At 43.0% G+C, this 60948-nt stretch overlaps 2 protein-coding genes and 1 long non-coding RNA gene across 8 annotated transcripts; 1 reads left to right on the forward strand and 2 right to left on the reverse strand.

Annotated features, from left to right (window-relative positions):
- Positions 1-1176: 1176 nt before the first annotated feature.
- On the forward strand, positions 1177-35600 carry LOC131308100 (uncharacterized). 6 transcript variants are annotated; one of them, XR_009194301.1, is made up of 9 exons: positions 1177-1420; positions 31191-31516; positions 31727-31928; positions 32053-32290; positions 32365-32586; positions 33345-33437; positions 33515-33622; positions 33708-34088; positions 35116-35598. XR_009194301.1 is itself a non-coding variant. In XM_058334916.1 (8 exons), the coding sequence occupies exons 5-7, from the start codon at positions 33381-33383 to the stop codon at positions 34071-34073; spliced, it is 531 nt and encodes a 176-aa protein (XP_058190899.1). In that variant the 5' UTR covers positions 1188-1420; positions 31727-31928; positions 32053-32290; positions 32365-32586; positions 33345-33380; the 3' UTR covers positions 34074-34088; positions 35116-35584. The 6 variants fall into 6 exon arrangements, 3 of the variants coding, with proteins under 3 accessions (XP_058190899.1, XP_058190900.1, XP_058190901.1); XR_009194303.1 differs by lacking the exon at positions 33515-33622 and having other exon boundaries at positions 35116-35600; XR_009194302.1 differs by lacking the exon at positions 33345-33437 and having other exon boundaries at positions 35116-35597.
- A 9273-nt stretch (positions 35601-44873) lies between these two features.
- On the reverse strand, positions 44874-53838 carry LOC131308522 (uncharacterized). The gene is made up of 5 exons (XM_058335461.1): positions 53644-53838; positions 52872-53395; positions 46298-46397; positions 46121-46173; positions 44874-45908 (listed from the first exon to the last, which is right to left on the reverse strand). The coding sequence occupies exons 1-5, from the start codon at positions 53836-53838 to the stop codon at positions 45839-45841; spliced, it is 942 nt and encodes a 313-aa protein (XP_058191444.1). The 3' UTR covers positions 44874-45838.
- LOC131308101 (uncharacterized) lies at positions 49147-50220 on the reverse strand. Its single transcript, XR_009194304.1, has 2 exons — positions 49772-50220; positions 49147-49408 (listed from the first exon to the last, which is right to left on the reverse strand). It is a non-coding gene; the product is annotated as an uncharacterized LOC131308101 (long non-coding RNA).
- Positions 53839-60948: the final 7110 nt, after the last annotated feature.

A 60948-nucleotide genomic window follows, 5' to 3' on the forward strand; every position in this document is an offset into this window, starting at 1 on the left:
TGACCTGAGCTGGCAATGAAAGCCCCACTCCCACTCACGTTTCAGGTTTGGCCCGATCAAGGCGGGCGCAATTGGGAAAATTCAAAAAAATTGGGTATTGGAATTTGCAATTTCAGGCCCAAAAATTTGTTTTTGGCTCTCTCTTTCTCTCTCATTTTCTTCCAGCAAAAACTTCTCTCTCTGTGATTGAATCTGCAACTGCGCAGTGTCTCTGCTACACCACTACTACCGACGCCCACCAACATTGATGCCCTCCCTTACCTCACCAACGCCGATCCGACGCAACCGTCGCCGGCGTCCCACCGTCGCTGTAACGGCCCGAAAATTTAGAGACATTAATAAAATATTTAAAAGATTATTTTTCACAAAAGAAATTTATAAATTTACTACATCACTATTTCAAAAGCATATGTCATTATATTACAACCATTTTGAATAAATCAACATATTATAATTTCCAAATAAACTTAGAAGCTTCCAAAATAAAGTCGACTAAAATTAATCAGAGCAACTATGAGCACGGAAACCAAGGTTTTCAGCTTCTTCCTCAATAGGATTGAACTCAATTGAATCGTACAACACTTTTGTTCCGTCTTCGATACCTGGCGTTCGAGTTACCAGGGCAACATAGTACCATGAGCGATGACGCTCAGTAGCCAAAACCCACCCGAACCCATAACTTACAAGCAATAAGATATACAATTGAAATGCATAAAAAGAGAATAATTAATCATTTCATTACTATCCTTCACCCTATGTGAAATCTCAGATCTTATCCACAGATCCATTCCTACCCATAACCTCTGGCACAAGACACTGGTGTGGTCCGACTCCCCTTTTCCAGATCCGGATGAAGGATACCTAAGTTATGTACTCGCACTACAACAAAAGTGGTCTAAGATGACGAAAATTGGTGACGAAAAACTATTTTGTCGTTAATAGTATGTGATTGCGAGGAAAAAAAAATTTCATCCCTAATTGAAGGGAGCATGTCTAATTAGGCGAGCAAATTTTTATTTGTCGTGGTTCGAACAAATTTAACGAAAAAATTCTATTTTTTCTCGCCATTTATCCGTTCCAATTTTAATGTTAGCGACAAAAAAGAATTTCCTCACCATTTCCCTCAAATAATTTGGCGGCATCCCAACAAATAAGCATTGGCGGGACTGGGACAAAAAAAGGCTCATGAAACGGCACCGTTTAGGCATAAATAAAGGGAATACTCCTACTTTTCCTTCCCTCTCTTCATTCCCTCATAACCCACCGCTTCTCTCTCTCTTCTTCTCTGATGAAGTACTTGCAGAGAAAACTTCGGTGAATCGGCCATAGCTCGCCACACTGAACTATTTTTTGATTGGAGCATCAAGAAGCACAACAAGATTCTACTTGTCTTTCTAATCGCTCGAGTCTAAGATTTCAGGTATGTGAGATATGGTTGTAAGTTTGTCTCTGTCTTTTCCATATCTTCCTCCAAAGATCCTAAACCCAGTTGATTTGTTTTGATTATTTGGGGCAAAGGTCTCATAAATATATGTTTGAACATGGATCGGTGTATATATATGGACTTATATGTTAGTATTTCTCCAGTCTATAGTCACCAACACCCTGACTCGATGATAGGGCTGTAAAAAGCGAAAAGTGGGCGCCCCGAGGTGTATCAACCGGTTTTGAGTCATGCATCCCGAAACGCTCCAGAACTTTTTCAAGTCCATTCCGTTGGATACTCATATATCTTTCTCCGCCTCCCCCGACAAGGAGAACAGATCCCTTTTTCAAGATGGGCCAAACCCAAGCTTTCATGACCGAGCAACTTATTTTGTTTTTCTTTTCGCGGTCGTCCTCTTTTTTTGACCTTCTCGTTAGAACATGAGGAGTCAGATTTACGAATAGAGATGTAAACTGAAGCGGAAGTAGAGATTAGAAAAATTAAGCGGGTACCCCTGAATTTTCTCTCCCAAATCTGAAGTTTGATGATTGTTAAAAATATTTACCTAACTGTGTAGTAGGATCTGACTTGTTCATAGTCTCTGCCACATAAAATTGGACTACGGTTTTAATGGTCCAAGCCCTATACCATGACAAAGTATTCAATGCATTATAGGAGTAGTACTGTGGAGTCCATACAAATTAGGGTGGAAATCAAACTAATCAGTCCTGAAAGAGCTTCTGAACATTAATCCGGGCATTAAACAGTCTTCCTTCAGTAATTTTTTTTGCACCCCTTTTTTCTACCATGAAATCTATTTTTGTCCTACTGCAACGTGAATTCACAAAGTTGGAGCAGGGTGTTCTTTCCAAGATTCAACGGATCACACGGTTGAGAGTTTATTATGTGGGTTGCTTATTGGAGTATTTGATTCGATGAATTTTTGTTAGTGGTTTTCTCGGTTCCAGTGGCTTACAAGTTGAAAGCTTGTAAAAGTTAAGGCAGTTAGACCCCCAGTGCTTTACACCTCCAACACAATCTATTCAACTCTGTGGGCCTTCGATTGATAGATCCCATTTTAGAAAGACTTTGCATGAGGCCCATTAGTATATGCTTTGCCTACCCCAATAGGTTTTTACGTTTGTGATCTAAATTCTCACTCCACAGCTGCGCAATTAATTCTCACTCTTTGCTCGCACACTTAATTCTCGCTCTCATATTTTTTAATAGTTTGAAAAGTTTTTCAAAGATGTTTTCACAATCGCAATCGCATTCCTGCAAGGTCCCGTGCATTATGTGACTTAGGTTGTGGGAGAGGGGGAGATGGCCATGTGACACTCAATAATATCCTGTAGGGGTGTGGGTTGATGTTTATATTTCTTATTTGACATGGGGATTTGGTTATGACTTGTGCTCATAGGATTCAGTCCCTATGTTATGTGTATTTTGTGTTTTCGATTCTTGAATAGAAGTTGACTTCAAAAGATCAAGAAGTGAGGTACGAGAGTAAAAATAAAAATGTTGAACTTGTTTAATTAAAGGAAATTACTTCTGGTGTTTGTTCTACTGGGCAAAATAATTGATACCTCTTTGTGTTGTTACTTGATAGATTATTCATTTACAAAGTATTGATTTCATGTGGAGTTTTGTTGTCTTATTCTACCTATATGTGTATATATAAGTCTCTTATTGTCATATTTGACTTTCTTTACATTCTACTCGAATGCTGGTTACTGGTTTCAAATACAAATTTTCTAACCTTATATTGCCATTGCACTTGTCCAGATTCAATGGCTTGTACCGAATTTAATTTTGTTCTATTTGGCTTTGTTTACTATAGTCACTTTTGGCTCATACTTGGGGCAAATTAAATTAGGAGAAAAGGTTGGATTTGTATCTTAATGCTCCAACATACAATGCACTCACTTGTTCTTTTGTTCATCTTCCTTTGTCTATTTCACCAATCATAGAAGGAGATTGGACATGCAAAAAGTATGCTCAATTGGCAATTATTGGCACCATAGAGTTGTTAGGCATCAGTTCAAATTTGTATCACTAGAGAAGCCTTAATTATTGATAAAAATAGAAATGATAGAAATGATAATATTTGATGCATGACACAGTTAGTATGACTTTGACATCTCAACTCTGACCATGCTTTTGCATTTAGTAATGGACAAGAGTTGGATGAAATTTGGCAGCACCGCTCATGCTAGAACAAGTCAGCCTTATTTCGATGGCGTCAATTCATTTCCTGAATATGCAGCAGCTGTTGGTGATCGACAAGGTAATATTTTGTGCCTGTGTCGGAAATGTGTGAATTGTCGCCGACAAAATCTTCAAGAAGTGCACCTTCATTTGTTTCAATATGGAATTGTGCAAAGTTACACTACTTGGCATGAACACGGGGAACCACGTGTATCAGATACGGTGCATGCTTGTGAAATGGGAACCTACGAGGTGGGGAATCTCGGTGGCATCGATGCCTTGGTGGAAGACCGAATAAGAGCGGACTCATTGGATACCCAAAGAGAGGAAGTGTGAAACTTTGATAAATTATTGAATGATGCCCAACGTGAGTTGTTCCCACCGGGTGGTACAGATTATACTTTGTTGAAGTTTGTCATTGAGTTGCTTAATGAGAAGGAAATGAACCGCTGGACCAATTCTTCTGTTAATAGGCTCTTAAAATTCCTTTCTAGACTTTTACCACAAGGTAACTTGGTTCCTAAGTCAACTTATGAAGCCAAGAAGATACTAAGTGAATTGGGTTTGTCATATGAGCTCATTGATGTATACGAGAGAGATTGTGTACTCTTTTGGAAGGAGAATGCAAAGCTAGATAAATATCCAAAGTGTAATACATCTAGGTACAAAATCAATTGTGGCAGGGGTAAGAAGATTCCCCATAAGGTGTTGCGTTATCTTCCTATAACTCCTAGGTTGAAAAGATTGTACATGAAGGAGAAGACAGCCAATGACATGAAATGGCACAAGGAGAAACGTGTGGATGGGGAGAAATGGAGGCATCCTGCGGATGCTAATGAGTGGAAGGAATTTGATTTGCAACATCCTGAGTTTGCCCAAGACCCTCGTAATGTGAGGCTAGGGTTGGCAACTGATGGGTTCAATCCTTTTGGGAATATGAGCAACTCCAATAGCATGTGGCCTGTCATTCTTATTCCTTATAATCTGCCACCTTGGTTAGCCATGAAGGAGCCATTTTTCATGTTGTCATTGCTTATTCCTAGGGATAAGCAACCAGGAATTGATATTGATGTTTATCTGCGGCCTTCGGTGGACGAGTTGAAGGAGTTGGAGAAAAATGGTGCATTAACTTACGACGCCTCGAGTGGGGAGACTTTTAAGTGACGTGCAACATTATTTTTCACAATTCACGATTGGCCAGCATTTGGTGACGTGTCAGGATGGAGAATGAAGGGTCATTTTTTGTGCTACTCTTGCAACGATGAACCATATTTTGAATCTTTGAGGAGTAAGACAGCATACATTAACCATCGAGGCTACTTACCTGAGAACCACCCCGAACGCCGAAAGAGGGGGGCTTACAATGGTAAACAGGAGAAGCAAAATAGATCCTTGGAGATACCAAAAATACAACAACAGTTGGATTCTTTACCAATGGTCGAGTTCGGAAATTAAAGATCCAAGAAAGAAGAAAAGGCCTCGCTTTGCACCAAATTGGACAAAACTAAGCATCTTGTATGAGCTATTAGGCTTTAAAAACAGAAAGCTCCGACACAACATTGATGTCATGCATGTGATTAAAAATGTTTGTGAGAATATCTTTGGAACAATGTTGGGCATTGAGGGAAATAACAAAGACATAGACAAGGCACGAAGGGACTTGCAAGATAGGGGCATACGAAAAGAGCTATAGCTTACAGAATGTCCCAATGGATCATATGCTAAGCCTCAGGCGAGCTTTTCTTTGACCTCGAAAAAGAAGGAGGCTATCTTTGAATTCTTAAAATCTATCAAGTATCCGGATGGTTACGCAACAAACATATCCAAATGTGTGAATACTTCAAATGGAAAGTTAACTGGGTTGAAAAGCCATGATTGCCATGTACTCATACAATGAATTCTTCCAATTGGAATGCATGGATTTGTGGATAAGGAAATTAGCATAGCACTATTTGAATTAGGTACCTTTTTCCAAGACTTGTGCTCTAAGACAGTGACACAAAGCAAACTTGAACAATTAGAGGAGCGTGCGATCCATATCTTGTGCAAGCTTGAAAAAATATTTCCTCTAGCCTTCTTTGATGTGATGGTCCACTTAATAATTCACTTGCTGCGTGAGCCTATTCTCGGAGGACCAGTGCAGTATTGGTGGATGTACCCAATTGAACGGTAATCTTGTTGAATCTATAATTATGTTGAAGATTCAAATGGCATATATAATCTTATTCTGAATTTATTTTCTCCAAAGGTTTCTTGGAACTTTAAAAAAGTTCGTTTCAAACCAAGCCCGACCAGAACGTTCCATTGTAGAGGCATATATTGTCAAGTAGTGTTTAACTTTTTGCACAATGTATCTTGATGGGATTGAAACTATGCATAATTGACATGAAAGGAATGAAGATTTGGGCAATAGGTGCCAAGGCTTGACAGTGTTCACGTAAATAGCTCGTCCTATTGGGCAAGTCACAAGGGATGGTGAGATGTCACAGGAGCTTTGTCTTAAGGCTCACTGGTTCTTATTGTACGATAGTCCTGAGGTGGAGAAGTATTTAGAGTATGTTTTTCAGGTGTTCTTACTTATGCTTGCTCTTCTCAATAGTATTGATGTTGCATATTAATAACATTTTACCTAGTAATCATGACATTCGTTTGAGTAGGGAGCACAAGAATCAATTACAAGTTTCAAGTGGGCATGACATAACACGTACACAACAGGAAGAATTTCCTAAGTGGTTCAAAGAGAGAGTAAGATGTTTTTCAATTTCATTGTGTGCTAAATACTATCAAGTTGTATTATAGCTGACCTTACTTATTATTTTAAACTTGCATGTGGTGGTAGTTAAATGCATTGAGGGTTGAAGAGTCACCAGAGGCAACCGATGAATTATGGTCGCTAGCTAATGGTCCAAATTTGCTAGTGAAAGAGTACTCAGGTTACATAATTAATGGTGTAAGGTTTCATACTAGAGAACTAGATGATCAGCGAACGAGTCAGAAAAGTAGTTTGCTTGCAGAAGGGAACTATGATGGCAAAATGCATAACTTTTATGGTCACTTGAGCAAAGTTTAGGAAATTGATTATATGTGTCAGAACAGTGTAATATTGTTTCAATGTGAATGGTATAGTACAAACAATACCGACAAAAATAGAACAATACGAACTGACACATATTGCACTAGCATTGATGTTACAAGTCGGTGGTATCAATTTGATCCATTTATTCTGCCAAGTCAAGCAAAGCAAGTGTTTTACCTAAAAGATACAAAATGGGGTGAACCTTGGCAAGTCGTGGAACGAGTCCAACAAAGGGGCATGTTTGATGTACAAGAGGTGGGTAGTGCTGAAACATTTCATGCCCCAGAATCTGGTGATGCGTTCCAACAAGAGAACATGGGATCAGCTGTGCCAATTGACATTCAAGGCGACATCCAATGTCATAGGGATGATGTTGATGCTGAGATAATTTCAGGGGTAGTGCCATCAGATGGAATATTAGAAGACAATGTAGAGGCAGAAGCTGATGAAGAGCAATAAATATTTGAGGATGATATGGATCTTGATATGGATTATGATATTTAACTTATCTCCTATGCTTTATATGTGGATGAACGTTCATGTCTTCTTGTTGGTAATTAGTAATCGTTTTGAACTCATGAAGTTATTGATGTCAATATGTGAATCAATGTCCTTGTCTTCCTGTTGGTAATTAGTAATCATGTGGAACTCATGAAGCTGTTTATGCAAATGTTTGTGTTATGAACTTTTTTGTTAATCTAAAGAAGATATTAATCTGTGTCTTATTGGCATCATTGTCTTTCTCTACATTTGTGGGCATGCGCCCCAAAAATGCTCAATTTATAAAATCAAGCGCGGCCCTTTTTCAGAAAAAGCGCGACGAAACACCTCGATTCAGAGTCGCCACTCGGGTTTTAGCGGTGAAAACACCCAAGGAACCGAACTCGAAAACGTTTGCCACGTTTGTTTGATTTTGAAAAGGCTTGTAGACCGGTCCGTCGTCACCTTCGATATCTGAGGTTCGGGAGCCAGGTTACGAGAGGGGAAGGGTTTTATGGCACCCCTCTCGCCCAATCAGGAGATCGGTCTCTACTCAGGTATTTTTGTATAACTTTTGCATTTTTCTCTCATTTGATCATTTTTTAGCCAGTTAGGGCGGGGGAGTAGTTAATGGGGATTAAGACTGTAACAAGTTGCATTTATGTGATAAAATGTTTATGGATGACTTGCTTGCACTGATATATATAGATTGAGAACAAGCACCGAGCAAACCGAATAATTTGGAGCACACTGCCCTAAAGGAACATGAGCAAGATCCACACCAGCATGCACTGACCAAGCCACTGCATGCTGGCGCAACCTGCGCACGCCACACTTAGACTGGCGTACTCCACTTGTCTAGCTTCTTAGTCTTTGTTTGCAATCCTCTGGGCTTTGGAAAGGACCAACGCACACCCAGGACAAACCACGCAATTAATAGAGCAGAGTATGTATATTTACAGACAGGTGGAATGGCTTCAAGCCATGAAAGACAACAGAATGCCCCAAAAATAGTGTGGGGACAGGAAATAGGCCAAAATTAAGCTAAGATGCAAGGGCTAGCCACTGGATCATGGTGAGCAGCACCGTACGCCAGCCATTAAAGGCCGTACGCCAGTTTGATCCTGGTCCAGTGCTTGGCTTTTGCATCATCTGGGCTTTGGAACATGACCAGAAGGATACCAGAGGCCTTCTAAACAGATGATAAATAAGCATTAACAATTACAACTACGCAGCTCTAATCATGCAGAAAGCAATAAACTGATTATTAGCATGCAAAGGTGATTGACAGAAAGATAAAATGACAGAAATGATGATCCATGATCCCCACGCCAGTAGTGCTCGCACTGCCATGACTGGTGTACAGCATAGGGGTACTGGCGTGCGCCAAGTATCATCTCATACGATTGTTGTATTTTACCAATTTAAGGCCAGGACTAGTATTGCTTACTAGCCTAGGCCTTACTGGTCTCCCTCAGAAGCTGAAAATAGAAAGGGACACAAAGGTGGTATACCTTTTTGTGTTGAGGCTTGAAGGTGGTATTTGAGCTTAAGGGTTGAAGATGGAGGTTTAGAAGGTGACTGGATATCAGTAGGGTATATGGAAGTGTGTTGCCCTCCCTTCTCTTTCAATGGAAAAAGAGAGATAGAGAGCAAGATGAGAGAAGAAGAAAGCTTTTTCTCCTTAATGTAGCTAACCCTTTGCAAACAATGAATGCAAGGGGGGTATTTATAGAGGAGAGAGGGACTGAGATCAGTTGGGACCAAGGCCTTGTTTGGCTGGTTGGAACAACAATGGAGTCTCCCATGCATTAAATGCATGGGACTTGCCTTGATGGGGGGTGTAGGAGAGAAGGGGGGCGTCCCTGCCGAATGTAATCATCAGGGAGACTGTAGCTGACGTCAGGGTGGCACAAAAGTCTCGTCCATGTGGCTGAATAAAGTTGATTTGACTGGGATTGACTAGTGTGCGCCACATATTGACTGGCGTGCACCAGTTGTAACTGAGTCAACGGTCGATGACCGACACGTGGCAGTTAACTGGTGTACGTCATCAAGGTACTAGCGTAAGCCAGTTGGGTTTTGCTGGGGCTGTTTGGCTCTGGTTTGAAGGGTTTGAAAGGGGGTTTGCAAGAGGTTCGGGACGCTCAAAGCTCAAACACACCCTCGTCCTCCAACTGTTCTCGACTATAATCATCATTGGGAAAATAAAAGATCGAAAAATAGCGTTATCTGGACAATCCAGAATGGGGTGTCTACAGTAGCCCCCCTTTGACGGCACTTGAGGTACCATTGACTTGAGACAAGTAACGTCAAAGGTTTTCTAGACACCCTCTTCAAGGCTATCCAGAATATGTAAACTTTAAAGAACCTGCTTGATTTGATTTTGGACGAGTGGATCGTCGTTGATTTGATTTTGGACGAGTGGATTGTCGTTGATTTGATTTTGGACGAGTGGATCGTCGTTGATTTGATTTTGGATGGATAGATTGTCGTTGATTTGATTTTGGACGAGTGGATCGTCGTTGATTTGATTTTGGACGGATAGATCGTCGTTGATTTGAGATTGGACGGATAGATCGTCGTTGATTTGATTTTGGACGGATAGATCGTCGTTGATTTGAAATTGGACGAGTGGATCGTCGTTGATTTGAAATTGGATGGATAGATCGTCGTTTAAGGACCTCTGCTTGGGGATAATTTCAACATGGGTACCAACACGACTCATGGCAATTTAGGACACTATTTGAGAATGGGTCTCGTCGCACGGGGTGATTTGGGCCTCAGGCCCAGTATGTACTGGCGTACGATACCTCAAAATTGGCATGCGCCACTTTGTGCAAAGACCCGAGCCCAGACCCGGCCCAGATTCAGCCCAATTGCTCCCCACGTCGTTTAAACTCCTGTATGAGCGCAGAAACTGCCTTCAGTCAGTTTTGGACACCGAAAATCCTCCAAAACTCCACAACTCTTCAATCTCTCACTCAATCTTCCATTTTTCCCCAAAACCCATGCTTCTCTACTCATCCATGGCGGAACCCAGTGGTGGAGGTGGCAATGGAATGCCGGTGAGGAGGAAAGTTGGCCACGGGGTAGTATTGAGACTCCGGGGTCTCGAATCGATGATCAGACGACGGGCGCACCTTCGTCGAGTACCGGTGTAGTGGCTGCAGGCAGCGGCGGCGACGATGGTGGCCATGCAGCAGTGGTGGCTGGTGGCAACGGGCGCCGTACGCCAGAGATGGTGGGGCGTACGCCAGGGGTTATCGAACCAAGGGGGTTACTGGTTCATCGGTTGGATCCAAGTAGTGGTGTGGAGGGTTTGGTGATCACAGGTTCGGGCTCGGCTGGGGCCGGCGGCAGCGGCCATGGTAATGGTGATGGAGGTGGCCAACCGGGGACACCACCGAGGGATCCGGCGAGGGGCAAGGGTCCCGTGTTTGAGGAGGGAGTATCCGGAGAAGTACCCATGGAGGAGGTGGAGTTTCAGCCTGCAGTAGGGTCCTCGGCACACGTACAGATCACTCGGGGCGATTTTGCAGAGTTTGTGTCTGAGGAGGAACTCGGCCGTTTGCTCTGGGAGAACCCGGGGGTGGTGGCTGCAGTGTTGGCAGCACGAGAGGATAGGCTCCGGCAGGTTGAGAGGGCTCAGGAGGAGGAGCGCTTGAGGGAGGAGGCCGAGAGGGCCAGGGCCGAGGAGGAGGCCTTTGTGAGCAAGACCGAGGTAGCCGAGGAGGCTCAGGGGGAGGTGTGGTCCTTTGAACGGGCAGTGACACTCGCAGAGTTTGTACGGCTGGCACCCCGTGCTAGGTTCGACGCGGCCACGTATGTTTTGCCCGAGCCGCATTTGTTTATCCCGTCTGGGGTTGAGAGCCTTGCACCTTTGCGGGAGAGCTATGACACGGAGCTTATACTGAGAGACCCGCAGAGACATTTATCCGTGGACTGGGCACATGTATTCCTTTGAACTTTCTTTGATATGCATGCCTTGTCATTTATAACCTTACGTAGTTTGAACTGTCGTAGCTTGGCTTGTAACATACGTAGGCCAGAACCCAGAACTGTAGCTTGACTGAGAGAGTAGAGTTTGAATAGTATGCCTTGACTTTGAAACTTGACTTGAATGATAGAACACTTGAAGTGGTTGAATCGACTTGCAGAAAACCCGTAATTTCGACAAAAACCGTTAGTGCCAACCTTGAATCAATCACAAACTGCCTCGACTAATAAGATAGTCCTTTGAACTTGAGTTCGACTAGGTAGATTGCCATGACATGTTGAACGCCCTAATGGCGTGTCCCATAGTTTGAATCGACCACACTGATAAACGGAACGCCTACGAGGCGTACCTCGAGAGAGATAAGGCCTTGTGGCTCGGAATTTGACTGAGAAATACCCTTGAATTGATTCGACTGACAGCAGAATTGGATAGAGTAATACAAATGCCCGGCAACTTTGTTCGACCTTTATGATACCTGTTTCGACCGTAGAATTACTTTTGAAATTCTGAATTCGATTGACTGTTTGAGTTGCAATTATTGATGAGACTCTTTTTGTTGTCCTTCTTTGTATGCAGAGAGGAGCAGCCAGCACTCGGGGCCATGGAGGTCCCGCGAGCTCGCTTGAATTGTACCGAGGGCTGCCTGAGCGAGTCAGGGCCTTAGTTGACGCTGCAGGGTTCCGGTCGTTTATCCTCACGCTGACGGCCGTGAAGAGCAATCACGTTCTGCTGACAGCGCTGGCCGTGAGGTGGTGGGATTCCTCGAACACCTTCCACTTGCCAATCGGGGAGATAACAGTGACCCCGTCGGACTTTGCGGCTCTCACCGGTTTGAGGGTAGGAGGGGAGCCCATCCCGTTCGACTCGGAGATTTACAGGGATCCCAGGGCTTTGGAGTGGTTCTTAGGGCAGGCGCCAGCAGGCGAGGCAGAGACCGTCCATTATGACCAATTCAAACGGTACTTGCACGGGAGGGAGCCGGACTCGGAGTTGGAGGCGGAGCAGATGGCGATGGCCTATTTGTTGTACTTGTTCGGGGCTACATTGTACCCGAACAAGCGATCCACGGTGCACCTGTCCTACTTGCCAGCCCTTCATGACTTGAGCACAGCCTCACGGTTTGACTGAGGAGGAGCAGCTCTGGGTACGTGCTACGGTTTCATGGGGGAGTTCTCGCGCGGGAAGAAGGTGACGGCCGGTTACTGGAGGGTGTGGGAGGTAAGAAGCAAAGCTTGCAATTCCTTTCCTGTTTTCCCTTTCTTGCACTTGTCTTTGATTTGCATATGAACTGTATTCTGATGCTTTGATTGTCTGAACATTTTGCAGCTGTGGGCTTACAAAGTGCTGAAGATGTACCCACTAGAGAACAAGTGCCCAAACCTGAGGATGCTCCCACGTGCCATGATCTGGGGCCCTATGTACAGCGGCAAGAAGAAGTCGAGAGGGAGCCTCCTAGCCTTCAGGTCGTACCTGGACGAGCTGTCGGGTACTCAGGTATGCAACACGTCAAATTGATCATTCTGCTCTTTAGAATTCCTTTAATGCTGTCCCTGATGACTTTGAACCTGTGCACTTGTCTTGCAGGTAGAGTGGGACCCATGGAGAAATGCCGAGCCAGAGCCTGAGTACTTGGCGAGGAGCAGGGTGGTGACGGCGAGTCAGGTGCTGCTGGAGTCAGCCTTCGGGTGGCGGTGGTACTTGGGTGACCGAGTGACACGGCAGTCACTGGGCTCTCTTGAGTTCCAGGTTCTTGGGCCACTTCCTCCTCACGCCTCTCATACAGATAAGTACACCTTGGTCGAGTTGCGGCGCTTCACTGTTCCGGCCGGCCTTGCTGCTTTTCTGAGGCCCGAGCGTGACTATGCTGTCTACCGGAGGCAACGCTTGGCGAGGCCGCTTGGAGTTCTGGAGCACATTGCCATGCAGGGCGAGGCACTGGAGGCTGGCGAGGAGAGACGGAGCCGGGAGAGCAGGGCAGCTCGGCCGAGAGAGATGAGCGACTATGCCACAGCGACCGGGCTGCCACGGCTTTCTTGGACACTAGCGGTACCGGACGCGCAAGGAGAGGAGGCCATAGTTCGGTTTGAGCCTGCCAGGACAGATCCGGCAGAGATCACAGGACCGATATGACATTCTTCATCCCTTGTAGGTTTCCGTATTTTACTTGCAGCACATATATCTGATTTGCATTTTGACCTTTACCCAAAGTTTGTACCACAGGCCCCGATGGAATGGGTACGTGAGGCGGCTCGCTTGATGAAGGCTATGGAGAAAGAGTTCCATAAGATTGCCGGTGGCGCCTGTAACGCCCCTAATTTTGGGAACGTTAAATAGGCAATTTATTGAAACTTCAAAATAGAGTCTGACTCTTTATTACATCATAACTCTCACAAGAGTACTTTTATTACACAAGGGAGGGAAACTAGGGTCCCTAACTACAGCTCCGCCTGCTCCTCCATTCCAGCCAACTCTTCGGCTCTGAAAACCTCCAAGGTGTAGAGTTCTTCCTGTTTATCTACAAGGTCTGACACATTATACTGGCGTCGCCACCAATATAATATGTCAGGGTCACCAAAGGTAACACCGTGAGCTACAAAAGCTCAATAGAATAAACCTATACCCACCAACCCTTAACTTACAAATAGCAGGATATAGCACACAACTCATGATTGTCACATAACTCATGCATAAATGAATAACAATGACACATCCACATTCGCTATCTTCCTAGCGTTGGTGTCCGTGATTTTCTGAGTTTCTCCTACGCGACTCATCGTAGACTGTGTCTCCATTTTCCACATTTCATAACCAAATCAACATTTTCAAAATCCATTTTCAACACACCCAACCTCGGTTCCGCCGTTCCGGGTTCCCGAGTATCCTCACAATGGTTCCGCTGCACCGGGTTCCCATTGGCACACGATTGCATTGGCTCCGTACCGCGGATAACCAAGCCATACCTCACCATGGTTCCGCCGCTCCGGGTTCCCATGGGAACGCACACAATTCAAAACCCTCGGTTCCGTCGCTCCGGGTTCCCGAGTATCCCACAATGGTTCCGCCGCTCCGGGTTCCCATTTGGAGTTTTCGAAATCTAAACCCTCGGTTCCGCCGCTCTGGGTTCCCGAGTATCCCCACAATGATTCCGCCGCTCCGGGTTCTCATTGGGTTTTTCACAAATCTTCTTTTGCACACTCACACAACTCACATAATGCCACCCAAAATCGGTCATTATGTAGTTTCAAAAATATTTCCTCCTTCAAAACACATTTTTTCTTGTCAACCACACCCTAGGTGTCATGTTTTTATTTTCTCGATTTCCATGTCTCGTTCTCATGCATAGACTCCGCGGTAGGACTTTTCACATACGCAACCATAAATCATTCATTGTAATCTAACAAGATCATCCAATTTTATATTGGTACTCATGCTCAAAACCATCTTAAAGATCAAAATACGATTACTTCTATTCAAGTGTCAAATTCTATCTTTCGAAAACCGTTCTTTCTTTCTTTTGTGGGAAGTTCAATACAACATATGTTTATTTAAGAAAAAGTCATTTATCTAACATGCTCGTACTTCCATTAGCGAGATAAACTTATTGACAATCATGCATTTTAAACGATAGATAACCTTATCTACTTGAAACTAAACAATAGATAACCTTATCTACTTAAGGAAAACGATAAGGATATTGATACTTTGAATCAAGAACATTCTACTTTCTAACGTACGATTCTATGCTATACGTAGAGTTATTGGACGAGGGACTCTACTTATACTTAGGGAAGTGAGTAGAGAAAATCTACATGATCGTAATGTCAATTCAAGATTTTGTAAAACGAGCTTGCTAATTATTCCTAATACTTTAACTTGCCTTATCATAAACAAAAATAACTAAAGTTATACTAGGGAGAATGAGTAGAGATTTATCTACCTTGATCCGAAACTAGTCGGGGCCGAATAAGCTAGTTGGAAGTTTTCTACGGGCGGTGAAACTCGCAAATCTGGACCAAACTTTGGATGGCAGTAACTCGGTCAATATTTGGCCAAATATGATCGTTCTTGGGTCGAAATTGAAGCTCTCGAAGTGCTCTACAACTTTCGTGAAGGAAGTTGATCCTAGAAACTACTTTAGGTAGGAGAAAAATGGTGATAAAGGAGGAGACAGTATGCTGTCTGGAAATGGAAATCCGAGATTTTTACTGAACTTCGGATGCCAATATCTTTGTCATTTCTTCACCGATTGGGGTGGTTCTTGGATCTAACTTGAAGATTTCGAAGTGCTCTACAACTTTCCCGAAGGGAGTTGGTTTTAAAAACTACTTTAAGCAGGAGAAAAATGAAGATTTGTGAAGGGCAGTAAGCTGTCTGGAAAATGGAAATGGCAAATGAGTGAAGGTGTGAGTTGAATGGAAGGCATGGGATGCTATTTATAGCCAACACTTGAGCTCCTCCTCCCTCCTCTATGGCCGGCTCCCCTCTCTCTCCTTCCTCCCATGGATTTGCTCCATTGAGTTGTCATTTCAAGTCTTAAATCAAATCCTAGCCTTCCTTCACTTGTCATTTCCATTCTAGGCCAAATCTAGGTTGATCATGAAGGGTTTTTGACTTGTCAAGTCTATGGGGAGGTTGCTTGCAAGAAAGAATATAATCATGGGCTAGCTTTGTACTTTGGAAGACTAGGAATGGGTTGGCATGGTCAAAAATAGGCTTAAGGCTATAAATTTTGCTTGTGTAAGTAATCAAAACTCATGCACACACTCCACCCCACTCTCTCACTCTCGGCCTCTCTCTCTCTCTCTCCCTCCTAGGTACATATGTCTAGGAAAGTAAGTCTAGAATTATTAGGTTTAAGTCTAGAACATAGGTGTGCATGCATGGTAAAGCTAGCCTTGCTTCCTTTGGAAGCAAAATGATGAGATTCCATGTATGACTTGTCTTGTCATGTATATTAGCAAGTCAAAGGTCTATTAACCAAGGGATAAAAATCCCCCTAACAATTATGGTCCAAGGGGTAAAGGAATATTGGTCATAATTAGGGTTTGAAATGACTTGTCATGGGAGTAAAAATGATTACTCCTATGGTCTAATGGTCCTATAGGGTTTGGAGGGGTTCATAAGGCTCAAAGATGGTCTAAAAGGTCTAATTAGGGTTAGGGTATTGTAACTAGGTGAATCGGTGGTTCGGGTCCTCCAACTAATCGGTTGGAAACTAACTCTACTTGCCAAGTAGGATTTCTAGCCAAGAAATATGATTTAAAGATTTTATCTAACTCGTTAGGAAAATATACAAGTGCTTTTATAAGTATACTTGTCTTTAGAAAATGACTAGATTGCTCGGCGTGAAAGATATAATTTTATAAGTCTCAAATCTAATTATGACGGATTATTAAAATTAAAAAGAAATTTTTAGTAGCAAATCCAAGGAATTAAAATAATATTTAAATATTTAACGAAATTTTTATTTACCAAAAATCAGGGTCGTTACAGCGCCTCTTTGCAGCTACACTACCCACCACCAGCTCCAGCTCCTGCTGTGCAGCCTGAGGTATAACTTTCCGTTATGCTTTTGAATAGGTTTGCTTTCAAAATTTCCTGCACTTAGCATTTCAATATATACAATATACACAATGTATGTTAAAATGACTTGAATGACCATGCAGGGACATGCTAGGGCGGCTCCTAGGAGGAAGAGTGTGCGGCCTCCTCCCACGAAGAAGGTAGCACCGAGTTCCTCTCGGCCAGCGGCGAGGGTAGAACGGGGAGTGCAAATCACTCCGGCTAGCGCGGAGCTCCAGTTTCGCCGAGAGCTGAGGAAGAGGCCTGCAGAGAAGAGGCTTGCCGAGGGACCCTCACAGAAGAAGAGGAGAGAGGAGGAAGAAGAAGAGGAAGAAGAAGAGGAGCAGACGTCCCTCAGTTGCGGATCTGACTCGGCGAGCGACCCTAGGTTCCAGATGGACCCTCGAGAGTTGGAGGAGAGCGAGGAGGACGATGACGACGACGAGGACCTTTTTGATGACTGAGGGCTACCACCAAGCCTTAGTTTATTTTGCTGATACTTTGATGCTTTTTGAGTTGGATACTTTGATACTTTGGATAGGGCCTGCGTGCCTTTTTGACCTTTTGGGCGAGTGTGCCTTGATACTTTTAGTTCTGCCTGGGCTGTTGTGCCACTTTGATGCTTGATACATTTCCACCTTTACGCTTTGACACAGTAGTATAAAACTTCTGCATTTCCCGTTTATCAATTTCCCTTTGCTTTGATGAGATTTGGTAAAGGAAACGAACAAAACATCCGCTAATATCTAACATGCATTGACGAATGCTCTGAATCGACAAAAGACACTTGCATGTGCACACGACTGACTTAGCTCGAAGAAAAGATGGACAGAAAAGTCCTAGGACACGACACGTATCCCAGACACGCGGAGGATACGGGAGATTTTGGGCGTAGGCAAGCCAAACTCCAAGATTCTCCCAAACGAAAGAAACTGACCCTTTGAAAAGACAACATAGATGTATAATGACTTGCACGAACCACCAAAACTGTTAGAATCGACCTGGTGCGAGGAAAATACCGAAGAAAAGCCAAAAATGTCACAAAAATGGACATAAGACGCAAAAGATGACTCGATATGGTCCCGGATGAAACCAACACCCCCACACAGTCACATAAGTCCTATGTAACATGTATGGCATGACAAAACTTGGCAAAAGCCCTTGGAACAAGATTTGACCTCCCGTATCCTTGATTTTAGCTTGAAACGAGCCGCCGAGGGTCCGAAATCTTCATCGAGCGTGGCTTCTAGAATCCGACGCCTTGCCATAGTCCTAAATGACATTTGTGACTTGTAGGAACTAACAAATAGCCAAAGCCAGCCCCAGAATCGAAAATGACCAAGCGGAGGCAGTAGCTGCTGCAAACTGGTTTCTGGTGAACCTTACTGGCGTACGCCAGGAAATAGGACCCGTACGCCAGTAAGTGGGGGACACGCATATGCCAGTCACAAATTGGCGTATGCCAGGTTCCTGAGAGTCAGATCCACTTGACTGACCAACTGTCCTTTTTCAGGGGCCACTTTGTTTTTACCCTCACACGGTTTGCACATGGTTTCTGAGCTCCCAGAAGGCAGTGTCCTTTGCAAGGGTGTGTTTTGGAAGCTAGCATCATGTTTGAATGGTTCATTGGTAATGGGAAGAAAAGGCCAAGGCCTATAAAGCAGAGACATGTGCATTGTGGCCTTCACGGCTGCACTGCTTCCTCTTTTCCTTAGTATATTTCAGCATTCTTCATGGACAACCCCCTCCCAACTTTACTTAGGCCCTGGTTGGCGCAATTCCTAAGCGTTGACTGGCTCAATTTCCAATATCACGGCCTCGCTTCATTCCGTTTTCTTCGACACGTGCCGCTCCGCCCAGCGCTCCTACGGGCTGCCCTCAGATTTCTGGGACCCTGACGTCCATGTCTTTCGCTTCGACGACGACGAGATGTGCCCAACTGTAGAGGAATTCCAGGCGTACCTCCGGACCTACTCGTCCCCTACGCTTGTAGTTCCGCCTTATCAAGCGAGCATGCCCAAACTGTTGGCCAGCTCACTCAACATTTCCCGGGGACTGGCGAACACTATCCTTGAGGGGGGCCAAATGAACATCATGCGGCTGATTGAGATGTACAGCCCAGACGGCGATTTGGATAGCGACGAAGCTCAAGCGCACCGCCACTTTGCCTTGGTAATCTGCCTACTTGCCGCTTACCTGCTCGTTCCGGCCCACGGGCAGGTTAGCCCTTCGCTTGTGAGCGTTGCTACCCAGATGGGGGCACGAAGGAACGTGATCCCTCTGGTCCTGGCTGAGACACTCTTGGGTTTGGATTTGGTATATATGGGCCAGTAGGCTGTTTTCAGCGGGAGCCCGCTTTTGCTTCAGGTAACCTCACTCAGCTCACCTTTTTCCGATTTTTCACACGTTCTCGTTTTACCTCGACGCTCGGCTTAGGCTGCTCCTTAACTCCTTACTTGTCTTTTCGCTCAGGCTTTATCTGACTTCTTACTTGTCTTTTCGCTCATGCAGTTGTGGTTGTCGGACAAATTGAGTCTGCTGAACCCACCAGTGGCGGGTTGGAATCTCTTTCCGAAGAGGATTCATCAAAGGGAGATGCGGTACCCTGACATGGCTATAGAAGGCTGGTACGAGTTCATGCAGCAAATGCAGCCTGATGAGATCGCCTGGAGGTGCCCTTGGCTGGACCTTCCGGATATGGCTATCCACTCTGATGGTTTTGACAGGGTGGTGATCGCAGGACTGGCAAGCTTTACCTTCTACATTCCCGGCCGTGTCCTTCGATAGCTGGGCGCCTCTCAGGAGAATCACCGTATTAGCATTGGGGATTTTCGTGTCCCGAATTTCAACGCTCAAACACTCAATGGTTACCAGAGGCGTTGGGGCCTTAGAGCCCTTCAGGCTGAGATGCCAGAAATTACCACAGGGCTAAGGAATCGCTACAGACAGTGGCTGAGAGCGGATGTGAACGCAAGGGAAAACATTAACTGACTCCGGGCCACTTTGCTATGCTTAGAATAAACTGTGAGCCGTTGGGCTTCTTAAGCATTTCGTTCTGTTTTTCATGCTTTAACTGTTTTAAGGCTTTTATGCTCAGCTTATGTATTAGAAGTAGTAATTTGCAATAAAGTTGAAAGACGATGGGTTTCCCCCTTTTCTGATCCTCTTCAATGCGGCTTTGACTTGCGCTCGACCTTTTCAAATTGCGACGTGTACTCGAAAATGTCAACCTTGGATCGAAACTTTGATAGAATATGACCGAATCTCAAGGTGAGATTGCCTACGTATCCTTTTTCAAGGAATCAGGTCAGAACGTAGTTCAGGTTAAGGTTCACTCGTGTATTTTGCCTCTCCTTTTACGCTCTAACTTTTGCCTAGAATCGCCTTTTCAGGTTTTCGGTCTAGCGAGCTTTTGACTTTTGCCTATTTATTTTTGCCTAGAACCGCCTCCTTAGGTTTTCGGTCTAGCAGGCTACTCTAACTTTTGCTTGGAATCGCCCACCCTTGTGGTTTTCGATCCAACGAGCATCTCTCAGGGATAGTAGCGTTTGAGTTGATCCAGGTTGACCAGGGTGTTGAATTCGTTGTCGTCGAGGTCGATGAGCTTAGCAGCACCCCCGGATAGGATGGTCTTGATGATGTACGGCCCGGATCGCTTCGGCCTGAATTTCCCGCAGGGATCAAACACTGGGGCCCGGACTTCCTTTGTAACCATGTCTCCCTCGACTAGACCCCTGGACTTCACCTTTTTGTTGAACGCACGAGCGATTCGACGCTGATACCCCTGAACATGATACAAAGCCTGGAGCCTTCTTTCATCAAACAACATCAGCTCGACAAACCTCCCGCTTAACCATTCAGATTCCTCGAGACCGTTTTCAACTATGACTCTCAGCGACGGGACCTCGAGCTCGATAGGAAGCACCGCCTCCATCCCATAGACCAAGGAGAAAGGAGTTGCACCAGTTGAAGTGCGGATAGACGTTCGATACCCCCAAAGGGCGAGAGGCAGCTGCTCATGCCAATCCCTTGCAGACTCGGCAGTTTTCTTGATGATCATCTCAACGTTCTAGTTGCAGCTTCGACCGCTCCGTTTGTTTGTGGGTGACAGGTCGTCGAATGGTGGACCTCGATACCGAATTCCTCAAAGAGCTCCAGAACCCTTCCTTTGAAATGACTCCCGTTGTCTGACACAAACGCCTGGGGGACCCCGTACCGATAAATGATGTTCTTTCGAATGAATTGAGCGACCTGAACCGCTGTCAATGTCTTGTAGGATTCGGCCTCGACCCATTTGGTGAAGTAGTCTATTGCCACTAGTATGAACTTGTGGCCATTCGAAGCAGACGGCCTGATCATCCCAATAACATCGATGCCCCAGACAGAGAACGGCCACGGCAAAGTCATGCCATACAACTTAGACGGAGGGACATGTTGCAAGTTCGCATGGATCTGACATTTGTAACAGCGCCGTACGTAGTCGATGCATTGCGATTCCATTGTAGACCAGTAATAACCCTGTCTGAGGATTTTCCTAGCGAGCATGACGCCGCTCATGTGAGGCCCGCAGACTCCCTCGCGAACCTCTTCCATTATCCTTGTTGCTTCGACGCCGTTGACACAGAGCTTGTGCATCCCGCAGTGCGACCTTCGATACAATTTCCCCCCACAGATGATGTACTGAGAAGCCAACCTCTGCAAAGCAATCCGATCCTTCTTCGTGGCCCCGACAGGAAATTCCCTGCATTCCACAAAGTTCCAAATGTCATGGTACCATGGTAGGCCATCATCGACATCATCAATGGCGTTGATATACTCATAAACAGGCAAGTCCCTCTGTTCAATCACAATTGGCCGCAGCTTAATGCCTATTGGAAGTTCGATCATTGAAGCCAAAGTCGCCAAAGCATCGGCAAACTGATTCTTCAAGCGTGGGACATGGGTGAAAGTCACCTTATTGAAGCGAGGAATCAGTTCTTCCAAATCTTGATGATAAGGCTTCAGCTTTTCCTCACGAACCTTCCAATCTCCATTGGCTTGGGAAACCACCAAGTTTGAATCCCCAATTACTTCGAGCTTCTCGACTCCTAAAGCAATAGTGGCTTCCATTCCGACGATGCAGGCCTCGTATTCAGCTTGATTATTGGTGACATCGAAATTCAACTTGAAAGCGAGCGGAATGTGAGCGCCGGCGGGCGTGATCAACAACACTGATCCCAAACCCCTTCTGGTTAGCAGCCCCATCGAAATAGAGCGTCCATACCTCTTCGACCACTGTTAACACCTCCTCGTCGGGGAAAGTGAAATCCACATCTTCCGGGCCATCGATCGGGTGATCGGCCAGAAACTCGGCCACGGCACGCCCCTTTACAGACTTTCTCGTGACGTCTTGAAGTTCGAACTCAGCTAGCAGAAGCAACCAACGTGCTAGCTTATGGGTGAGCGCGGGTTTCTCGAACAAATACTTGATAGGATCCATCCGAGAAATCAGTCTCACCGAATAGGCTAGCATGTAGTGTCTAAGCTTTTTGGTAGCCCAAACCAGCGCCCAACATGTCTTCTCCAGAGGGGTATAGCGCTCCTCTGACCCCACCATTTTCTTGCTCAGATAGTAAACAGCTTTCTCGACCCCATTGCTTCCTTCCTGTGCTAGCAGACATCCCATGGCGGTTGAAGAGACGGACAGATAAAGAATCAAAGGTCGGCCCGGCGTAGGCGGCATCAGTACAGGCAGGTTCTGCAAATACCTCTGAATAGACTCGAAAGCGGCCTGGCATTTCTCTGTCCATTCGAACGGGACCCCCTTTTTGAGCAAACGGAATAATGGTTCGCAGGTTAGAGTTAGCTTGGAAATGAACCTGCTGATGAACTGGACCTTCCCTAGAAAGCTCCGCACGCCTTTCTCAGACTTTGGCGGCTCCATTTCAAGAATCGCTTTGATTGATTTTGGAAGGGTCCACTTCAATTCCCCTTGCGGTGATCAGAAATCCCAACATCTTACCTGACGTGACCCCAAATGTGCACTTTTGTGGGTTCAGACGCACGTTGTACTTGCGAAGCCTTTCAAGAAACTGCCTGAGTGAAGGAAGATAGTCCTTTTCCTCCTTTGCCTTCACAATCATGTCGTCGACGTAGATCTCAACGGTCTTATGGATAAAGTCATGGAACAAGGTCGTTTGGGCCGGTTGGAAAGTACATCCGGCGTTCTTCAACCTAAATGGCATCTTCACATAGCAATACGTCCCCCATTCCGTGACAAACGTCATTTTCTCTTGGTCCTCAGGTGCCACAAAGATCTGGTTGTATCCGGAGAATTCGTCGACAAAAGAGAGCAAGGCATGCCCCGTCGTGTTGTCCACAAGCACGTCGATGTGTGGCAAGGGAAAACTGTCTTTGGGGCTTGCCTTGTTTAAGTCCCTGAAGTCGACGCAGACTCGGATCTTTCCATATCCTTCTTGGGGACAGGCACGATGTTGGCGACCCATTTGGGGTATTCTGCAACCCTTATGAACCCTGCGTCTATCTGCTTTGTAACCTCCTCTTTGATCTTCTGAACCCAATCCGGCCTCATCCTGCGGAGTTTCTGTTTGACGGGGACAGCCCCAGGCTCCAATGGGATTCGATGCTGCACTATTTCAGGGTCAATGCCAGGCATATCCTTGTGAGACCATGCGAAAACTTCGGGGAATTCTTTGAGAAGCTCGATTGTTCCGGCGTGATTTTTCGGGGACAGATTTGCACCAATTTGCATCATGCGGGGGTCATCCTCGTCTTTCAAATTTACAAAAATTACTTCTTCTTTTAGAGGCTGAGCACGCCTTTCGTCTTCCTTTTCGATGAGGGAACGCAACTCAGCCGGGATGTCCTCGTCGAAGTCTGTTCCTTCATCGTCCGGGTCGACACAGTTTATATAGAAGCTAGCAAAGTAGTCAGAAGCAGGATCATGCATTTCATAAAGCCCAACAGGGTTGCCAAGTACAAAAGACTCGAACTCAAAGTAAAAGCTACGACGTGGAAGGCCAAGAGGCACAAACTCCGACTCTAAGCTAGACTTAGACTCGACAGACTCTGTGTCAGATTCAGATACATTGTCAATGCATGTTAGACGCGGAGTGAAAATGCAGTTACTGATACTTCCCTGTGCCTTCACGATGGGAGAGGTAGGATCCTCGAGAGCATCTGGTGAGTCGGGCCCAAGCATCAGCACTTCGGCTTTTTCACCCTTGCCAACCAAACCTACTTGGGAGAACAGCATCTCCAGACCCCTTTGATCGAAAGCCTTCAGCCAATCAAACTTCTCCTTGGTCCGACCCAGCTGTTTCTCGAATTCCCCCTTGCCAAGCTTCTCTTCGACTGTTTCCTCTTCACCGTCGGACCAGGTGTCCGCATCGAAAATTTTGAATCCCGGCAGCCAAGTGTAAGTCTCTGGATCCCAAAACGGCTCTATCTGTCCCGAATAAGCAGAGCCTCCTCCTTCTCGAACAAAATAGCTGTCGAGTTTACCAAAAAGGGTTCGAGGTTTTCCCGTGTTTTTCCTCTTTTTGGCATCTTTGGCCGGCGGAGTGTAACCCAAGCCAAAGCGGCCTTCGGTGAAAGGAAAAATAGGGAATTTAGCGATCCCTTGTTGGTTGATCCCGAGTCCTAGGCCCGGCATGAATGACATTTTCCTCATCATTTCGAGGACGGTTGAGCTTATGGTGAAATCATCATCCATGGCAATGGCGAGGACTGAGCCAGATGTGTCGAAAGAGAAACCTCCAAAGTCTGAGTCTTCTTTCCCGTGCATGATTCCTAAGACAGGCGTTCCATCATCCGAGAGTGGGCGGATTCCAGAATCCCCGCAGATTGTCAAAGTCCCGGTAGGGAGCCCCAGCATGACCTTCTGGTGCAGAGTCGAAGGCACTGCCATGATGTCGGCCCTGTGAAGCCATGGCCTGCCCAGCAGCATGTTAAAGGTAGCAGGAACATCGACGACATGGAATTCTACGTCCATTTCAAAACCCTCAACATCAAGTTTCAGAGTTAAAGTCCCTTCCACCACGCGGCGAGTGCTGTCGTATGCCTTTACGGCCAAATTGGAGGGCGTTAAGTCACTCTTTGAGAGCCCCAAGCGGTAGGCAACCCTCATTGGGCAAACGTTGATGGCAGAGCCATTGTAGATTAGCACGGTTGGCACCCAATGTCCTCGGCACTTAACGGTGATGTGCAGCGGGTGGTTATGAGCGGTTCCTTCGACGGGCAGATCTCTCTCGGTGAACGTGACGGAGTGCTTAGAGAGGAATGGCAGCACAAGAGCAATCATGGCCTCAGGGGTGATGTCAATTGGTACTGTGAGCAGGGCCAACGCGGAGGACAGCTTTTCACGATGCTCCTTTGATGATGATATCAAGCCCCAAATAAACATAGCGGCCGAAATCCGTTCAAGCTATTTCAAAATGGCGTCTTCTTCGGGAATCCCACTCGGAAAGAGTGGATCATTCCTCTGAGCAGCGGGAGCGGCGGTTTTCTGAGCAGGCGGATTGGACGAGCTTCCAGCCTGGAGGTTGGATGGCTGAAACACTCGGCCGCTCCTTGTGACATTGGCAACGTCCCACCAAGAAGACGAGTCAATAGAATCCCACAGATCGGCCGGCACTTCTTCCAACTTGCGTTTCCCTTTGTCTGTCACCGCAACTGTTGCAGACGAGTCTGGCCCCAAAGCTGTGTCCCATTCCAAATCCTCCATCACTAGTCCTTCCCAAAAGGTAAGGTCCTGTGCAACATCTTCCTCAAAGGGTGCCCCCAGATTAGTGACAAACGGAACGTCCCAAAATCCTCCATCGACAAGAGCAGTGTTGACAGTCCACACTTCGTTCCCCGTGTTCAGATCGACGATGTTGTCCACATCCCAAATATCGGTAGGCGGCGAAGTCTTGGTGGTTTCCTCTACATCCCAAAGGTCGGCGGGAGGCGCATCCAGGACCATAATCGAGCAGTCGCCTTCGGGGGTCGAAACGATAGGGCGAGGCTGTTCCACGGAGACGATGTCAAGAGTAGGGTCAACCTCATGGGCGCAGCGGCCGACCATCCCGGCAATCGTATTCACCAAAGGTAGCATGGCGCCGAGCGGGCGACGGATATTGGGCACAATCTCCCCTTCTTGAAAGTGGTCCCAGTATTCCTCACTGATGTCGTCCTGGTCTAAATCAACCTTGAGACCCTGACCTATTTGCCATTCATCGGGCTGAGGATCCCACACATATTCCTCGGCTTCTTCCTCAACTTGGTTCAGCTCGGGCTGGTAGAAGAGTGCGAACAAAGAGAGACCGTCCAGAGGGTCAGCCTGCGCCGCATTCCACTCTCCTTCCCACTGATCTAGCCATATTTGATTAACTTGAGGATGTGCGGGAAACCCCATGTTGTACTGTTCGACCCAATCATTGCAAAGCTCTTCCCATTCATTGGCTTTGTCTTCCATAGCCCAACCGGCTGCCATCATGTTGACACTTGGCTCAGAAGGGAAAGGTACGATTGGTTTAGGGTTGCCGGCTGAGGTAATATGGTCGGTGGGGTTGAATATGGTGGAGCTGAGGGTTATCTGGTTTACTTGAGGGTTGGGATCGTGTTTAGGCAAGGAGTTGGAAATAACATTGGGTTTGGTAGGTGGAGTTGGAAGGGTGCTATTATCCACCAAATCTTGTATCGCATGGCGAAGGCGATAGCAAGAGTCAGTGTAATGGCCAGGCATTTGGTGATATGCACAGAAAGCACTGGGGTTATAGCTAGGGGGTGGATTTTGAGGAAGTGGAGTTGGGGCTAGAGGTCTAAGGTGTCCGATTTTGACTAACTTCTCCAATACCGAGGAAAGTGGTGCCTCGAAATTGGCGAAGTTACGGGGTTGGTTGCGGTTTCTGGGTCGCTGAGGGGTTTGCACTTGGTTGATGTCGGCGATGTGGTTGGTGCTTTGGGCAAAGGGATTGTTAGCAGAGCCTGCGTTGGCATAGCTGTTGCCACCAAACAGAGCAGTGCTGTTTCCGGTGTATGCACGGGGCTTTGATTTTGAGGCTGAGGTGGAAGAGGAATTGTCGCTCCTGGGCAGAACACCAGTTTGGAGGGCTTCTTCAATGGCCAAACCAGAGTTGTAGAAAGTCTCGAAGTTCGCTCCCTGAACCAACACAAGGTTTTTGGCAAAGTCTGGCTGCAGATTGCGGGAAATGATGCGGATCTGATCCTTCTCGCTCGGGCGATCGGGCATGAGAGCGGCCTTGACCCTTCATCTCTGGATAAAGTCTGCAAAGGACTCCTTTGCGCTCATCTTAGTTGACTCCAACTCCCGGGTGGTCATTTTGAGCTGGGCGTTGTAGCTGTACTGAGCATTGAAGGCCGTGCCGATGTCTTCCCATGTTCGTCTCTTGGAAATGTCGAGTGATAGGAACCACTGGAAGGCGGGACCGACAAGGGTTTGTGGAAACAGCTGAGCCATGGCATCCTCCCCAACACCATGTAGTTTCATTGCACCATGATAGGCCAACAGGTGGGTTTTCGGATCTCTGGTACCGTCGAACTTGGCGAAGTCGGGCATTTTGAAACGCTCGGGCAGCCTGGCGTTCGGGAATGGGCAAAGGCGATCCATGTCTAGTACTCCTGGCCCTTTTCTTTCGGACTTAGCGACTGCTTCTTCCAATTTTGCCATCTTGGCGACCAAAGCTGCCATTTCTGGGCTTGGAGCAAGATTCTCGATCAGTGATTCCTCTTCGGCAGCGGCCCCCTGCTCTCGCCTTTCACCGCCTTCCCCTCCTGCTACAAGGGGAAGTCGCTCCTCAATTAGGGTTCGGAGATTGGCCATGGAGGCGTCGGCCTGGTCGGCCCTCTGTTGCATGATGGCTAGGTTGTGCTGTAGATCGGCCAATACGATAGCGAGATTCGGAGGTGGGACATCTGCCATGGCTAGAACTTCTGTTTTAACAAGCTTTGGAGATGCTGGCGGAGATGGAGTAGACGGAGGGGACTCGTGCGGAGTAGTCGGCGGCGAATCCTCCCGTGACACAATGAAGGCCAGAGCTTCCGTTGCGGTCAACTGAGAGACAAACCCCAAATCAAACCCTCAAACGGACTCGACGGACAGCCCCAAGTAGGTTTGGCTCTTGATTTTGGAACCCTGCTTTGACATCGGCATGACTAGACAGCAAGGTATAAGAGCTCAGTGACAGCCTGCAATCATTTTATTTGAAAGAATCGAAAAGAATGGAAAAATGAGCATGCCAACGTCATCGGTGTCCTCCTAGACTCTAGAGCTAGAGAGAGTCTGCCTTACGACACTCGGACATTTGCCACAGAATCCTCGGATTTTATTTTCGACGGTGTATCCTTGATTGAACCGAATGTTACTAAGAGATGCCAAAACAGCCTAAGCCTTAGACTTTCTCCCTTCTCGAAGTTTCAAAGTTTGATTTCGGAACAACTCGGTGTAGATGGCGTGATACCGTAACCGAAGTGGCATAAGCAGCACTGTGCCGGAGCCTGAGTGGTGTAAGTGTTTAGCACTTTTAACCTGAGTGGTGTAAGCATCACGTCATTCTCTCCGTTGTTCCTAGTTTTTCGATTTGAAACCTCGATCGGGCGTTAGATAAAGACTTAGAAAGTATCGATTTCCCGAAGCCTCATCGATTAAGGACTTGAAGATTTTTGGTAACGTGCAACATCGAGATGCACGACTCGTCATCGGTCCAAGGCAAAAGTCGAATGGGCGCAAGACAGACTTGACGAAAGACATCCTAAAAGCCGCCCTAACATGCTCCTACGCAAAACGGTCATGAATGTATGTACAGGCATGCGATAGGGAAAGCAGTAACACATAGACAGGATATAGGGGTTAGATGCAAATAATCCTACCCTGCGGGTCCCTGTCTTAGGTTGAAAGGTTCTAGTGCTTTGTAAGCGCTGCAGAGGCCGGTTTTGGCTTAAATGGGTTCCTCTGACTAGAGCCGCGATATACCTCCCACTGCAACGCGTAGAGCAAAGCAATGGTCGAACGGTAGTACGACTCATCATCGTCCAAGGTTGTTGGGCGTTCGAGGACCCCAGGCTCCAATAAATTGTGCCGGTTACCTAAAACACCTCAACGGGGCTGACCAACCATCGATGCGAACGAAGAATGCCGAAGAATGATTTGAATGAGAGAGAAATGCAATGCTTTGGAAAAAAATGCCTCTTGAAGTCTAGCTCACGTTTATTAATCAATACTTGGAGAAAATTACACAATTGAACAATAGTAAAAGCCCCAGTTCGGATTGGTCGGATGCTGAGATCCTGTTATGTTACCATTCCGTTCTTCAATAGCGCGGAGCGTACTGTTTTGACAAGCTTTTGAAAATTGTTCATTTATGTATTAATCGCCAAATACCAATCAACGCAATGTGTTTCCCCAGCAGAGTCACCACTGTGGGCACATGCCCCAAAAATGCTCGATTTATAAAATCGGGCGCGGCCCTTTTTCGGAAAAAGCGCGACGAAACACCTCGATTCAGAGTCGCCACTCGGGTTTTAGCGATGAAAACACCCAAAGAACCGAACTCGAAAACGTTTGCTACGTTTGTTTGATTTTGAAAAAGGCTTGTAGACCGGTCTGTCGTCACCTTCGATATCTGAGGTTCGGGAGCCAGGTTACGAGAGGGGAAGGGTTTTATGGCACCCCTCTCGCCCAATCCGGAGATCGGTCTCTACTCAGGCATTTTTGTAAAACTTTTGCATTTTTCTCTCATTTGATCATTTTTTAGCCAGTTAGGGCGGGGGAGTAGTTAATGGGGATTAAGACTGTAACAAGTTGCATTTATGTGATAAAATGTTTATGGATGACTTGCTTGCACTGATATATATAGATTGAGAACAAGCACCGAGCAAACCGAACAATTTGGAGCACACTGCCCTGAAGGAACATGAGCAAGATCCACACCAGCATGCACAGGCCGAGCCAGTACATGCTGGCGCAACCTGCGCACGCCACACTTAGACTGACGTTCTCCACTTGTCTAGCTTCTCAGTCTTTGTTTACAATTCTCTGGGATCTGGAAAGGGACCAGCGCACACCCAGGACAATCCACGCAATTAATAGAGCAGAGTATGTATATTTACAAACAGGTGGAATGGCTTCAAGCCATGAAAGACAACAGAATGCCCCAAAAACAGTGTGGGGATAGGAATAGGCCAAAATTAAGCTAAGATGCAAGGGCCAGCCACTGGATCATGGTGAGCACCACCGTACGCCAGCCATTAAAGGCCGTACGCCAGTTTGATCCTGGTCCAGTGCTTGGCTTTTGCATCATCTGGGCTCTGGAACATGACGAGAAGGATCCCAGAGGCCTTCTAAACAGATGATAAATAAGCATTAACCATTACAACTATGCAGCTCTAATCATGCAGAAAGCAGTACACTGATTATTAGCATGCAAGGGTGATTGACAGAAAGATAAAATGACAGAAATGACGATCCATGATCCGCACGCCAGTAGTGCTCGCACTGCCATGACTGGCGTACGGCATAGGGGTACTGGCGTGCGCCAAGTATCATCTCATACGATTGTTGTATTTTACCAATTTAAGGCTAGGACTAGTATTGCTTACTAGCCTGGGCCATACTGGTCTCCCTCAGAAGCTGAAAATAGAAAGGGACACAAAGGTGGTATACCTTTTTGTGTTGAGGCTTGAAGGTGGTATTTGAGCTTAAGGGTTGAAGATGGAGGTTTAGAAGGACACTGGATATCAGTAGGGTATATGGAAGTGTGTTGCCCTCCCTTCTCTTTCAATGGAAAAAGAGAGATAGAGAGCAAGAGGAGAGAAGAAGAAAGCTTTTTCTCCTTAATGTAGCTAACCCCTTGCAAATGAATGCAAGAGGGGTATTTATAGAGGAGAGAGGGACTGAGATCAGTTGGGACCAAGGCCTTGTTTGGCTGGTTGGAACAACAATGGAGTCTCCCATGCATTAAATGCATGGGACTTGCCTTGATGGGGGGTGTAGGAGAGAAGGGGGGGCGTCCCTGCCGAATGTAATCATCAGGGAGACTGTAGCCGACGTCAAGGTGGCCCAAAAGTCTCGTCCATGTGGCTGAATAAAGTTGATTTGACTGGGATTGATTGGCGTGCGCCATATATTGACTGGCGTGCGCCAGTTGTAACTGAGTCAACGGTCGATGACCGACACGTGGCAGTTAACTGGCGTACGTCATCAAGGTACTAGCGTAAGCCAGTTGGGTTTTGCTGGGGCTGTTTGGCTCTGGTTTGAAGGGTTTGAAAAGGGGTTTGCAAGAGGTTCGAGACGCTCAAAGCTCAAACACACCCTCGTCCTCCGACTGTTCTCGACTATAATCATCATTGGGAAAATAAAAGATCGAAAAATAGCGTTATCTGGACAGTCCAAAATGGGGTGTCTACAACATTATGATCTGTCATTTTATTGTTTATAGTGCATAACATGTCCAAAAGCGATAAATAATGGGTGAAACCAGGCGACCTCACAAAACAGAAGCAAAATGGTTACAAGAAGAGGAGAAAGAACAATGTCAAAGAGAATGAAAACGAATACGAGATGATGAGAAACAACAAAGTCAAAGAGAATGAAAAGAGGGTGCAAGCTATGGGGTTGCCAGCTTCAAGCGGTTTCATTCATTACGTACATGTGAAGAGGAATGGCAAACTAATCAGGGCTGAGGCAGATGATGACAGCTCACCTGGTAATGAGGATGATAGTGATTGCGACTCTGATCCGTCAGATGACTCTTTTGAACAAGAGGTACTCTGTGGCTACACATAATATATCAGTAATAAAATCTTCATTTATTACTTGACATGATGTGTTATCATGCTTATGTTTTCATACCTTATCAAGTCAATGGACATATGTTATCATGCTTTATCAGTTTGTACTTATACTTTTTTTTATCATCAAAGTTTCTTCTTCCACTCTTTCTCCATACTTTTGCATTGTCTCTTGGTATTTTAGGTTGCAAGGATGCAAGTGGTGCCTGAAATGCAGCCTGGAACATCGCATCTTCAAAGAGCCCCTACCAGAAACCAACATGATGCGAGCCCCATCCGTGAGAGGGTGACCCGATCGACCCCACATCCATATGTGGGTACCCAACCTCCACAACCTCTTGATGCCAAGCAAGAGATTTAGGCAGCCCCCTTTGTAGCACCTGTCGGTAAGCTTTAAATGTTATTTACATTTTTCTTTTGACAGTATATTTAAGCACTACTTTTGGCACTTTTTTTTTTTTGCTCAAGCTTGGCACTTACCATATTAACAAAGCTTCATTATAACAATAGTTGCTGATAGACCTATTCGTGGCCCGACACGAGGCTTGATGGTTCAGCAAATATTCGACAAAGAAGGAAAGCTTCTTGTTCCCATCCCATAGTGTTTTTGTGCACCTGTCGGGAAGTATGCTTGTAAACTTGCCACAGATTAGTGTAGAGGTTTGGACAAAATTTGGAAGATCTTACTATCTGTAGATGGAAAGCTGCAGATGAAAGTGTGAAGGCACCTATGCTTCAACGCATTAAGGTAATTACAATATTTTCTTACTTACTTAAATTGCAATTCATATTAATCAATAACTTTGCTATTGGCTTTGGCAGGATCGATTTATCTTGGAGGGAGATCCTATAGATATTGAGAAGGCAGTGGCAAGACAATTTGGCCATCGACTGAGTGATTACACCCATACGCTTTACAGAAAGTACAAGAAGCTTAAGAGTACTAAGGGGGTAGAGTATGCCAGAAGCCACCCACCATCTGGCATCACTCACAAACAGTGGATCGGTCTAATTGATAAGAAATGGAGTGATACCAAAATTTAGGTCAGTGAAGTGCATTTATCTAATTGGTAGGTATTTTTGCGATGTAACAAACACAAGAAAGATAGTGATTTTACATCGTTTGTGAATACTTCAATACCAGCAGCTTGTCATTTTATCAGTCTGCATTACACTGCCACACCAGTATGAAAGGGCTTGTTGCATTCGAGACCAAAGATTATTTTGCCCATTTCTACACAATCACTAGTAGGCTGAGAAAAGAATTTATTTAATGGGAGGGTTTAATCATCTCATAGTGAATATCATGGGACATCCATAGCCTTAAAGAGTTACCCAACCCTGTTCTTTCCTTCATCTTTTATCCCTCATAGCTTTTGCTTCCATACTCCATGGACCTCAAAAAATAGGGAAAAAATTCACCATCTCGCTCCCACAATATCAACACTCCAGGAATCAAACCTAGATGATTCAATCAAACATTGCCAGAAATAAATAATTGCATTATGAAACTCAATGTTCTACTCCATCAAATATCTGTTGCTGCAAAAGACTGATCATGAAGGAATTTCATTGGAGGTCCCAACAGAACCCTATTGCATTCGAAACTCAGACTTCAATACATTTAATCAACTGGAGAATTCAACTAGGGAATTCCAAAATGCCCATACTCACTAAGTCAACCCACCCTAATTGGTTATGTTTTTTGTATGGTACTTTTCTTTTCGGTTTCTAATGCTATGGGCAATTAATCAATTGCAATTCTTGTTTCTCTTTCTTTTTTTTTTTGACTATTTTTTTAGAACAAATCAACTAAAAACATAAAGAACCGGAGTGAAATGAAGTCCAAACATAGATGTGGTTCGAAGTCCATCCCAGTGAGGGTAGATGCAATGGTGAGTTTTTTTATATTGTAGTTGTTAGAATGCAAATATGCTTAATCTACTTACTGGTTCAAAAACTAATTGTTCAGATGAAAACCAATGGGAATCATGTGCCGGACTTGAAAGAAGTTTACAAATCTACCCACTTCAATGAAGATACAAAAATGTGGATCTCTGAAGAATCCGAGAAGAACTATGTACGTGTATTTGGTTATTTGCTTTAGTTGCTAAAATATCTAAAGCTTAAATCTTGTTACTCTATGTTGTTTTACATTTTAAAAGGGCAAGATCATAGAGGTAGAGGCTGAACATTGTACTGAGGCTGGTGTGACACCGATCACACAAGATGAGCTTTCAATCAAGTCGCTCAAGGCAAAATTAGGATACGTTAAAGGACTGGGTATGAGACCTTCCTCATCTCTTAGGACCATTGTTGCATCTGCATCTACATCCAACAGTCAATATGTATCGCATCTTGAGTCGCTGGTACAAGAATATCAAGAGGAAAGGCAAGCACAACAGCAAAAGATAGATGTGCTTTCAGAGTCAAACAAGCAGATGGAGTTGACGACAGCTACGATCATGGAGTATTTGAAACACCAAGGGAATGGATTCAGCGAATATATTGAGAATTCAAGGAGCACATGAACAACATGCTGGATGGTTAGTAATTTACCCCGCAATTTTGCTTTCCATTATTGATAGGATCGAACTCCACATTCCTCCTGCATCAGCAAGTATCCTTAACTCCCATCCCTCTCTGTATTATTACTTTGTTAGTACATGTGGATTCTGGACATGCAATTAAGCTGTTGGCGGCTAACGTTGGACATGGTAGTCTAGTGGTAAACGCAATATATCTGGAGTCCACACCATGCACTACAATATGATTGGAAATTCTTTTACATCTTATAAAGTGCAGAACAGAACTAGGACCTCTAATTATGTTGGTCAAATAATGCTGACTTCCATCCCAAGGTTGTTGTTCTCTTCAATTTTTTCATCAGTAAAAGGTCGGGTGAAAATCTCATAGTAAGATTTAAGTTTTGAATGTTAGAATGTGCAAGTGAAAGTTCCTAGGGTTGTTCTCTTCAATTTGTTCATATCAGTAAAAAGTCGGGTGAAAATCTCATAGTAAGAGTTAATTTTTGAATGTTAGAATGTGCAAGTGAAAGTGATAGTAACCATGAAAAACAAAAATGTGTATGAATGTAAAATCCTAACTTTCATAGTTTGATTAGATACATTGTTGGATTTAATGTGATTTCCTAGGGGTGATTGAAGTTCTGGCTTTTCCTTCTAAAATTCGACATTGTTCTCATGTTTCGTAGTGTTCAGAGCTTTCATTTATTGTTTGGCTATATTTGTCTAAAGTACGATAGTAAATGCTTAAAATTTAGGACTTTCATGTTGGGTGCTCTCACAAATGAGAAAATCTATCAAATGGATGTTTCTTTTTTCTTGGTTGTTGTATGTGCACCTTATGTTTTGGATATGATGAAATTATTTTTGACTAGTATAATGTCAGAGGGGCTTTTGGTTGAATCATTAATGAGCTTGCATTGAATCTACTATGCATTAGGTTTTGCTCATAAGTATCATCTTTAATTGGCTTTAGGCTCAAGTAATTAAATGTACAGTAGTTGATATCTAAACATAGTAATGATTTTCTTTTATTTCGCGTTTGCAGATTGAATATGCAGAAGGTTGGTGGTATATATGAGAAGGCCAAGATCTTTTTTTGTTGATACTTCTTTTTGTTGGTGGTATATATGAGAAGGCCAAGATCTTTTTGTGTTGATACTTCTTTTGGTTATGATGGGCCGTCCGACAACTTTTCCTTTTTGTTTCGCGTCTTCAACCACTACTCACTAAGTGCATCACTTATGTTATTATCTATGTTCAGTTAACTTGGTTCTTTTTGGACAGTGAATGGACACCTTGAAACCTTTGTTTAGCTGTTTATGGTAATATGAAGGTTATTAGTGACTTCTGTAAGATGCATTTTTATGTTACGCCATTTTTTTCCCTTTGTGTAAAATTTTGTTGATTGGATTTGGGAGTGCTTTAAAATGGACAGGGTGAACGAAAAAACACCAATTGTAAATTAGCGACGAAATAAGTTCTCTCCAATTACCAGATAATTATTTTTAAAAAATCTTTTGGACGAGGAATACTTTTCTCGCCGTTGTTTTTTTGGAAAAAAGCATTGCATTACTTTGCGACGAAAGGAGAACTGATGGCGAGGAATTAATTCGTCGGCCATGGGAATAAATTAACAAGGAAATAATTCGTCGGCCATGGGAAACATCAGCGAGGAAATAATTCGTCAGCCATGGGGAGTCATTGACGAAGAAAAGGCATTTTTCGTCGTCAGGGGTCTTCTGCGTGAAACAAAGATCGACGAATGGGACGGCAAATTTTTTTCATCGGCAACAACTTCGGCGATGAAAAGCATGCAATTGGCAAAGAATTTGTTTCGTCGTCTTAGACCTTTTTTGTTGTAGTGTCGGGTATCCCATCCGCAACCATAAGTTCGGATAAAATTTTACTGGCAACGCTCAAGCGCCGTCTAGCCCAGGTTAAACTTCACCGGCAACGCTCAAGCGCCGTCTAGCCCGGGTTGTAACACAAGCACAATGTCACCCTTATGTCTCGTCCCAACATCCGAGAACCGATCACCACCATGCCATAGCAAGGGTTTGTAAATCCATACTTTCAACAGATCACCACCAATCAACCTCCAACAATTCAATCCCTGGATTCCTTGTCCGGAATCCCAATCATAGTCTCTTACTTTATTCAATTTTCCATTAACTGTATTTCAACGTCTAAGATGATAAATCCGCACATCGCAACCATCCCAGGAACCTATTTGTCCAATCTAATAGTACCTATTTGTCCAATCTAACAGTACAACAGCATTTCACACAGTTCAACATTTTTCGGAACATGCTTACTGGCTATAACAGCAATTAAATCACGATAATAACAAATCATGCATAAGGCTAAACATATGAATAATTTATCATATGTTAAATTTAATCATGCGATTCAATAACTCGAATAAGCATACCAACATGCTAAAATATTTAATCATGCGATAACACAAATCATGCGATTAAAACAAACTAAGTGGTTCTTGTTATATTCTCTTTTTTTTTCCAAACTAAAGTCTACATTTACTCATAATCATCTTGGAGTGTTGACGGTATTAGATGAATACATTATTGCAATAAATCCAGGATCGAACCGGAAACTAATTAACGTTGGGGCTTATAATCTTAGATTCTAATACACTAGGGTTAGATTTATTAGGTAAACAAACTTGAGGGACCAAACTGTAATTTTTTAAAACATTCCAATATTTCCAGCGGCTGCCTTTCTTTCTTTTCTTTTTTTCTTTTTTTAAAACAAAACAGGGGCAGTGTTCGAACAAAGTGGGCTTCCGGCCCGGATTCGACTGGTGGGTCCGGATACAATCACACCAAGCGCTAAAAATCAATATAGAGCATGATATATATACTTAGGGAGGTGAGTTCCGAGATACATCTCGTCCGGCGAAACATGGTTCAGGAAGAGACGGCGGCAGGTCGGAGCTCGGGCGGTGAGGGGCCCGGCTGGAGGAGGTGGCCGAAGGAGGCTTGGGGTTGTCTCGGCCGAGGGAGGAGATGAAGGTCGAGTGGTAGGAAATGGTGGTGGTGGTGGTGGTGGTTATGGCCGAAGGGGGTTACTGGCCGCGGTGGCCGGCCAAGGGAGGGTTGGCAAAAGGTCTCTCTCTCTAATTGTCTCAGACAGGAGGAGGAGTGGGTGTGTGTTGTGTGTATATATGTATATAATAACGGGGAGGAAGAGAGTGGGGATATAAAATAATGGGGTAGATTTTTGGTAGGAGTATAATAATGAGGAGTGAGGGGAAGTAATGGGGATGGGGCTGCTGCAAATTGCAGAGGAGAGGGTGGTGGTTCAGCTTGTAAAGACCCGTAAATATACGTTATATAATTTTAATGTTTTATAAATGGATAAATGATGGATTAATGAGAAAATTATAGTTGTGGGTTAAATGTGTAATAGTTTGGAAAATATTGGGTGTTGGTGTGATTAGTGCATGTGTGTATATGTGTGTGTACCAAGGAAAATAATTTCCCATTTACCCATCTCATTCTCTCTCCCGTTCTTTCTCCTCTCTCTCGACTCACTCTCCATTTCTCCTCCCATCTCTCAAAACTCACTCAAACATTCAAGATTGAATTCTCTATTGATTTACTTCCCGGTACCACTCCTATTGCTGTACCCCCGTATCATTTCGCGCTCGCCGAATTGAGAGAGTTAAAGACTCAGTTGCAGGTATTGGAGAACTTAAGATTCATTCATCCAAGTACGTCTCCATGGGGAGCACCGGCTCATTTCGCGCAAAAGAAGGATGGTTCACTCCGTTTGTGTATCGACTACCGTAAACTAAACCGAGTCACCATTAAGAACAAGTATCCTATGCCTAGAATCGATGATTTGTTTGATCAACTTTGGGGTGCCACTTATTTTTCTAAAATCGATTTGAGGTCTGGTTATCATCAGTTGGGGGTTCGGAGAGAAGACATTCCAAAAACTGCTTTCCGTACTTGTTCTGGCCATTATGAATTCGTTGTTATGCCTTTCGGATTGACGAATGCTCCAGCTACTTTCATGGATCTAATGAATCGTATTTTTCATGCTTGTCTTGATCGGTTTGTCATCATCTTTGTGGATGACATCTTGATTTATTCGCCTACGGAGGAGGAACACCAAGCCCATCTCACCATTGTCCTTGAACTTTTGAGAGAGCACCAACTATATGAATAACTTAGTAAGTGTGGGTTTTGGTTATCTGAGGTCAAATTTTTGGGTCACGTGGTTTCTAAAGGTGGAGTGTCTGTTGATCCGGGGAAGATAGAGTTGGTTATGAATTGGCAGCGATCGAAGAACGTGTTTGAAATCCGTAGTTTCTTGGGTTTGGCCGGATACTACCGTTTAGCGGCACTGATGACTAGATTGACATGTAAGGGAACCCATTTTGTTTGGAGTGACTCGTGTGAGACGGATTTTCAGGAGTTAAAGAAGTGATTGACTACCACGCCGGTTTTGATTATGCCTGAACGTGGAGTTGGCTACTTCGTGTATTGTGATGCATCTAAGGAAGGATTGGGATGCGTGTTGATGCAAGCGGGGCGAGTAGTAGCGTATGGGTCACGACAATTGAAAACTCGCGAACGGAAATACCCGACACATGATCTAGAACTTGCGGCCGTCGTATTTGCTTTGAAAAGTTGGCGCCACTATTTGTACCGTGAAAAGTTTGAAGTCTTTTCTGATCATAAAAGTTTAAAATACTTATCCTTCCAGAAAGAACTTAACCTGCGTCAACACCGTTGGATGGAGCACTTAGAACATTATGACTTCGAATTACAATATCACCCGGGGAAAGCGAACGTTGTGGCAGATGCATTGAGTAGGAAACCGACACACCTTGCGAGTTTAGCGATTCACGAGTGGAAAGCAATGAACAATTTGGGCTTCTATGCCATGCACTTTGAGGATGTTCGGGAAGGGGTCACGTTGTGTAACTTGACGGTGCAATCGACTTTATCAACTCGAGAAATTGAGGCTCAACAACACGATGAAGAAGTGGAGGAATTTTGTACTAGATTCCTTAATGGAAATGCTCAAGAAGGGTGGATGATTCACGCCGACCAAAGTTTGCTCTATCAAGGGAAGTTGTTCCTACCCGTTTCGTGTCGAGAAGAAATTCTGTGAAAGTTTCACCATTCTCCGTTAGCCGTCCATCCAAGAGGGACGAAAATGTATCACGACTTGCGTAGGCAATTTTGGTGGTCCAAAATGAAGAGGGACGTTGTGATTTTCGTGCCCAAGTGTCTCACGTGCCAACAAGTGAAAGCGGAACATCAACGACCCATGGGGGAGTTACAATCGTTGCCGGTGGCTGAGTGGAAGTGGGAGAATGTGACCATGGATTTCGTTACAGGTTTACCGAGATTGCCGAGGGGGCATGACGCTATTTGGGTAGTTGTGGATCGTTTGACTAAGACCGCTCACTTCTTGCCTATCCAGGTTACCGATTCCGTGGATACACTTAGCCGTTTGTATATTCGAGAGATCATTCGCCTTCATGGGATTTCCGTATCCATCGTGTCCGATCAAGATACGAGATTTACCGCGCGTTTTTGGCAGAGTTTGCAAGTTGCTTTGGGCACTAATCTGTTATTTAGTACCGCGTATCATCCTCAAACTGATGGGCAATCCGAGAGAACGATTTAGATTTTGGAAGACATGCTTCGGGCTTGTGTGATGGATTTTCGGGGTAGTTGGGAGGACCATTTGCCATTAGTCAAATTCGCGTATAACAATAGCTATCAATCTAGTATCGAAATGGCACCGTACGAGGCTCTATATGGAAGACTGTGTCGATTGCCTGTCTATTGGACTGAACTGGGAGAGACTACGTTAGTGGGGCCAGATATGATCAAGGAGACTTCTGAAAGCATGAGAATGATTCGTCAACGCCTTAAGAAAGCTCAAAAAGAACAACCGAACAAGTTAAGGTGATTCGCCAAAAGTTATTGACCGCACAAAGTAGACAAAAGAATTACGCCGATCGTCGTCGTCGCCCGTTGTCATTTGAAGAGGGAGATCATGTATTCCTCAAAGTATCGCTGCGTAGAGGTTTATCTCGTTTCGGGAAAAAGAGAAAGCTATCGCTGCGCTATATCGGGCCGTTCGACATCATTGATCGAGAAAATAGGGGAGGTTGCGTATCGCTTGGCGTTGCCACCGAGGTTATCGGGTATACATGACGTGTTTCACGTATCTATGTTGAGGAAGTATAAACCGGATCCGTTGCATGTGTTGGAGTGGTCCGAACTCGAGTTAGAGGCCGATGCGTCTTATGGGGAAGAATCGGGGCATATCCTAGATTTGCGCGATCAAGTGTTGAGGGGTAAGATGGTACCATTGGTACGAGTCTTATGGAGAAGTCAAGGTAGCGAGGAATTGACTTGGGAACGAGAAGATGAGGTTAGAGAAAAGTATCTACACCTATTTCCGGAATGAACCAATGTGAGTGTTTGAAATTTAAAGTATCATGGTATTTGAATTGTTGCATAATAGTGGTGGTTATAATTGTCACATGCATATGTGATGTATATGTTAGCTAGTCTTGGCATGAAAAATTTCGAGGACAAAATTTCTTTAAGGAGGGTAGAATGTAAAGACCCGTAAGTATCCGTTATATAATTTTAATGTTTTATAAATGGATAAATGATGGATTAATGAGAAAATTATAGTTGTGGGTTAAATGTGTAATAGTTTGGAAAATATTGGGTGCTGGTGTGATTAGTGCATGTGTGTACCAGGGAAAATTATTTCCCATTTACCCATCTCATTCTCTCTGCCGTTCTATCTCCTCTCTCTTGACTCACTCTCCATTTCTCCTCCCATCTCTCAAAACTCACTCAAACATTCAAGACCCACAACAATCAACCTCAACTCCATTGTTTACTTGCGTATTCGGGCTTGTATCACGTTGGATAGAGCTCGATTGGGTGTATTTTCGCTTGGTTTGGGATTCCGGAAGCTAGGGCTTGCTCAACCTCTTCAATTTTGGTTTGGATACTCGAGGTAGGGAATTCTACCTCTCTTTATATGTTATTTGAGTGTTTCTATGCCTCATTCGAACTTGTTTGGGTTGTTATTCGGATTGGATCAAAATCAGTCAAGTGGTGAAAAATCGTCAGAAAATCTGGATCCCTACTGGTAGGACGTTTTTCTCTACCGGTAGAACCTTGTCGTCATAATAATGTGTACCCACTGTTTTGAGTTTGTACCGGTAGGACTTGTTCCCTACTGGTAGGATTACTAATTTTTTTCGGACTCCTACCAGTACCATTTTCCTCCTACCGGTAGAATTCTTCCGAGCCAAAATCGTGTCCCTTCTGTTTCCGGTTTGTACCGGTAGTACCCCACTTCCTACCGGTAGGCAACCAGTCAAAGGCTTAATCCTCCTGTGTTTCGTTCCAATCCTACTTTTCTAAAACCTTAAACCATTTCAATGGTTTACATGATATTTATATATACTTATAAAATAAGAGCTTGGGCAATCATGCATGACATCTTGATCAACGAGATATCTAACTTGGATCTGTTCGAATTTGTGAAATTTTGAAATGATAGGTATGAGCGTCGAATTGCACGATGTTTTACGAACAATACACTTGAGCATGTGAATGACATGTGAACACTCGGAACCCATCGATAGGTGGGTGCTTGACAGGGATATCGGGGTCCCATAAATAGCCCGGCAGGAGCTAAGGCTCGTATTGAATACTCAAGGCCTAACCTCCAAGGTAGGTGCTTGGCAGGGGATATCAGGGTCCCATAAATAGCCCGGCAGGAGCTTTGGTTCAGACACACAAAAGATACGATATGTTAAGTCACGAGTTGAACGAATATGACTTATGATTCGAACAAAAGAAGGATTGGTGATAGTTGGACACTTGATCGTGATAATTGTGTTCATCTCCGTAGTCGTTTGATTTTCTATCGTTCATTCTTCTGTACTGCTCATTTGCATATAGAGTTTGCGTAGACTTTTCTGCTAGGCTAGTGTAGCTCAAGCCTTATATTATTTTCAGGTGCTAACCCGGAATCATAGCTTGCATGCCTGGAGTGTGGACATTATTTTTGAAAGAAAATCGAAGAAGTTACGTATCCATCTTTGTAACTATCTTTTGAAAGATGTATTTGGAACTTGTAATTCTTTGACTATGGAACGTTTGTAAACTCTTAACTTCCTATTGATATTTGATTAGCCTCCACTGAATCTAAGGCTGAAGTTGTTGAAGTTAGGGCTAGATCTACTAGAGCTGAGTTTGAATAGAGGACTTTGGCGGCTTATTTACGTTAATTTGGGGCCGTTGAGCCGGTGATGTAATATTTGGAAGTCCTATAGGAAATGGAAGTACAGTAATCTTTTGGTTATCGACTGGAATATTGTGAGGTTTTATTTATAAAAATCTCTTATATTTATATTGAAAATCGAGGACGTGACACGCCTGATTTTGGGGAAAAGGGGATGTGATAGGTAATGAGGTGGAGTATTGGTTTGGTATTAGTTTGGTTAGGATTCTAGTTTAGGATTTAGTTAGGTTAAGGTTTGGGTAAAATGATCCAGGGCATACACATGCACATAATAAGGAATTAACTAGCCGGACATGCACGCACAATTGATTATGGAATAAAATTTGGTGTGTCGACATTAATATTTTTTGCATTAAATAAACTAACGAGAAAATAATAATATTTTTGTTTTGATGATTGTTATTATTTATTTATTAAAAATACCGGGTCTTTACAATCTATCCCTCTTAAAATAATTTTGTCCTCGAAATTAAGATGTAGCTTCGATTTGAAACTGATGTGGATAGTTGGCTTTCATTGTATCCTCACGTTCCCTAGTTGATTCCTCTAGTCCTCGGTGCCTCTATAAGACTCTGACTAGTTTGATTATTCGCCCTCAGGTAACCTTTTCTCTACGATTTTGAATTTCCACCGGCTGCTCTTCAAAAGTAGTATCCTCATCCAGTGTGACTTCCTCCCAATTGAGCATGTGGGTGGGATGGGCCATATATTTCCGCATCATAGAAACATGAAAGACATTGTGAACTTTGGCGATCTGCGGCGGTAAAGTGAGGCGATAGGCTACTTCTCCAATTTGCTCCAAGATTTCGAACGGACCAATGAAGCGAGGCGATAATTTCCCGTTCTTGCCAAATCGGATGATCCCACGGCGCAATTGATTTTCAAGAACACACGATCTCCCACATTAAACGTTAAAGGCCTTACTCTCTTGTCAGCATAACTCTTTTGTCTATTTTGCGTGGTCAAAAGTTGCTCCCAGATCACCTTTATCTTCTCAGTAGTTTCTTGGACTAGCTCAGATCCAAGCAGAGCGTCTTTTCTAACCTCGGTCCAATAGATGGGCGATCGGCATGGTCGTCCGTACACTGCTTCATAAGGGACCATCCCGATGCTAGCTTGGTAACTGTTGTTATTGGCAAACTCTACCAGCGGTAGGTGTCTCTCTCCCTACTTCCTTTAAAATCCAACACAAACTCAAAGCATGTCCTCCAGGGTTTGAATTGTCCTCCCAGATTGTTCATCAGTTTGAGGGTGAAAAGCTATGCTCAGGCGGATATCTATTCCCAATGCTTTTTGCAGGCTTCCCCAAAAGTTATAGGTGAAGCGGGGGTCTCGATCAAAAACTCTAAATGCCGGCACTCCGTGCAATCGAATAATCTCGTTGATGTAGAGTCTGTTGTAAGATTCCCTGCCTCTTAATGATTTGGATTTGAAGAATTTCATCATTGGAATAGTGCTGATAAAAAGTCTAACATGTGAATGGAACACAGAAATACTTGGGCTTCCAAGCATTGCTATGGAATAAGCAAGGATTCTCATACCAAAAATGTAAATTTACTACGATAGGTTCTGAAAGGATTACAAGGTCCAACGATGAGACCGAACTAGATATTGGTTTTGCACCACGTTGGCCATATGCGTTTCAAAACAAGCATCTAACTCTGGTTATCAAAAAAAAATATTGGGCACAATTGAAAAATAATCAATGGCTTATGAGTCCATTTTTGAAATAAAAAAAGTCATTGATAGAACAATGATTGGATCTTACTAGCTCAAGACAGGATATAAAGCTCAAAGAAAGTGAAGCATAACAACAATATGTGAGTTCAAGGACTTGATAACTCCAACATTGAAAATCGAATTAGGTATGCAAATTGAGTGTTTTGAAAGGTCGGAGACACATCTTACTGTGACATCAAAAGAATTGAAGGTTTCAAATGGACCCTAAACGACTTTTAACGAGGATTACTTAAAATTTGTTGAGAGTGCACTTGTCCAAGTTTGACAAGAATTGCTCTAAGAATCCAGTATGCAAGGAATTAGCAAGTTTAGACTCATAATTGAGTAAATAGTTGACCTCACAATCAAATCTAGTCAAATTAAGAAAGGTGGGCACTACAAGAAAAATCGCATTTTACAGCATTTGAAAAACGCTATTAAATGATATATACAGCCCTTTTCCAAACGCTGTATTAGCCGATGTTGTTAAAAGTCTTGGACTTAAGACAGCATTTTTTAAACGCTATAGAATGTAAACTTTAGACAGCTTTTTATGACCGCTATAGAATGTGAAGTTTCTACAGCGTCATAAGAACGCTATAGAATGTAAATTTTCTACAACGTTTTAAAAACACTATAGAATGTAAATTTTCTACAGCGTTTTAAGAATGCTATATAAGTCAATTTTTTGCATTTTTTTAAAAAAATTCTATAAATACCAATATATTAGTATTTTCAAATAAGATCATAGTAATTTCATTTAAGAAACAAAAATGATTTATTCCATTCAACACCAACTATATCCAAATGTCAATATATAATAAACAATTCAACCATTGAATAAAGAGTCATGACATTAGCTTGGAAAACAATTTCCCAACAAAGGTTACATAAAAGAGCCTGACTAATTGGACTCATTGAAAAACAACTAATGTAACTCTACTTTCCTGCAAATGTAATCATGCACTAGACCAACTATAGACCACCTATCTCATTCCGCAGATTTTCTTTATGTGAAACTTGCTTCTTTGCCGAGCTTATACCTTTTCTGCTCCCAAAACCAACCACATAAATGGGCTACTTGAAACCCTCCAAAATATGAGAAACATGCCCGTAGGTTGAAGTTGTATCATAAGTTGTAGTAGAAAAAATCATCTCCAAAAAGATGTAGCACATAGTAGAAGTCTGAAGAAAAATAATTGCAGCAAGAGCTATAATAGACATCCACACCAAGCAAACAAAAGCAGGCATTACCTTCTTCCAATTCCTCCTCACCTAGAAGATTAAAATTTGGCTACATGCATTTAGGGAAAAAAAAAGGGCTTAAGTGTCAGATTATGTAACAAGGTCCCGGGTTAAAAAGAAACTTGTAACAGTACTAAGCAAAAGGACTAATGACAAACAATATGGCTCCATTTGGATAGATGTGGAATTCCAATGAAGAGCTTCACATAATTATTTGACAGGAATAGGAGACTTGACAACATCATAAAATGGAAATAGCTCAAGTTTAGGATTGATAGTCTGCGTGGCAACTTTAATATTAAGTTTAAGAGCTCTATCTAAAATAGTATACCAACTTTCAATAACAAGTAATATGTCCATTCCACAAACAGGATTACTTGGATATAATTATTAAAATGAATTACCAAAAACCAATAGGAGTCTAGGATATAATTGCTGAGATTTCCAAAATACCAGAAGGGAGTCCCAAGTAACATACACTAAGAAGTTACCATATTCAGGAAGCATAATTCCGAGAAGATCCATTGCAAACTCTCCATTTCCAATGGTCTTGCAAAAGAGAGCAGATAGGTGCACCATGTTACTTAGGGTGTTCTTAAAATTATGAGAATCATATGTGACTAATTCATATCACCATAACTTTAACTGTAACCTTCCTCGCCTTGTCAACAACAAAACAGTAGATTGGAAGTGATAATTGAAGGTGGTAAAACTACCATTAAAGCATAAGTAATCAATTAGAGAAGAGCTCTCTTACATACCTTCCAGGAACTATCAACATCAGGGAATAGGTTTGCATCTGAAAGACCACCACCTATGAACCAGAAACAAGATTCATTAAGTAAAAATAAAAATTCACTGGGAGGAACTGAATAATAGTGTACTCTGAATTTAGTGCTTTTTTAAAATGACAATAGAGTCCAGATTGCAGCTATTACCTGTAGAATAGAGTCTGCTCCATGCTCTTTCCTCAAGTTGAGCATATCTTCCCACATATGAATAGCCTTATCAAGATCAAACTTCCTTGCCTTCAAAAATCTGCAACAAATGCGAGTTTGCTAAGGAAAAAGTGTAAAAACAACAGAAGAGGAAAAATAAGTTTCAAAAGGAAGATCACAAGAGAAAGTTTTACACTTTAAACAATGGCGGCAATCAATCAAGAAAGTTTTGTCCAAAAGCCTAGCTTTGATACCATGTGAAAGCATCCAACTCAAAACCAATTAGCAATGAGTGGATAGGTTCAGACTCATATACTAGTTTTGGAGGTTATAATTAATCTATGTGGGACCAGCTCTAATACAAACTAAGCAAAGACAGATTGCCAATCAGTGTGGAAACATTTCATGAAGTTACGCAAACTACCAAAAAACTTACTTCTTTCATTCTCTGCCAAGCTTCAAAATAGTACACAAGAAGCTAATATCTATAATTTGCAGCCTCTGGCAATAGTTTTCCCAAATAAATAGAAAAACAAGGTGTTCGCTTTCTTCAATTTTTTAGCGAGCACCTTCAACTTGATCCTATATGCTCTTTCCTCTCAGTTTCTGGTTTAAAATCTAGCAAATGTCTTCCCATCTAGGCCTTGATCTTTACCATATTATCCTCTGGAGTTGCAAAGGGAATAGGTAAATAGATCACCATCTTCATGAAGCCTCCTAAAGGGAGTCGAACCATTCTAAGGCCTCCTTCGTTATGAAAATCTACAATCCTTCGGAGATGTTATTTAGAGCTCCTTTAGTTGGTTGTAACTTGTAAACAGTATTGCCAACAGAGCCCAATCCATCATGTTTTTTGTAAATAAGTTCCATCCATTATATGTAAACACCACCAACAGCTCTTTCAAATGACAATCTTTCTGCCGGTAAAAAAATGGTACCTAACCCTTCTTTTTTTTTTTTTTGATCACCAGTACCTAACCCTTCAGTCCTCCCAACTTGCACACAGCCTTTGTGGTTGTACACTCATAATTACTAACTACTTAAATTAAGAGGTAGATGACCACCTGTAGTCAAACACCTCCACTTTTCAAGAGATATACTGAACAAAATTGACAAAGTGTTGGTGACTTCATTGAATTCTAGTTGCAAGCATGGTTGTGGCTCATAGCTTTAAAGGGACTCACAATTTTTGAGAGATATATCAAAGAAAGCAAGACAATTTAGATAATCCCATTGCCAATCATCGGTTGTAAATAACTCACCAGAAAATCATTCTCAATTAGTACTCCAATTAGATGGAAAGACACCTTGAGCGGTTATCAAGTTTGAAACTTTTCACCAAGTCAGGATTTCTAACCTTCATCCAGCAAATAAATCCATCCACCCATATACAAGACAAGGTTATCATGACGGTCTCAATATTTGTGTCATTATGTAAGTTGCCTTATTCTGTTTCCTACCACTAGAGGGCCAAAATGGAGATGGGGAGCAATGGTCTATAGCTTTAATGTGAGCTGGATGCATTTACAAAGTACGCAATGATAACGTCACTATCAAAAGTTGAACAAAGGAAATCACCATATATTACATACTGCACATCTGATATTTTTTCGTTTCCCTGATCTATGTCATAACAATTACTCCTAACAGGGTTTTTGTGCATTGTTTGTAGAAAGAAATATGTAATTTAAAAGAGATACACTAAACCTCAGCATGGTATGGTAGTCACCCCACTTAAATAACCAGGATTCTTGTGACCAAACTAGATACAGAAAGCCATATGATGGATAAGAAAGACACCTCTCAATACAGATAATGATGCCCCCACTTAAATAACCAAGATTCTTCAGAACAAACATATTACAATAGAAATATAACCATATAACTAAATTTAGCGAGGACAAAATGTAAATCTCAAGTAGTACTCGAGATAGAATCAAGTGCTAACAAGTCATAATCTGAAACAACACCAACCTGCACCCACAATATTTGTTTTTGTCACTAAATAATTATAAGGATCTCATGCAGGGAGAAGAGATACGTTGAGAAAGAATAAAAAAGAAAGAAAGGAAAATGGAGAATCAGCATATGGTACTAGTATTAGAGTAGCATCTGAAAACTACAAAACAAAAACAAAAACACCAGGACATCCTCAAAGGACCAAGATATTGTCTCCTAACAAGCCCAAAGACGTGTTCCACAAAGACTACCATCAATCTAAATTATCCAGATGGAAGATTAATGCATGGCTAGAAAAAATATATCCACGGCCACAGATGATGGCAATTGCAAAAAAAAAGAAAAGAAAAGGTTCCTATCAACTTAGCACATAAATTTGCAAAGGTATTCCTCAAAGCATAGACCTAAAGTTTGAGAACATTCTGATATGAGACAATAATTTTACATGAACAGCCAATTGCATCTAGGCTATGAATAGCAGCAGCAATTAGCTATTGATATATAAGCGGCTCAAAAATAGTCTGGTATTCATAAATTTGGACTCAGCGTTGTACAACAATACATCATAAAAGTGACCAAACCTCCATCAATCTAGTTACTCATCCCAAGATAGCATCGTTGGTGCACAATCCTGAATTGTGATCAATCACGTACTTAATATTCCGCACTTGAGAATCACTAACAGTGGATTCTTCTTTGTGGTACACAACTCCAGACAAGAATAAAGGTAATTAAGAACTCAGCAGTAATTTGTTGTTAAATTTAGCAAAACAAACTCCTGACCTCTTATATCAATTGATTCAAATTGAAATTGACAAAACAGCAAGATTAGCTGTCATTGATTCAAGGTCCAATTGTTAGAATAAGAAAAGCAAGATTAGGAAGATTCCATCATTTTCTACCACGGTTTTCTCTAAGTCCACAGAGTTAAGTTGCACACACAAGAATGCAATTTACCTTTCAAAGGATTAACATGAACTAGTACTAAACACCCAATAATAAACACCCATTGCTCATATAGCTAACAAAATGAGTTCTAAATTTTAAAACCCATTAAAGAGATAAAAATGAAGCAGACCTTACTCATACAGTATCAACACTTTTCAGATAATGCAAATCCCAAAACGGTAAAATATGAAGCCATCCAGTTGCCTATACAGATTAAAGTGACAAAAAACTTGATCAAGAGGAACCCAATATATGATGTTTGACATTCTATTGAAAGGAACTAGAGCAGAACACTCTTAACGGGTCAAGGTATCAATTCTTCTCTGTGAAATCATAAATTACTCATAAGCACATAATGAAATCCAAGCTGTATATACAGATTTATATGAACCAGAGTTTATTTAGGTCTGGATAAGAGAACTAGGGTTTACACTTTGGACTTAATTTCTAGAAACAATTGAGGGTTTTTGAATCTGGTTTCTTTTCTAGAAAAAATCTAGGTTTTTTGAAATTCGTAGTTATAGATTTTCCCGTATATGTATAGCAAGAGAGAGGGAGAGAAGCAACCAGGTTGTCGTGTCTATCATGTGTTGTTGCTACTCGTGGGTTCTCGGAAATTGAGCTTGATTTCTCGAAACTTCTCGCTCGCAAATGGTGGAGACTAGTGGTGCTTACATGCATCCTCATTTTCCTATGTCATGACACACACCCACACACAAACAAAGGAGAAGGAGGAGAGTGGGAGAAAGGGGGAAAGGGGGAGACAAATTTCAGAGAGAAAGAAAGAGAGAGACCTTGTTTGGCGTCGCCAAGAGAAGCTTGATCGAAACTTGCCATTTTTGATACAACGAAAGAACTGAATCGGTTTCTAGGGTTTCAACGTTGACGAAGAAGAAGATTGCGCCTCTATTTTCAGAGGAAAATTTTAAATTTTCAGCAAGGGGGTGTGGGATAGGGCGCCAAGTAAAGTGGAGTAATTTTGGTGGAACGCTATTAGATACTCTAATGAATGCTATAATATTCTAGGCACGAGTTTTCTGGCTCTCCTTATCACTGAACGCTATATTTGGTTTCCTTTCATAGCATTCTTAAAAAACGTTGTAAGATAATGCTATAAAAAGTCATCTTTGTTGTAGTGGGGATCAGATGATCTTTACGAATAACCAACTCACAAAACGTCACAAGGATTCGGTGTTTGGAATTCACAAGGAGTTCAACGATTTAGGGTTGAGTTGAATTCATAGTTCTAATAGTGAAGAGTCACAATGAAGGTGATTGTAAAAAAGGTAAAGAGAGATCAGAAATAGTGAGCAGTTTAGATAAAACCAATTGAATGAGAAGTAAAGTTTAGATGAATAACCGGCAAGAGCTCTGAACTACGATGGTGTCGTCGTCGGATGTAGTTTGTATTGTATATAGTTGGGTGACGATTGCGAATCTCTTACAGCATCATGCTTTTATTCTTCGATCTACTCTTTTGAGGAGTCTACAATGCTTAAGGTTGGGTGTCGAAACAGTCGATGTGGCAATCACTTGTAGAAGTTGCATAACCTCCATGTTACTCGGTACCTCATTGGGCTTCGTGTTGCATTGACCTCGAGATTGACATAAGCATGTTGATGACGTGGGCGGTGTTGACGTTGGCATTGGGGTTTATACGATGTTAGGGGTCTCTGATCGTAGCCTAGACGAGGAAGGAAAAATCATCTTTCAACAGGTACTTAATTTCATAGGTAGCCTCTTTGATGACCTCGATTGCTTCTCCCACGATTGTCAAGGCCTATCACATCATTTTCGAACGAGAACTTTTTGACCGTGTTGATCGGCTTACATATACAATAAGAGCAAGTTCTTCTATCTCTTTTTTGGAGTTGTTGACTTCAGTACTTTGACGGAGTTGCTCCAGGAGACAAGACATATTTATATGCTACTTTTATAATAAAATAAAATATCGTACAATAGCTAAGTAAATAGGTAGATTAAGCGTACAACTACCCCGGACAACACTTTTGGAAAATGTTCTACCCAATCTACCCAAGGTCGAGGGTTTGAACCAAGAGTTCTGATACCATTTGTAACGCCGTGAAAATTCAGAGACATTAATAAAATATTTAAAAGATTATTTTTCACAAAAGAAATTTATAAATTTACTACGTCACTATTTCAAAAGCATATGTCATTATATTACAACCGTTTTGAATAAATCAACATATTATAATTTCCAAATAAACTTAGAAGCTTCGAAAATAAAGTCGACTTAAATTAATCAGAGCGACTATGCGCACAGAAACCAAGATTTTCAGCTTCTTCCTCAATAGGATTGAACTCAATCGAATCATACGACACTTCTGTTTCGTCTTCAGTACCTGCCATTCGAGTTACCAGGGCAGCATAGTACCGTGAGCGATGACGCTCAGTAACCAAAACCAACCCGAACCCATAACTTACAATCAATAGGATATACAATTGAAATGCATAAAAATAACTTAAAAGGAGAACAATTAATCATTTCATTACTAGCCTTCACCCTATGTGAAATCTTAGATCTTATCCACAGATCAGTTCCTACCCGTAACCTCTGGCACAAGACACTAGTGTGGTCCGACTCCCCTTTTCCAGATCCGGATGAAGGATACCTAACTTATGTACTCGGGTATCCCATCCGCAACCATAAGTTCGAATAAAACTTCACCGGCAACGCTCAAGCGCCGTCTAGCCCGGGTTGAAGTTGACCGGCAATGCTCAAGCACCGTCTAGCCCAGGTTGTGACACAAGCACAATGCCACCCTTATGTCCAGTCCCAACATCCGAGAGCCGATCACCACCATGTCGTAGCGAGGGTTCGTAAATCCATACTTTCAACAGATCACCACCAATCAACCTCCAACAATTCAATCCCCGGATTCCTTGTCCGGAATCCCAATCACAGTCTCTCACTTTATTCAATTTTCCGTTAACCATATTTCAACGTCTAAGATGATAAATCCGCACATCGCAACCATCTCAGGAACCTATTTGTCTAATCTAACAGTACAACATCATTTTACACAGTTCAACATTTTTCAGAACATGCTTACAGGCTATAATAGCAATTAAATCACGATAATAACAAATCATGCGATAAGGCTAAACATGCGAATAATTTATCATATGTTAAATTTAATCATGCGATTCAATGACCCAAATAAGCATTACCAACATGCTAAAAATATTTAACCTTGCGATAACACAAATCATGCGATTAAAACAAACTAAGTGGTTCTTGTTATGTTCTCTTTTCTTTTCCAAACTAAAGTCTACATTTACTCATAATCATCTCAGTGTTGACGGTATTAGATGAATACATTATTGCAATAAATCCAGGATCGAACCGGAAACTAATTAACGTTGGGGCTTATAATCTTAGATTCTAATACACTAGGGTTAGATTTATTAGCTAAACAAACTTGAGGGACCAAACTGTAATTTTTCTAAAATATTTCAATATTTCCAGCGGCTGCCTTTCTTTCTTTTCTTTTTTGTTTTTTTAAAACAAAACAAGGCAGTGTTCGAACAAAGTGGGCTTCCGGCCCAGATTCGACCGGCAGGTCTAGATACAATCACACCGAGCACTAAAAATCAATATAGAGCACGATATATATACTTAGGGAGGTGAGTTCCAAGCTACCTCTCGTCCGGCGAAACGTGGTTCGGGAAGAGACGGCGGCGGGTCGGAGCTCGGGCGGTGAGGGGCCCGGCTGGAGGTGGTGGCCGAAGGAGGCCTGGGGTCGTCTCGGCCGAGGGAGGAGATGGAGTGGTGAGGAGATGGAGGTCGGGTGGTAGGAAATGGTGGTGGTGGTTATGGCCGAAGGGGGTTACGGGCCGCGGTGGCCGGCCGAGGGAGGGTTGGCCAAAGGACTCTCTCTCTGATTGTCTCGGGCTAGAGGAGTGGGTGTGTGTTGTGTGTATATATGTATATAATAACGGGGAGGAAGAGAGTGGGGAGACATAATAATGGGGTAGATTTTTGGTAGGAGTATAATAATGCGGAGTGAGGGGAAGTAATGGGGATGGGGCTGCTGCAAATGGCAGAGGAGAGGGTGGTGGTTCGACTGATTTTGGGGAAAAAGGGGTTCGACTGATTTTGGGGAAAAAGGGGATGTGATAGGTAGTGAGGTGGAGTATTGGTCTAGTATTAGTTTGGTTAGGATTCTAGTTTAGGATTTAGTTAGGTTAAGGTTTGAGTAAAATGATCCAAGGCATACACATGCACATAATAAAGAATTAACTAGCCGGACACGCGCGCACAATTGATTATGGAATAAAATTTGGTGTTAAATAATTTTTTGCATTAAATAAACTAACGAGAAAAAATAATATTTTTCTTTTGATAATAATTATTATTTATTTATTAAAAATACCGGGTCTTTACAGTCGCAGCAAGGGTCTCATTGTCTCACCATCTCAATGTCTTCCCACCGCTTGGCTCTCTCGCCTTCCCACCGTCTCCGCCTTCCTCTTGCTGTCCCACCATCGCCGCAGTCCCTCTGGTAACCAAAGCCCAAACCAATTTTGTCCTGATTTTTTTGGAAATCCCCAAATCTTATATTAGGACTTGTGAAGCTGAAAGGGAGATTTATATACCGAGCACTCATATATTCCAAATTCGTAGATATAAAAATACTGTGATAAGAACTCTGATTCAAAAGGTGTGTTATGTGTATCAAATTTTCCCTTCATTATTAGTATCTGAATTTAAGTAGGAGTAAGAAGATTTTCTCCAACATCCATCTTTCGAACACAGTATTATCCCAACTTGAGGCGATATTTTTGTGATTTTACTCAATGGAAGGCAATCACGTAATTTAAAGCAGTTAGCTTTAACACTACTTTGATTTAAGAACTTAACAGTTCGTAACATTACACTTGTGGAAAAATAAGAGAGTGTATGTATGTACGTATATTTAGTTGTTCCCGTTTGACAACTATAAGTCCCAAATATTTCTCAAGTTTTGAATTTTGCTGAGATCTCCCGTTAAAAGCAAGTTTTGGAAATTCGTCGGAAGTTAATGGAATTTTGAAAATCTCTTTTTACTTACTTGGAGAATTCATGAGAATGATGTGGGAATAATATTCCTCAATTCATCTAAAAAAAATAAACTAAGAACTCATCTATTACTGAGAATCTACAAAAGTCTTACTAAAGGACTAAGAGAATCTACATAAGATACTGTAGGCATGTAAAATTTTTAGCCAATCGCAAGTTGCCATGCATTGCGGGACCAGATAAATAGGGCACAATAAATGGCCAATCAAATGTTGCCAAGTGTCTTTAGGTCAAAAGTTAAAATGATGCGAATGGACCAATCAGATGGTGCCATGTGTTGTAGTGATGCAGTTATTGTTTTTATTAAGCTCGGCCAATCAAATTAAGCTGCTTGGTAAAATAATATTTGTATTTCTTTTTACAAATAATTGTCTTTCTTAAAATAAAAGTAAGAGGGATAATTATCGAATTATAATTATTTCCTTTACATTAGATAAAGAAATGATTAAACAGAGATAAATATGAAGTAGAGTTGGTCATGACTCTCCATCCTACATCTCTATAAATAGAAGTGCTCTCCTCTCATATTTTCCATCAACATTCAAGCATCCAATTCCAGAGCTCTAAAGATCAAAGCCTCAAAGCCCTTAAGAATTCCTCAAGTCTCAAATCCAACAAGTAGGTTCTTTCAAATCAAAGCTTCAAAGCTCCGAAAAACATTCAACCTAGATCATCATCTTCTTTGCAAACATCGAAGAAGATTCCGCCGTTCGATCTGAGAATAAGCATCAAGCCCTCGTTTCAACAACAACCGAAGAGAAGAATCAGAGGATTATGTTCTCTTAGAAATTCATCAGAGATTGTAACCCTAGTTTTGATACATCAATAAAATTGATTCTCGTTCATCATTTTTTCCCTTCTTTTTTGTAGACTCGAAATTTGGGTTAAACATATTTTGGCACGCCCAGTGGGACTATCTTTGCTTCTCATGTCTTCTCTTCAACAAATCAACTAACTCTCAATGGCTCCCAAGACTACCCATTCAAAAGCTCCTCAAGCTCCGGTTGCACACTCCAAATCTTCAATCGCTGCATAAACTGGCTCTAGATTTCACGCTAAAGGTGTTGGTGCAACACTTCGAAGCAAGGTGAAAGTTGCCACTACCAAATCTGGCACTGGATCTCACACTAAAAGTGTTGGTCCAATAACTCGAAGCAAGGTGAAGGTTGCCGCTACGGATGCTGCCCCAGCCTCAATTTTGTTTAAATCAAATCCCGCATTTGAGGCTGATCGACCAAAGGCACCGCCAAGCTCACCAAAATTAAATCTTGAGTTTGAGGCTGACCTACCGAAAGCACCGCCAACCTCACCAGAAGGAAGGGATGTCGTTTATACCATAGAAGCAATGAAGGATGTGGCAACCAACATTGAAAATCCTTCTATGCCTCAGGAGTCTGGTTTCGAAATTCAGAAGAACTTGGAAGATGGCTATTTAAGCAGTTGCAGTTCTGACTCCGACTCTTCTAAAAGCACTCCTCAGTCAAAATTCAATGCTCCCGCCAAGCCTACTAGTTCTTCAGTCGTGGATGTTTTGACAACAAATGCGGTCAGCCTAGAAGAACAAGTCGCTAACTTGGCCAAAGTGGTTGAGGGAATGTCAAAAACCCTAGAAGAATGTGACATTGAAATCACTTCTCTCAAAAGCAGAATCGAAAGTAAAGGGGATTCAAGTCAAGTTGAATCCTCAAACACACTAAAGGCAGTATCAAAAGAGTTCACGCTTTCTGGGGAGGGTTTGATTCCCATGGGCCAACTGAAGGATTTCATTTTAGGCACCATCAAGCAGAAGTACGAGGAGGTGCCAAAATCTTCTTCTACTTATGCTAAGCCTTATACTAGAAGGTTCGACCTTTTGAAGATGCCTACTAGCTATCAACTACCAAAGTTTCAGCAATTTGATGGCAAGGGCAATCCAAAACAACATATTGCCCATTTTGTTGAAACGTAAAGCAATGCTAGAATTGATGGTGATCTTCTCGTCAAGCAGTTTGTTCGAATGCTCAAAGGTAATGCTTTCAACTGGTATTGCGACCTTGAGCTAGGCATGATTGAAAGTTGGGAGTAGCTAGAACAAGAATTTATTAATCATTTTTATAGCACTCACCGTATTGTTAGTATGTTTGAGCTTACGAATGCTCGCCAATGGAAGAATGAACTTGTCATTGATTACATCAATAGATGGCGGCACGTGAGTCTAAACTGCAAGGATAGACTGTCTGAAACTTCCGGAATCAAGATGTGCATCAAAGGCATGCATTGGGATCTACAATACATTCTTCAAGGAATCCTACCTAAAACCTTTGAAGAGTTGGCTTCTCGAGCTCATGACATGGAACTCACCATTGCAGCAAATGGAAGGCAAGGCCTACCAGTACAAGACTCTCGCAAAACGCAAGATTCTCGCACCATAGGAAATAAACCAGACGTTCTCAAAGGGGGCAAACCCATAATCAAAGGAGAAAAGAAGGATTCCATGATAGTGAATGTTGCACCCTTCAAAATCTCTACTAAACCTAAAACAAAGCAAGTAGAGAAGTTTGCTCCTCCACAGGTGAAGGAGAAAAGGAGGCTCATGTTGAAAGAGATGCAAGAAAAGGTGTATCTGTTTCCAGATTCAGAGGTCCCTTCAATGTTTGATCAATTGTTGGATCTAAAATTCATTGAGCTCCAGGAGATGAAATGACCTGAGGAGGCTAACAAGGTGAATGATCCAAATTATTGCAAGTATCACCGCTTGGTTAGCAACCCCACTCAACGATGCATCATCTTTAAAGAGAGGATAGTACAGCTTGTTAGCCAAGGGAAGATTGTCTTGGAGGAAGAAAACGAAGCTGTAGCTACAAATTAGACTGCAGTTACTCTATAAAATGACATTCTTTAGCCTAAAGTGTCACCAAGAGTGAATATTCAATTTGGGTCATTTGATCCAATTGAAGTAGTACGATGCCCTTCTATTCAACAGTCCAGGGGCAACATCTCTACCAACATAAAAGTTGAGGATGCGGATGATGAAGGATGGACCCTTGTTGCTCGTAAAAAGAAGAAGCACGCATCAAGTGTGAAGCATCTCCAAGCTGCAATACCAAAGTCTAGTCCTAAAAGGATGCGTGCGAGAAGGCAACAAATAAGGAAGAAGTCGATGAGAATATCCTCAAATCGGCAAGAAGACATGCCCGTCCGAAAAATGTGTGCTCCTTTTACCCTATGGGATTTCCTTCCTAAGGAAATTCGCAACTCTGGTCTTTTTGAGGCTTCATGCAACACTGTGAGTGTCGAAGAAACTGAGGATCCAGAGCTTGAGTCACCTAAACATACTCCAATAAAGGCTGACTCTACAAGTTATGCCAGTCATTGTCTTGCTTGCATTGGAAGCATTACACTCTCTGACGAGGATTTGCTGCTTGGTGACAGAGCACATAATTGCCCACTCTTTGTCACTGGATACATATGCGAAAAGAGGGTCAATAGGATGCTCTTGGATGGTGGATTTGCAGTTAACATCTTGTCGCTTCATACCATGAAAGAACTTGGCATCCCTATAGACGAGCTAGCACCAAGCCATCTCATGATCCAAGGATTCAATTAAGGGGGGCAAAGAGCTATTGGCGTGATTCGTCTGGACTTGCTCATCGATGATATGATTTCAAGTGCATCACTTCATGTCATTGATGCCAAAACTTCTTACAACGTGTTTTTAGGGCAGCCGTGGCTCCACGAGAATGGTGTCGTTCCATCAACCCTCCATCAATGCTTCAAGTACTGCAAAGATGGCATGATAAAGAAAGTGGTAGCTGATGATAAACCCTTTAGCGAAGCCAAGTCCCATTTTCCTGATGCTAAATTCTACTTAGCAAATGTGGTGTTGACGGAGTTAGAGCCTACTGCCTCTTCATCAAGCTACAAGCAATCCAAAACCAATGACTTGCAACTTAGTAAGACCAATTTTCTAACTAAGGAGAAGGAGAAAATTGATCAAGGTATCACTCGTCATGTAGAGGAAGCATTAAAGAAGAAAGAGACACCAGTATTTCGTTATGTGCCAAAAGTGAAGAAAGGTGAAGAGTCGGCCTTAGATGGATTGACGCTCCCAGTCACTAACCTTAATGAAGCCAAGGTCGCTCCACCCCTAAAAGGATTTGTTCGAGCCACACATAGCCCCGTAGTGGCAAATGACTACTTGCCTTCACAACGGACAAACGACTTTGATCCCAATGCCTACAAGCTTCTCGCAAAGGCTAGACATAATCTTAAAGATTCAACTTCTCTAGGAAAATTTCTGCCTGAGGCGACCAGTGAAAAGATACATGGCTTGAACTCAACTCAGAAGATGCTCAATCAAAAGGGATATGCTGTCAAAGAGTCTCAAGCAGGACTTGGATATACCGCACTTGCTCTTGCTCGCATCTTCATAAAGAAATCCACCAACAATTACATCATGACAGAAGAAGGAACCTCATCAGTTTCATCTAAGACATCTGTCTTCGACCACTTGAGTGCTCCAAAATCTCAAGTGTCAATCTTTGACAGATTGGCTCCCCAAAATGAAGTAGTCTCATCGTCTTGCATGAGAAAATCCATTCAAAGCCAATTAGGGCTGCCAAGTGAAAGCCTTATGCCCTTTATCTTGCGCGAGTCTGTCCATAGCAGATTGAGTCTACCGAAGGGGGTATCTTCATCAAATGCTCCTCGAAAGTCTGTGCATTGCCGATTGGGTGTCTCAAATACTACCATCAAGAAGGCTTCAAAACGAAGGACTATTCTCTTGTCAGAAGACGATAATAAGTTGAAGAGCAAAATACCCTCTCGCATGGAGCGCCGTACTACTCTCGTCGTGGCAGTTGATGATGAAGTGCTGAAAGTAAAGCGATGAAGTGCTGAAAGTAAAGCGACGAACTGTGGTGTTAACCAAGGTGCGCGCCTTCTAGGGGCTTGAAAGATGGCCTTAATGAAGGATGCTTCACTTCCTCATTCCATATCACAGCTTCTTGTAATGAAGTCCAAGAAGAGGAGGATGCTGAAGATGCTCCACAAGAGTTGGAAGAAGGCTTGAAGTCCACCGTTGATGATTTAAAAGAGATCAACCTAGGGACTGAAGATGACCTACGACCAACCTACATAAGTGCCTCGCTCGCTCCTCAAGAAAAAATTGCTTACATTGAACTCCTACGAGAGTATAAAGACATCTTCGCTTGGAATTACACGAAAATGCCAGGGTTAGACCCAAGAGTCGATGTTCACCATCTCACAGTGAAGCATGACATCCGACCTATTAAGCAATCTCAAAGACACTTTCGACCTGACTTGGTTCCCAAAATTGAAGCAGAGGTCAATAAACTCATTGAAGCTGGTTTTATTCGAGAATTCAAGTTCCCCACCTGGATTTCAAGCATAGTCCCAGTGAAGAAGAAAAATGGGCAAATCCAAGTTTGTGTTGACTTTCGTGATTTGAACAATGCTTATCCGAAGGATGACTTTTCACTTTCTATACATGAGCTCGTGGTCGATGCTACTACTGGACAAGAGGTTTTGTCATTCATGGATGGTTTGTCTGGCTACAATCAAATCCGCATGGCTCCGCGAGATGAAGAGTTCACAGTTTTTTGCACACCTAAAGGCAACTACTGACAAAGTCATGCCTTTTGGCTTGAAGAATGCGAGTGCCACATACCAAAGAGCAATGCAAAAGATCTTCGACGATGTGCTTCACAAATATGTGGAGTGTTACGTTGATAACTTAGTCATGAAGACAGAGACTAGCTGACCATCTTCATGATCTAAGACAAGTGTTTGAACAGTTACGAAGGTACCAACTTAGGATGAATCCCTTGAAGTGCGCTTTTGGGGTTATGTCTGGAAAGTTTCTTGGGTTCATTGTGAGCCACCGCGGCATAGAAATTGAACAAGCTAAAATTGACACTATCAAGAAAATGCCTGAACCTTGGAATATTCATGAGCTAAAGAGTCTTCAAGGATGATTGGCTTACCTCCGTCGTTTTATATCAAATTTGGCTGGTTAATGTCAACCATTTAGCCACCTCATGAAGAAAGGGACTCCATTTGAATGGGATGAAGCATGCAACAATGCTTTCAAAAGCATCAAATCCTATCTAATGAGCCCTCCAGTTCTCACTGCCTCTGTACCTAGACAACCACTAATCTTGTACATTGCTGCGCAAGAGCGTTCAGTGGGAGCACTTCTCGCTCAAGAGAATGATAAAGGGAAAGAAAGTGCCTTATATTACTTAAGCAAAATGATGTTGCCGCATGAGTTGAACTATTCTGTGATTGAGAAGATGTGCTTCGCCCTCGTCTTCGCAATCCAAAAGATGCAGTACTATTTTCAAGTCATACAGTGCATCTCATTTCCAAGGCTAATCCAATCAAATACGTCATGTCAAAGTCAGTCCTCTCTGATCGATTGGCAAGGTGGTCACTCATTTTTCAACAATACGAGATCATCTATGTGCCTCAAAAAGCCGTTAAAGGGCAAGCTCTAGCCAACTTCTTGGCAAACCATCCTATACTAGCCGAGTGGGAGTTGTCCAAAGAATTGCCAAATGAGGATGTCATGGTAGTCGAAGTTCATCCCCCGTGGACAATGTATTTTTATGGCGCGTCTCATCGAAGTGGAGCAGGCGCTGGTGTGGTATTTATTTCC

Source organism: Rhododendron vialii, chromosome 11a, assembly GCF_030253575.1.
Source record: "Rhododendron vialii isolate Sample 1 chromosome 11a, ASM3025357v1".
Lineage (NCBI taxonomy): Eukaryota > Viridiplantae > Streptophyta > Magnoliopsida > Ericales > Ericaceae > Rhododendron > Rhododendron vialii.

What these genes read in the sequence shown, in the direction of transcription:
- LOC131308100 (XM_058334916.1), top strand. Translation starts at nt 33,381, where the DNA reads ATGAAGTCCAAACATAGATGTGGTTCGAAGTCCATCCCAGTGAGGGTA. An exon ending in CAGTGAGGGTAGATGCAATG is followed by an intron (nt 33,438 to 33,514) that starts GTGAGTTTTTTT and finishes CTAATTGTTCAG; the next exon opens with ATGAAAACCAATGGGAATCA. An exon ending in AAGAATCCGAGAAGAACTAT is followed by an intron (nt 33,623 to 33,707) that starts GTACGTGTATTT and finishes ACATTTTAAAAG; the next exon opens with GGCAAGATCATAGAGGTAGA.
- LOC131308522 (XM_058335461.1), bottom strand. Translation starts at nt 53,838, where the DNA reads ATGAGTGCTCGGTATATAAATCTCCCTTTCAGCTTCACAAGTCCTAAT. An exon ending in GGTGGGAAGACATTGAGATG is followed by an intron (nt 53,396 to 53,643) that starts GTGAGACAATGA and finishes ATCCTAAACTAG; the next exon opens with AATCCTAACCAAACTAATAC. An exon ending in GAGCAGACTCTATTCTACAG is followed by an intron (nt 46,174 to 46,297) that starts GTAATAGCTGCA and finishes TCTGGTTCATAG; the next exon opens with GTGGTGGTCTTTCAGATGCA.